General features: G+C 37.6%; 2 protein-coding genes across 2 annotated transcripts; one reads left to right on the top strand and one right to left on the bottom strand.

Annotated features, from left to right (window-relative positions):
* The first annotated feature begins 5,697 nt into the window (after positions 1–5,697).
* Positions 5,698–10,507, top strand: CCNB2 (cyclin B2). Its single transcript, XM_072399090.1, has 8 exons — positions 5,698–5,887; positions 7,638–7,769; positions 7,858–7,965; positions 8,105–8,275; positions 8,657–8,815; positions 9,044–9,280; positions 9,884–10,024; positions 10,391–10,507. The coding sequence occupies exons 1-8, from the start codon at positions 5,867–5,869 to the stop codon at positions 10,505–10,507; spliced, it is 1,086 nt and encodes a 361-aa protein (XP_072255191.1). The 5' UTR covers positions 5,698–5,866.
* Positions 10,508–12,462: 1,955 nt separating this feature from the next.
* Positions 12,463–59,165, bottom strand: MYO1E (myosin IE). The gene is made up of 18 exons (XM_072399089.1): positions 59,132–59,165; positions 55,145–55,341; positions 53,746–53,832; positions 52,526–52,693; positions 48,236–48,321; positions 43,280–43,361; positions 43,087–43,193; positions 42,195–42,293; positions 36,601–36,745; positions 31,968–32,082; positions 31,242–31,411; positions 30,579–30,724; positions 26,740–26,886; positions 23,800–23,960; positions 22,091–22,177; positions 20,751–20,952; positions 15,630–15,799; positions 12,463–15,271 (listed from the first exon to the last, which is right to left on the bottom strand). The coding sequence occupies exons 1-18, from the start codon at positions 59,163–59,165 to the stop codon at positions 15,195–15,197; spliced, it is 2,280 nt and encodes a 759-aa protein (XP_072255190.1). The 3' UTR covers positions 12,463–15,194.
* Between the last annotated feature and the right edge of the window lie 4,301 nt (positions 59,166–63,466).

Below are 63,466 nucleotides of genomic sequence, written 5' to 3'. Positions count from 1 at the left end.
GTGTAACGCTTCTGGTACAGAAATCTAGACCTCAGTGTAACGCCCAGGAGGTTAAATGTCAGTCTGAGCAAGTGAATGTGCCTGAGCAGGATGCCTTTGTATTCACACCATAAACCAAGTTATATTCACGTGGTTTAAAGAACGAATGCTGGGGAGTGAGTACACAGCTAGAGCATCCTACAACTAACAAAAATTGCAGGTACAAGTGGACTTGTTGCATCTTCTTATGCACAATGTAAAAAACATTGTGTGCAGTATAATCATAGGAAGCATTTTAGTATGTGAGAGAAGCCTGCAACTGTGTGAGACTGAAGGTAAACAAACGTGTTTTAATGCAGCCGTTGCAAAGGGTAGAAATATGGAAAGAGCATTTCCTGTTTCTAAATCATGATCATGACTGCCTATCAGGTTTTCACAATGTCTCCTACAGGGGTAGAGACTACTTCCTCTAAGAAACCTCAGGGTGCCATCGATATCCAATCATCCTGGGTTTGTTTTATTGCCAATAGTTCACATTCGACCTTATCTTTGGCTCTCATAGAGCTGAGCACCAACCAATAAATGGTCCCTGTTTTCACTGTAAATAGTATACAAACAGTAGTAGAGAAGGTGAGCAAATGTACACAGTGACTGCTTGCTGTGTACATTAGGGTGCACCATACTATTGCTTACCTTGCCAAGGTATTCATTGCCATGGCGAACATTGGTTTGGTGAACATTAGTTTTTATTTGGCTGAACCTTGTGCAAAACAGGATTTGTTTGAGCAATGCTACTCCATAACTAGCACACATGGAGTCCATTTTTTTTCATCTGCTCCAAAATCATAGGACTATGTTCATCTCTTAAAACCTACTGTGTAAATCTCTCGTTTGGACTAAACAATATCACCCAGAGAAAAACAATTTAGGCACCCAGTATCATACAGAGGGGAGATTAGGAATGAATTTACAATTTACATGTCAGCAGTTTCATTCACTTAAAAAACTAGCACATGCTGTCAAAGACTGATAACCCCTACTGATATGCCTTGCATATGCAAACTTGCCATCTCATCAAGTTGCAAAAACTAAAGACTTTAAGCAAGCATTTGTGAGTATGAGTATATACTTTTTATTATCTTTTACAGGTAACTTTTTATTGATGGTCAATACACAAGGTCAGAAGGAGACAAAGATAATATTGCATGTATTAGAAGAAAATTATATATAACGACCATCATATTTCTCGTATTACAGGTTTACTTTACACATCTCTATTCACAATGATTTCAGTGTTTGGTGTTCTCTGAAACCACAGAACTGATATTTATTCTTACCTGACCTTTAACTGAGCACATATTTTCAGTTGTGTGAGTAACGTCTTTATAAAAGGTGCACAGGCATATCGGGATAGCAAAGTTTCTCTAGTGCAGAAATAATGGTGTAAGTAAGTGATAGTAAAGAAGTAATACACAGCAAAAAATCTCTGGGGTCACTGGAACACAGGGACACTGTAGTTACACAGGCACTCAGTTATCCAAAAACTCCTGAGGTCACATTTGAAGTCTTGGGGTGCTTGGGACGTATCACGATCATTGGAACTCTGGAAGGAACTAAAAGGGATACAGGATTTCCCAGGAATACTGGAACTCATAGGGTGCACAGAAAGTCCTGGGGACACTCTCTCTCTTGATGGACCTATCGGGTTCACTGAAACTCACTGGTCGTCTCAATGAAGCTGAAAGGAAGATAGGTCATGGGCATGTGGTATGAATTCAAAGTGTTTCTTGATTGCCATGCCAGACAGGGAATCTATGCCTGGTTCTTATGTCAGCATGCCAACTGGTTGTTCTTTCCCCACAATCACAAAGGAGTACTCCTAGCAAGTGTAGACAAATACTCCAGAATTTATATCTATACAACAGAAGCACCTTACTCCAATCGCCATGGAATATGACCCCTCACATGTTGATTGTCCAAGACTAAAAGGTCTTGAACCATCTTACCACCCCTAACCCTACCTATTTTGTTTTATTTCAAGTAGATCTTCTACCTGACCTGCCCGGGTTCAGGCTGTCCTGGGTAGATGATGCTTCTGTAAGCTGTAAAGCTGCTGAATGGAGCATGCTTACTATATTTTCTCATAAATGGCCTTTTATGCTCGTTTCTCCAGTAGGATAAGGAATATGTATCTTGTGCTCTGTTTTCTCTTTCTCCTCTGGGCTTTGTTGTGTGCTTTTGAAATGCAGGCTTTCTTCCTCACTCCCTCCCTGTTCCTCCTGCTATTGTGTTCACTCATTTGTTCACATGTGGGAAGAACTCAAAGGCTATATACACATGTGCAATAATTATCGTTGGAAAGGATCTTTCACAATCCTTTCCATCAACTAACGAGTGCACGATGCATGAACGAGTGCTGTACATACATCACGTTCTGCTCTATGGAGAGAGGAGGAGGAGAACGATGGAGCGGCACCCCACTGTGCTCTCTCCCCCTTCACTTCCATTACAATCGTTCGTCATCCGTTGTCCATGGATCCACCAGGATGGCCATTCAGACGATGTACAACAAGCCCTGTACACATGCAAGATTCTCCTCCCATATCAGCCCTGAGCCAATTATCGGAAAAGAAAAACATTGCCCATGTGTACCTAGACTAGGCAAAGGTATAAAATAAGGTAAAACACATGGCCCAGAAATTTTGCTACAACATCTTCCTCTCTTCTCATTGCTTGACACTGGATACAAGGTCTATTGTTCAGCCCATTAGGACTGTTTTGCTTTGGAGTAGCTTTCCATCTTCACAAAAACATTTGCCCAAATGAACATCTCCAAGCTTCAGATAAATCTTTCAGGATAAGGACATGTTATGTCCCATGGCATTCGGTGACATTGAGAGGAAAATCAATATCTTTAAATTTGATGACAAAATGGCAGTTTATATCAGCACACAGAGTTTCACAGTTTTTTCTCTGGTCTACAACATAAAAAAATCTACATTCTTAGCAATCAGAACAATCAAGTGGATTTTCTTAAGAGATTTTTTCAGAAATATTAGCAGTCTTTTTTACAAAAGTGTTAGTGAGCATCACTAAATTTTCATCCCCTGCAGGTCCTGTTTGCATCCATTCACAACACGATCCCTCTCTTCCTGTAAAGCTTCCCATATGTAATTTTTTGGGAAATGAAGATGGCAAATAAAGAAAACATTGTGGGGTCTAAAAAGTGGATACCAAAAGGTTCTAAGCCTAGATAATCATAGTGTGTGGTAAAACACTTCAGAAAGGTTGTGTAAGCAGCTGAGGACTTAAAAAACACCCATTTTGTCCAATCCAATATAATAGAGGAGATGGCAAATAAAACAGTGTGGGCTCTAGTAGAAAAACAGGGAATCTGGCATTCCCTCAAACATTCTTTTGTGGGAATAAATCACTGCTATTGAAGCACATGAATATGGAAGACTTAAAAAGTCTTAAAAAGCACGTCGTCCAGGTTGGTAGAAATGTAGTTGTTTCTAAAGATATCGCTCTCCCTTCTTTAACCAAATAAATTTCTATACTTAGCCAGGTGCTTTTTGTTGGCATAAAATACTAGTTTATGGTCTTCCTCGTCCTATTCGGCTTGCTCCTACTTTCTGCTCATTTAAAAGAGCACTCGAAACCCATTTTTTCAAACTTGCCTACCCGGCTTCTTCTGTCATTTGAAACCATCACTACTTCCCACACTACATATCTCCCATCCTTTTGTGTGTGAAATTCCCCCACCTACTAGATTGTAAGCTCTTCGGGGCAGGGTCCTCTCCTCCTGTATCACTGTCTGTATTAGTCTGTCATTTGCAATCCCTATTTAATGTACAGCGCTGCGTAATATGTTGGAGCTATATAAATCCTGTTTATTAATAATAATAATAATAATAATAATAATATCAGTGTGTTTCCAGTACAAGGGTACATCTCTCAGCATTCAAAAAATGTAGTAAAGGGGAAGACGTATAGTTCCCCAAAGAAATATCTTGAACATGCAGTAGCCAAGCCAACGAGAAGAGATAGCCAAGCCAACGAGGAACAGGATCCCCTGTAATTCACTGACACTTCTGGACCACTTTCCTCTAGAAAGTATTTGCACTCCAACCAAATATGGATCATGGAACAAACATTTGAATGACATCTACAACACTCACCAGCAGTCTTAGGGAACCGCTTATTGGATTTATCTGGGGTCATGTACCAGTGTTTAAGTATCTTATAAGACTTTTTCAGTAATCTAGTGCTTATCGAACATTTTGTTTTCCATGATAAACTCCATACTCCATTGTGCATTTAAAATGGCCATTCATAGGGAGGTCACCCATTTACTTTTAAACCTATGTCATAGGAAAGTGGAATATGGAATGCGGAACATGCTGCCATAGTTTCTCCTAAGGTGCGAGAGGATTTGACAAGCTAGAGGTCCTGGCCAAGGAGCTAATGAAAATTGTAAATAGCGCCATAAGGGGAAAGTTGCACCCTTGACCAGGTTTACCAGTTTTCTCTCTCTTTACCCTCCACAAAATACTTGACCAATGGACCGAAGGTTGACTTCCATGTCGTCAGGACTTATTCAGATCCAAAGAAAAGGCCCAATTTCCCTAAAGTCAGGGAACCTAGTGAAGGTGCTAATTCTGCCTCTGTAAATAGGAATAAGAGTGCCGATCTCACTGTGCATGCACCAGATTAGCATTGGCAGAAAACCTTGCCGATCTCACTCTACATGCATGAGATCGTCAATTTCTTTCCTTTTGGCAAAAGGGCTCCTTCTGCTCATGCCCGTGATTCCTGGGCATGCACAAAAGGAGCACCCAAGAGCCTCCCAGGATGTGTGACATAGGTATCCCGGGAGGCTGTGCACTCCCATTCATTCTTGATTACCTATGCGATTGAGAATTAGGGGGCCTTGCTCCATCCTTTTTTTTTAAAAAAAGGTGTTGCACAAACAGAATTTTTACTTGAAATAAAAGGGTCGTCTACCCTCCTATATTAAGTGAACATTCTGAGTTTAGGTATGCTTTATTAAACAGGATTTTACATAGCGCCAACATATTACGCAGCGCTGTACATTAAATTAATTCCCTTTTGGCCTGCAGCAGGGAGACACGTAACTTCTCCAAAGCAGTTCCTGGCATGGGGCAGCCGTAAACGCACCACAACCTCACCACCAGTGTGAATTCAGACTAAGAATAAAAGATTAGTTTATGCAGCAGCAATGACAATTATTTCTTACACAGCCCTCATAAAAAACAGCTTTATTTTCTCAAACTACTTCAGTTTTATTACAAAGCATCCAATAAAGTAAAGCCAACACACAAACTGGCTGTAATATGCCTTTAGCAAAATGGCGACCAGCCAGTACACTGAACATATCTCCATCAGGTTATGTCGGGAATTGTAGTCCAATAACGGCTACACGTTAACTAATCCTCGAAGCAAATTCTGGGTGAAGCCATACGATTCAAACTCAACATCCCATGATGCTTTGTTCATGGCCTCGCGATATATTTAGTAGTGAAATTATAAAAAAAAAAAACCGCTCTACGCAATAACCGTCTACGTGTAAAAACTGAACATGGAGTAGAACTTTATACGCATATTAAAGACCCAAACGGATTAATTGAACGGCTGAAAAAAGGGCGGGTAATCAGTCGCTGCAGCTGCGCAACCCCGGGCACCGAGTGCGCTCAGCCAATAGGAAGCGAGCACCTGCAGCTCAGCGGACCAATAGGCAGTCGAGGAGCGATATTTAAAATGCCAGTAGGGTTTGTGTAGTAGACGGCGCAGCGATCTCTCTGAGTGCGGAGCTGCGTGGGCTTTGTTGTCGGCAGGTTACACAGACGGTTCTGATCCAATAGTCATGGCTACCCGACGAGCTGCTGTAAGTACAACCTGTTTTGTATTAGGGTGATGCACCTTTGTCTGGGCGGCCTAGTGTGAGCTGCTCGGGTATAGAGGAATCATTTGTATGGTGCTGGGGCCTAAAGCAGCTGTGTTACCCCCTGTGCAGCCTGTGTTGGCAGTCCTGTGTATTCATGCCTTGTGCTCATTATAGGAACAATCCCCAGTATTGTCTATTCTGGGTACAAGGGGGTGCTGCTGCCTGCTAAATCCAAAGCACTAATGTAAAATGGAGGCCTCAGTTGTGGCCATCAGAGCTGTATAATGAAGCTGGCAGTGCCTGAGGATTGTAACCACTAATCTACAAAGCATTACAACTTACTGGAAGGTTTGCTTTACAATAATGTATGATGTGTGTGATCCTCAGGCTTCAGATCTGCAGTAATCAGATGAAAGATATATTTCCTCCAGATGAAGCTCTGTCCCACAAATAGGGTTTCCTCTTTGACCGGCGATAGTGCTCTTATGGCACAAAGGAATCTAGTCATATCCAAGCCAAATGTTTATTATCAGCTCTTATCCACAATATGTTGAGCAGGAGATGTATGACTGGATACACAATGACCATCAGTCTTCTCCCCAGTCCCATTTAGCTGGGTGCACCACCTGGCACCTTCACTAACCCCCCTTGCTGTTTTTGGGTGGTTACTGAAGAGTTGGATCTCATTACAGGGCCCCCCACCTGTCTAATGTTCCACCCAGGTAAAAGTTTGAGCATTGGGCCATGGGTATGCTCACCCTAATGGAGGCTCCTGCCATTTTCTTCTGGCCAATGTAAAGAGTATGACTTGTGCCTCATTCATAGTCATTGGTAAAATCATCCATTGCCCAAACCATACACAGGACCTAAAGCTATGTAATGTACACATATTAGGTGATTGCTGCCTGAAACCAAGGACTGTGCTTGTCTTGGGCAACATCTAATGTGTGCAACAGTCCTGTAGGCATCAGCTTGCTGAATGGCTGTGATTACTAATAGATGAGAGCACAGAAAAGTGTTCCCTGTTAGAACAACATTCATGTCTTCATCCCATTAGAAATTATCACAAAAGATGGCTTCCGGTGTTGTTGTCTTGATGTCTGTACAATCCTCTAGGGCTTAATCACAGATGGACATCTATTTCTGAGTTGGTTTCTTACCAGAAGGGCAATCAGCAAGCTAACCCCAAGATGGGGTTTTTTTTTTTTTTGTATGTGTGAAGGGTATCTGATTTGTTTCTGGTGTGTTCAACCTAAACTACCCAGGTTGTATAGTATATGGAACAATATAATACACATGATTGATCTGGGGAAAGAAGGTGTATCTGTCCTGATCTCACCCCAATCAATATTCCAAATGGCAGTGGGTCCCCCCATGTGTACTAAGCCTTAGTATGATGGGCATGCATACAGGAGCCCCTGCCTGATGGACTGTTTTTCTAAAGAACAATTGTTTAAACTATCAGTTGCCTCCCCTCACTACAGCCTTTAAAATTCTAATATAAGTAAAGATTTCTGACAATTGCAGTGTGAGTCTGACTTGCTGTGAATATTTTTCACATTACAACATCTTGTTCTATTAGGATTTGCCCAGAGTTGGCTGAGTAACATGCAGTCCTATGAATGTAAACATGGTGTCTGCATCTCCTGCTGACCACTAACCTGAGAAACTTAGCAGCATGGACAGATAAAATAAACTTATTGGTACATAAAAATTAATTTAGTCTGATAACATAACTAACTTTTTCCAGATTTCACGTGAAGCCGACAATGCTGTTGTAGGAGCCATGAGAGCAAAGGCCCAACTTAATGGCAGGAGAGCTGCACTTGGAGAAATAGGCAACAAAGTGACTGTCCGAGGTGGAAAGCAGCCTGCAGTTAAGGTATGGTTAAAAAAACTATATAATACACATACACAATTATTGTAAAATGATTGTGAATAGTGCTTCATTCCCACTGTTTAATTTGCAGAACTCTAATGCTGTGTCAAAGACCACAAAGCCTGTTGCTACCAAAGTATCCAATGTGAGCACAAAACCAAAGGCTGTAGCTGTGACTGTTCCTGCAGCTCCCCCAAAAGTAAGTTTATTGACCTGGTGTTCACATACTAGAACAATAGGCTGTCTGTCAATTGCTTGTTCTAGCAAACAAAGTTGCGTACACTTTAAAGATCAAATCATATTTGCAATATTGACTTCTAATGTATGTACTTTTTAAGGAAGCCTCACCAGTTCCAATGGATGTCTCAATGAAGGAAGAGGAGGAATTGTGTCAAGCATTCTCTGAGGCTTTAAACCATGTGGAAGACATTGATGCTGAAGATTGTGGAAATCCACAGCTTTGCAGCGAATATGTCATGGATATCTACAATTATCTGAGACAGCTAGAGGTAAATAAAGATCTAGGCAATGGGTATCTGCATCAAGGTAGTTGGGGTACAGCTTGTCTGTATCAAATGCATATTGCAGACTAAAGTGACTTTTCTACATTCCAATATCTCAACATTTCTGCTGTATAATCTTTCCAGCAGTTAGGCTGCCTTGATTAGTTAGGATATCCCATGTAAATGGGTTTTACCCAGGGGAACTAGACTTCTTGAGTCTACTTCACCCATAGTAGTCTTCTGTCTTGGACAGCTGCAAATCTTTATGGTGTAGAAATGCTAATACTGGCAGCTCAGATCTGTGCTACAATTCTCTGCCCAACTATATGGGAAAGGGGTTATCAGAATGATTTTCAACGTAGAAGCTCATACATATGTGTGTTGCAGGTCCAGCAGTCCATCAGACCAAAGTATCTGGAAGGAATGGAGATTAATGAACGCATGAGAGCCATCCTGGTTGACTGGCTGGTCCAGGTTAGCTCTAGATTCCAATTGCTGCAGGAAACCCTATACATGGGTATTGCCATCATGGATCGCTTTCTTCAGGTAAGTTGTCTACTTTAATATTGGGACCAGTAGTATGTGCAGGCTAACATTGCTGCTCACACTTGTCAATGATTAGGTATCTTAATACTTTGCTCTTGGCAATCTGAACTACTAATTGGTGTCTCCAGAATATTTAAACCTGAGGGCCCCTGACAATTATATTTAAATGCTTGCAATGGCAGCTTTGGTACAATATAGCATTTGAATGTTAAACTTTTTTTCCCCTAGGTTCAGCCTGTGTCCCGTGGAAAACTTCAACTGGTTGGTGTAACATCACTGTTTGTGGCTTCCAAATATGAAGAGATGTACAGTCCAGAGGTTGCAGATTTTGTTTATATCACAGACAATGCTTACACAGCATCCCAAATTAGAGAAATGGAGATGCTTATCCTCCGTGAGCTCAACTTTGACCTGGGACGACCACTTCCCCTTCACTTTCTACGACGTGCATCAAAGTCATGCAGTGTAAGTTTCCATAAGCAACCCAGTGGTGCTTGCTCAAAATCTAGACTATAAAATGTTAAAGCGTTGCCCAACAAATTGTAATGGGACTAATGTCCTATTTTTAACTGCTACTTGGATGGCTCTGGGTACAAAACTACATATTTAAGTGGCAGTTTAAAGGCATAAATGTGTTGCATTCCTACTAAATCTCAAACTGGTTGAAATTGGTTATAGCAATTGGGCTTTGGAAACAAGTGTAACTTTTACCAACATGACTTTGCTGTTGGGTTTTATTGCTGTCCAAGACTCTGGGGAGGGGATTCTTTGCTTGGCTTGAGCATAAACATATATGGGAAGTAAAGGTCTAATGGTCGCTTGTGACAAAAGTTCCAATGCCCCCAACCCCACTCTATACATTTTTTTTTTAATGATTTGTGAGGGCAAACCGACAAAGGCTTCTTTGTAATAAAGTTTTATGAATGATATGGGTAAATGGCAACCCCACATTTAGGTCTACTATGGATGCATATAATGTCTGATCTGGCTTGAAATGTTTGCATCTGTAGTCACCTTAGTGTAGATATATGCATTATTTATCTTACATGTAATTTTATTTGTCTGCAGGCTGATGCTGAGCAACACACACTAGCAAAATACTTAATGGAACTTACCCTTGTTGACTACGAAATGGTCCATTTCCCCCCATCTGAAATTGCAGCATCTGCTCTCTGCTTGGCCCATAAAGTCCTTGGAGTTGGCAGCTGGGTAAGAAATGCAAATTCTGCAGCCCATTTAAAGAACCATGATTTTTTTAGTAGTCTGATACCTGCCAGTATAGCTTCAACTTAATAAACTAGCTGCAGTGGCAAAAGCTGTCAACACCTGATTATTCATCAGGAAATGAACCTGTAAAATTATATAGCAATTGCCAAGGAGACATCTACATTGAACAGATGTTTGATTTGAACATTTCTTGGAGTGAAAACGGGTGCAGTGTATTCAAGGAACCACCTAAAGTGTACCTAAACCCCAATTTTCACTCTATATAAAAGGGTAGACAACCCTTTTATGTAAGGTAAAAATTCTGTTTAGTTTTTAAGTGCAGCATGGCGCCTATTCTTGATCACTTAGGCAATTGAGAATGAATGTGAGTGGGATACTGCAGAAGGAGCCCTTGGTCAACAGGTGTCTGTCCCCCCTCCAAAAAAGGAAGATCACCACAAGGGATTTTCCAGGCCAGTGTATTAACATTTTTAACATGCTGAACCCCATGCTATGATTACTTTATCCATCAGCATGGTGGGAGGCATATCACCCTTACAGATGACACTGATCATTTTGGTTAACAAGTCACAAATTGCTCAAGTAACCCTACTTGAGAAATGCTGCTCTAAGGATAGATGTCCCTCTAACATGGTCTTTCAGTCTGGCATTTTGTTTACCTATCTATCCTTCAGAGTGATACGAAAGTTGTAGTATGGGGCCAGACATTATAGGGTAGTAGTCTCTGGAATCTTTGAAAGCCACCTTGGCCTCATCCATATTGCTGCAATTTTCTTTACCGCAGTCGTCAAGCATTTGACAGGTTGGCATGGATTGTTGGCCTATGGGGAAAGACATGTTTGGTAATTAGAGGCATCAACACCAATTTCAGGAGCTGTGAGGTGCCCAGAATTTTTTTGATTATTGTTACAAACTACTTTCTCCTGTTTACATTGGTTGGAGATGATCAGAGTTTGTCACTGTACCTACAAAAAAAAGGCTAAAGCTCTGTTCTTGGGTACAAATATCTCATAACTGGTATACCTGATTTAAACTCTGCCCTTTTCTTCCAAATTGTTTTCCTGGATCATAGAATGGCTTTGTGAAACTAAACATTAAAAACAAAAAATTGAGCGCAAGCTGCTCTATGAAGTAAGGACTGGCAATGTCCTTTTTGCACTAGAAATACTTAGTTTTGTTCAGAATAGTGTAAATATACAAGTGTGTAAAAGTGAATAAAGCTCAAAATCCTAGCTTTTATTTCCATATGCACAAATGCATTAGGAAAACTACATTCTATACAAAATTAAAACCTGAAGAAAAATGCCTACATTTGGGGTATTCCTTTAAAGAAAGTGAAGACAATTGAGTATTGGGCTGCTCAAAACAACCTTTATAATCTCCACTGTATAAACAAAAATTTTCAAGAGTTTTTTTCTTGTATCACTAAACATTATATATTTATACGTTTTCTGAGAACTGCTGCATATCTTTGTTGCATGGAGTCAACCAACTTCTGGCATGTGTGAATCTAGTCCAGGATGATTGGAATCCACAATTTTGCATTTCTTTGTTTGCCTTAAAAACACAATTGTATGTCATCCCATCAATTTTCTATTTAACGTCTGGGGATTGCACAGACTTCTTTTCTGGGGTTTAGAGTCACTGTCCTGTTGAAACACCCATTTCAAGGGCAATTCCTCCTTGGCCTAAAGCAACATGACCTCTAAGTATTTTCATGTCTTCAAACTGAGTCCTCTTCCCTGGCATACAATAAATAGGCCCAAAGCCATAGTATGAGAAACATCCCCATATGATGCTTTCACCACCATGCCTCACTGTACTTTGGCTTGCATTCTGCTTTTCGATGTCATCTGACACTGCAGCCCCTAGACCCAAAAAGAACAATCTTGCATTTATCAGTCAACAAACGGTTACGCCATTTTTCTTTAGGCCAATCAGTGTTCTTTGGCAAACTGTAACCTCTTAAGCTCATGTCTTTTGTTTACCATTGGGATTTTGGGGGCTTCCTAGTGATAGAAAGAAGACAAGCTAATTGTAACCGTAGACCTTTGATCTTCCTGGCGCTGATCATTGGCTGAGTATTTGCCATTTTGGCTGTTCTATCCATTGAAGGATGGTTTTCCCATTTTCTTATCTTTTAGGTTTTGGTTGCCATTTTAAAGCATTTGAGATAATTTTAGCTGAGCCAGGTGATCATTTCCTGCACTACTTTCCAATTAACATTTTTTATCAAAGTACACTGTTCTGAAAAATGTTTGGAACAATCCACTTTGTTGAACTCCACACTGCTAACATTTCCTTTTCATCACTTTCTGTAAAGGAATAACACATCTGATTTTTCTTCATGTCTTGATTTAGAATAGAATGTGTTCCCAATGCATTTGTGTGTATGGAAATAACTAATATAGCTAATTGAGTTTTATTCACATTTTATTCAGCCGTCAGTTTATTGTACACAGAGCTGCACGTACCCAGGTGCTGGTGTAAATTAACTCCAGTGCAGGCCTTGTATTCAAGGTTGGTTGGCTGTTGCCAGATTTGGAAATGTTTTAATTCCTTACATTCACCTGTTTAACTGATTGATAAAAATCTAATCAGCCAATCACATGACAGCAACTCAATGCATTTAGGTGTGTAGACATTTGTCATGATGAACAGTTAACATTCAAACCAAGCAGAGAAGGTTAAGAAAAGTGACATAGCAGGGTTGTTTGTGCCGAGTGGGCTGGTATATTTCACAACTTGCAGATCTGCTGAGATTTACAGACAATGGTCTGAAAAGGTGGAAAATATCTAGTGAGTGGCGTTTTCTGGGGAAAAATTCCTTGATCTTAGAAAGTCAGACTGGTTCACGTTGATAGAAAGGCAGCAGTAATCCAAATAACTACACGTTACATTACAACCAAGGCATGCAGAAGAGCACAAATGGGCTACAGCAACAGGAGAATGCACTGGGTTCAACTACTATCTGCTAAGATCAGGCACCTGGGGGGGCTACAACTGGAATGGCCTGACCAGTATTGGAGAAGATTGGACAAAGGTTGCTTGGTCTGATAAAACTATTTCTGCTGCAGCAATTGTATGGTAGAGTTGGAATGGGTGTCAACAACACTACATCATACACCTTTCCTTTTATGAATGGATTAGGCTGATGTTGTGCTGCAATGGTGTCTGAGATGTTTCCTGGGCAAACTTTGGACCCCATAGTACTGAACGAGCATTGTTTAACTGCCACAGCCTAATATTACTGACCATGTTTATTCCTTGGCTGCAGCAAACCCATACTCTAATAACTACTACCAGCAGGATAACACGTCACAAAACTCAAATCATCTCAATCTGGTTTCCTTACCATAACATGAGCTCACTGTGCCCTCCATAGTCACCAGATCTCAATCCAATAAAGCACTTTTGGGATGTGGTGGGGACAGAAGATTGTCATAATGGATGTGCAGCAACTGCATGCTGCCATCATGTCTATATGAACCAAAATCCCTGAGGAATGTTTCCAGGATCTTGATGAATCTATGCTATAAAGATTTATTGCAGTTCTAAAGGAAAAAGAGATTCCGACCCAGTACTAGCAAGGTATGAATGTATATTCCAACTAGATGTTCCTGAAACTTCCACAAGAATCATATTAGCGTACAATATTGATGGGCACCACAAATTCACATGTTTTAATGTTTAACTGAAGTATAACTAAAGCCTAGAGTTAGACACACATATTGCTTCCATCTAAACCCAGACTTTGCAAACTGTTGCTGTGTGAGTAATGCATATTTAAAGAACATCTATTCAAATTTTTGGATGTTTTAAGTTCAACTTAAACTTTTAGGTTCAGTTTCTTTTTTTAAAGTTTCTTTTTTTGTATATTTATGTTCTTTTGGTATGTGACCAAGCCTAGGTACACGCATGCAATAATCGTTGTTGGAAAGGATCTTTCATGATTCTTTCCAATGACAAAAGACTGCATGCATGAACGAGCGCTGTACATACAGCAACGTTCTGCTCTATGCGGAGGGGAGGGGGAGAACGACAGAGCGGCACCCTGCTGCGCGCTCTCCCCCTTCATCTGTAGATCGGCCATGATGGTCGTTCAGACGGTCGAGCGCCATACACACAACAGATTCTTGCCCGATAGGACGAGAATCATCTGACGTGTGTATATAGGCATAGCAGCTCCAGATCCTTTCTCATGTAGTATTCCAGTTGCAGAATAAATGAAAGGCATGCAGGTAAAAACAAAAGGGTATTTATTAAATAGCCTATTCATGGATTCAGGCTGGGATGACTTCCGGTAACGGGTATTTAGGAAATTTGCAACACAAGTCATTTCCATCGTAAGTAACAGTTAAGGCTATGAAGCTTTAAAAACATGGCGGTAGGTGCATATTTTGATAAGTACCTGATATAATAGCCCCAAAATCGCATTTAAAACATCAGATTATGTTATACATTCATGGGTAGTTTAAACATAATTATATACTTTTGTATATATTTATATATATGTACAGTATGTCTTGATTTATCCATTTACAGTTTCAGAGATTGAGATGTTTCCTGTAACAGGTAACAGCATTAACATGGGCCAGCCATATTCTCATATAAGACTATGCAACTGTGCAGCGAGTATACATCTAATGAATATGCAGTGCCTAGCAGATCTATCATCACATTCTTACTGCATCCCGTTTCAATCCGCATTCCTTTTCCCTAGGTCAGTCAGTGATGTGTTAGCAGCATATGAAACAGTTTCCTTCACTTTGATGAAGAAAACCAGTCTTCATCTTCATATAACTTATCAGTAAAACGAGATATTTAAGGCACTTGCTATCACAAACCTTTCATGTCATTCACTCTTTTTAGCCATCTTGCTACTGTAATGTCTTGCAACACACTGCTCAGCAATGCATTGTGTTCAAATAGGCAGCAGAGTTCAGATAAAGAATTAAAAGCAATAAATAGCTTCCATTTCAGTGCTTTGGTGTCCTTCATTTGGGTGGTGTGTAGCTGGAAGGCTGGCCCCCCGACAGGCCGCACGGCTGTCATTTGGTCTAATATTCTCAAATACAGATCTTAGGCACTTTAGAGCTACTGAAAGATGATAAATAGAAAAGGCCGGGATGGTCCAGATGAAGTCCAGAAGCTAGATCTTGGTCACATAATTATTAGGGAAGAGTCCTTGTTTGCCACGTAGTCGGCCTGTCCACCATCCTGAGTGATCTGCAAATCAGAAGAGATTTAGGAAGTCAGATATAAATGTGCACACAGATAGGAAGGGGACAATCACTAACCTATAATTAAAAAAATGTCATCATTTAAAGACAATGTAAGTTAAAATGTTGATTAAACAGCATTGGAATAAATGTGATTCTGAAAAGGAGGCAGGCAGTAAGAGTATATATTGCCTTTGATACTTTTACCCCAGATAGTGGGAGAACAAAAATTCTTTTGTAGTAACTTTAAATTTGGAAAACTAAATGTAATCCATTTAGTATTATGGAAGGCATAGAAGACATGACCTGCACACAACAAAGGCATTTTAGGAAGATTACACATATATTACATTGCTAAAATGTACCTTCTTTAATTATATCTATGATGTCATTGGCATTAAAGCTAAGCTCGTCTGTATCTTGTGCATCGTATGCATACAGGGCCTTGCACTGCGGCACGTTTGGTTTTGGTTTAGGTTGGGGTTTAGGTCTTCCTCCTCCTGGAGGGGGTCGGTTTGATGTCTGCCGACGTGCACTATAAAAAAAAAAAGAATAAGACAGGTGAAATGACAATTCTGGAAGAAAATTTTTGGTAATGAACTGCACATACACACTACATTGTTTATATTCTCAGCAGACATGATTGGCATAGAATGACCAGCAGGTGGAGCCGTTTTAACAAGTTTGCACATAGATGTACAGAAAATGACAAATCTTCCTGCAGCAGATTAAAGAAACTTTTATTCACCATACAAGCCATAACAAGAACTACATGCTTGGAGAAATGATTATATATTTAGGGTATATCATAAATGTCCTGATAATGAAAATTCATCCTATTAGTCAAGCAAAGTCATATTCTGAATATACCCATTGTAATGATACAGTCTAATTGTGAAAATGTTAGAAGTAACTTGCAGCAGGACAGAGGCCGCTATCCAATCACATATTTTTTCAACTTGGTTGCTATTATACTATGCCTGTACAATCAAACACACACACCAGAGACATTTCCTTAATGTATCCAAACTCAATAACATCTTTAATGCAGCTTATCAGTCCTAAAATGTGGTGGTTACATTAATATAATTTTATTAAATGAAAGCAAGTAATTCTATGCATAACCCAAAACCCCTCTCTGCTTCTTGTCTACATTGCATAGGGTGATGTTCCTTGAGGTGAGTCACGCTATTTGCTGGCAACGTTGTTGTTGTCTTGTATGCGGATGCCCCATAAGAAAGCGACTTCCTGTGATGAAGGCGATAAACCTTTGAATCCAATATGACAGACCCTCTCTGAATGGTTATCTTTGCTTTTAATGGGCTTTTCCACTTTTGCTGTTACTGACCTGCAGCCTGTATATAGTAAAGAATCTGCAGCATGTACTTTTGCCAACATTCCTGAAGAAGCAGACTTGATCTGCGAAAAGTGTTGAAAGTTGGATATATGTTTTGAATCAGCACAAAAATCTGTACTGTACTGTATGTAGGTAAATACTTATCAGATATATGGTTCACAAGAACTAAATATAGCCTTCATAGGTTAAAAGATTGTACTGATTTTCCTTTGGTTATGTACTATGCAAAAAAAATGTTTTTACAATGTTTTTATATTTTGTTACTAATAAATTTCATTTTTTTATATAAAAAAAAGTAAATAATTTTTCTCTGATTGAAATATGCCAATTTAAAGTCCCAACTAAACTAAAATATCTTTGCATACCAGATGTTCCCTTGCAGTTCACTTTAGGAAAGAATAAAAACTGATAAGAATGTTTGACATATCAGTTCAATTTGCAGGAAAAAAAAAGAGGCAACTGGAGTTCTGCAAGCTAAACAGTTGTTTTCTGCCCCCCATAAAATCTGTAAGCTGAAATTAAATTTATATATAGCTGCCGAAATATCCTCTCACTTATACAATAACTGCTAATATAAATGCAGGTCTTTATCTTCCTGGCAATGGACTCTTCTTGTATCTATCTAAATGAAAACTAGAGAAGTGTAGAAATGTACATCATTTCATATCCTGTTTGTATAGATAACACTCCAGGAATATTGGTTACTCTGACACCTCCAAACATGCAAAAAACTCCATCGAGCTCCTCTAACGACATTTAGCTCTTGACATACCAGAATTGCAGTATCAGCCTCAGATTTGAGATTATTCAGCATTTAATTTCCTGTTCACAAACAAGATTTGACCTCATCCTAACATCAGTAAGTACCATGTGCCAGAAGTTGACATTACATACGGCTGCTGTATAGGTCTAAATTTAGACACACAACATGCAATACATTATAAAATATTCTTGGAGCAGAATGAGGTTTAGATTGTGCAACGTGTCGTTCCTGACGCTGCTTCTGATAATTCCCGTATAGGATTTAGATTTTTTTGCTTAGTTATAAAGCATTTCTGCCGACTATGGATAATTTTATAGCCCACATAACTTTTTTTTGTGAAATAGGTTTCACGGCACAATTTATTGCGACCTGTGGTTTTTACACTGCTGCCTTAGTCTTGCTAAAACAACATTGTCTCAGTATTAAACCACCAAGCTGGTTAGCAGCAGCTGCTGAGTACAAAGAGCCTTTGACGTGTAGTGGTCAATTTGTCTGTGCTGTCTTGTTTGTCCTCACAGTATAACTGTGTCTTCCATTGCTGCACTGCAAAAACACTGATCACATAATCTTCCTTCAAGCTGGAAGGGCTTTGCTCCTGTCTTTCCAAATGAGAAATGTGGCAAAAACTCATTGCAAATGACCCGATTCCATATAAAGATCTTGTCGCGTTTAAAGGACTGAAATACTAAATTACCAGTAAAGATGGAAAGTGATTTTACCATACAATCTATTGTCATATGTGATAAGTCATTTGGGGGTAAATGGGGCTTACTGTTGATAACTGGCACTTCGTTAATGGCATCAACCGTGATAGAAAAAATTTAATAAAGCCATACTATTTTTTATTTACAACATCTTCTTATATCTATCCATAATATTTTAAAGCCGCTGTATATTAGTCAGCATATGTTGGTTTAGTATCCTTCATAGCCTGGTCTGTTTGAATATAGCACAGAGCTCCAGCAGCCACTACTAGAAAGGGAAGGGTTCTAATCCTAGTTCAAAAAAATCTGGTTCCATTCTTGGTCTCGCCTCCTATTGTGTTTGACTTCCCCCACCTCCTAGATTGTAAGCTCTTCGGGCAGGGTCCTCTCCTCCTGTGTCACTGTTTGTATTCGTCTGTCATTTGCAACCCCAATTAATGTACAGCACTTTGTAATATGTTGGCACTATATAAATCCTGTTTATTAATAATATTAACAATAAACACTGCAGCAATAGCGGAATTTTCATGTCTCTTTACTTACTCTCCCTCAGCTTTCTTCTGCTTTCAACACAGATCAAGCCCCACTCCAGATTTTGTCATCTCAAGACATCAAAGGCAAAGTTTGTTCTTGGACTTTTTCCTAAATATCAGATTCTTTCACATTTCTCCCCTAAATTAGTTCTGCTCTAAGCTGTTGGCTGCTGGGTACTAGGGTTTATTTCTCAGACCTATTTTCCATCCACGCTCATGGCAAGGGACAAGTAATTCATTTGCTTGGATTGCAGTACCAACTCTATGCAGACCACATTCTAATCTACATCTCAGTTCCTGACCTCCCAACCACCATGTCCTTGGTTATCGATCTGCTATTTTCTTATTAATGTGCTCCTGTTTCCTGATAAAAACTGTACTTGTGGCATTTTCACCTTTACTTTCTATTGCACTGCCTGTAATTGAAATGCAGGTAGTTAGCACCCCAATAACCTCAACCTACCAAGACCAATGGCTAAGAGTAATATCTGAACTCTTCTCCAAGCCGTGCATTAGTTCAGTCACCTCCAGTCACTAATCCACCCCTTCCCCACACAAAATGCTACTAAAATATACACATGCACCTTGGTCATATCTTATCTGGACTACTGCAACACCCTCCTATGTGTATCTACTAACAGATTGGTACCTCTCAAATTGCTATTGAATTTGCCTCATTTACCACCTCTCCCACTATTTTTATGCTGCTCCTCGCTGCCAATACCCAGAGAATTCAATTCAAAGTGCTAACGCTCCCTTTAAAATGCCCATAAGCTCTTAGAGGAGTCAAGCTACAAAGTTTATGATGTAATATGATTCATTTGTGTGAATGGCAAGTGTCAATAACAATAAACCCAAACGGTCTTGGTTCACATGTTCCTTTGGGAAAAAGTGATAGTCATGTCCCTGGCCTTTGAACACATAAGATTGCAGAACAAAGTCTCATTGTGAACTCCCTTACAGAAGCTGAACTCTGAGTTCAAGCAGACTAGTGTGTACAGCAATATGCACAACACAGTTGAACCTGAATTTTTGCAGTGGTAGGAGTCACAACTTGGACTGCAGGCATTGCATAGACATCCCTGCATTATATCTTCTATTTTACCAGCAAATGCAAACCAAAAATACAGCAGAACATTTGGCTTTATAGTGCGAGTTAGAAATAAGGTTTGTAGATATCTCTAAAAGGAAGGAAGGAAATACTTTCCTAATTGACCCCTAAAAAAGGTTGTGCCTTGTAATCTACGACAAAAGATCAGTAACTGTTGAAGTCTTTATGCCAAACAATCCTCTGCTAACAAAACTCAGCCCATTCTTTGGGGATTACATTGCTGCCTTCTACTTAATGTCTCTGGTAAACCAACAGGAAAAGCAACCTTTATTATAAATGTACTATTTGTAGCATGCTGAAAACTAAATTCAAAGCAGGTTACGCTGTTTTGGGGAATGTTAAACTCCCATATTTCAATGTGTTGTATATAGGTGGTTGTAAAAATTTATTCCAGATTTCTAGGAATAGAAATATAAAGCTGTAGTAGAAATATAGTGCAGAGCTTTTCTAAGGCAGCATTTATGGAATTAGCTGAGGTCATCCACTGTGTCCCAGCAATATATAGTAATATGCAGATCCTACAGGAAGCATTGCTTTATGGCAGGGTGTTCTAGTCTCTTCTATTACATTGCAACCCTTCATGCATTATAACATTGGACAGATTGGACCTGAAAAAGGTTTAAAATGTTGTCTCAGATGCCAAAGAAACTGCCAAGTGTTATATCTCAAGACAGACTTTATGAACACAGCACCACTAAAGTAAAGGTTCTACCTCAAATTAATTTATAGAACATTTAGGACTCTTTTATACAGTACAACAAATACGTATGAAAAAGTATCTGCATAACAGTGGATCATTATCTGCTCACACTAATGCAACCATTATATTATTTATCAGTCACTGTCAACTTCTGCCGGACAAACTGAACTAACTGCTGCTTTTCTAAATATTTTTTAACAAAGAGACAAATTCAGATCTGCAATACTTAACCTTTCACATATGTACAGTAATATATTACTATTTGAAAGAAGACTTAAGACACAGCATATCTTTAATAGAGCACTGAATATATCTTACCCTGCAACGCCTTGGTCTGGCACACGCAGAAAGTCCAAGCTTTGTGGTTGCTGTAGATTTCTGGCTGAAGCTCCAGCCACTTGCCTAGGTAAAGATGGGTGGTCCATTGAGATATGTGCTACGTTGCCATATTGCCTTCCAGGTTTCTGTTGCTGATGCCCATACTGGGAACCCTGTATCACCCCATTTTGATAATTTGACCCTATATTCATTAAAAAAAAAAAATTACAGTGAATATTATTACAACTCGATAATATAACATTGATTTCCAATCTCTCCTATAATGTTACAGCAGAGCTTCTATTACATAAAAAGTTTTTCAGAAATTCTCATCAATACAAATGGTCATCTTCCTCCTCATCCGTTCAACTAAACTTGCTGAACAATTGCCGAAGTGAAATAAAATCAATTATATACCACTTAGTTGAATGAAGGTAAAGCACAGTAATTTAGTACTACTAAACAAGAAGCACAACCTACATATATAAAGAGGTTGATTTCCGAAAGGGATTTACACTGAACACTTACTAAGGTGAATTATTACCTTTCAAATGATTGTCCAAGAAGCTTATTAAGCGTGGGGTAAAAAAAAAAAAAATAACCGGAGTAATCCTTGCACATGAATGGATGGCTGAATTCAGCAAAGTTTCATCGCATTATCTAAGCAAACTCCCTCTAGTGAATTATCCACTTGCTACGTAAACTGCTTACATTCTTTCAATTTTTCAAACCCAATTAGTAAACATATTTTGGACTGCATTTTTTAAGTAAAAATATGACGGAAGACTTAAATGCCAGGTGTGAAATCTTTATTTGTCCTGGTCACCAACTACAATACAGCACATTCTATAAAGGACTGTATCATCATATATACAATTATTGATTAGAGAATATATAGTCTTTAATAAGTTACCAAAGGAGGGATCACCAATTAAAGTGCCTGTAGTGATCATTTTAGATAGCTGGCACTTTGCAGACCAATACCATCCTTATACAATAACATCAGATAATGGTGCTTTCTGGTAGCAGCTGCATCAATTTTGCTGTTTATTAAATGGAAGGCATCAGCTTGTCATAAAGAACATGTAATTATCATTACACAAAGTTGGACAGCAGAGCCTGGAGGCAATATAAAGAACAGATCCTATTGTAAGCCAATTCATTCATCGCTCAGCATTGAAACACAGTGAGTACTGAGCACCAGTTAAATGACACATAGGCAAACGAAGATTTACAAGCACTAATGAATAGCTGATACAATAATCTGTCCTTGATAGGAACACTGAAATAAAAACAATACTACTAGGTCATCATCACTGTTAATCCAAATAATTCTGTACCTGGTGGTGGTGGAGCAGCTCTGCTTGGATAAGACTTGGCTTTATTTGTGCCATTTCTTCCATCAACAATATTCCTCCTGGTGGGTCCTGGAACACAAGGGAACAAATCAACAATTACAGAAAGGAATGCTCTACAGAGATGGCACTTCATAGGTCAAGGAGGAGTATTTAAACAGATTGCTCTCTTTACTTTTTACATTATAGTGCTGCTAGTTTTCATAAAAAGTTTTACACAGTATTTGTGTTACTGCTTATCTAAGCTGAAGTTTCAGTAAAAAAAAAATCCAATCAAATGTTCACAGGACACAAGGACAGATACCAAACATGGTACATCTTGAAATTAAATGCGCCAGGGAAAAGTATGAAGCCCAATAAGAAATGTAAATACTTTAATTAGTTACAAACAGCTCTGGCCGTAGAATTACTTTGCACTCATATGCATACATAATACTCTTCACTCATTCATCATGGATGGCTGACAGGTTTCTGAAACTCAACCAGGGTAAAAACAGAACTCTTTATTTACACCCCTTAAATTCTAAATCTCACCCTGACATATTCCTAACTATTAACACTGGTATTCCTCTGTCCCCTCTCCTTTACCCCTCACATTCAGAACATTTCCAGGTCCTGTCACTTTCACCTGCACAACATCTCCAAAATCCTCCCCTACCTGTCCCCTGGGACCACAGAACTCCTTGTACACGCTCTTTATTTCTCGTCTGGACTACTGTACCCTCCTCTGGTATTCCACTAACCCGACTCTCTCCTCTACAATCTATTATGAATGCTGCAGCCAGACTCATCCATCCTTCCCTCCGCTCCTCTTCCGCTGCATCTCTTTGTAGTTCTCTCCATTGGCTTCCATTTCACCTTAGAATCAAATTCATCTCTTGTGCTTTGCCTTCAAATCCCTCCACAGTTATTGTCCCACTTACATTTCTGACCTGATAGAAAAATACTCCCCTACGACCTACTAATGACGTCCTCACACATTTTTGTCGCAACCTAAAATAAATGTTTATTATTTTTCTAATTCACTTTATTGCTATCACGAAGGGAATAATATGTCCCTATGAAATAGTATTGTGCTAGAGAATCAGCCCAGTACTGGGAACACTGAATGCGAAGGTATTTTGCTGGGAATGATGATGGTAATTTTTTAGGGGTGTACAGACTGTGTGGATTTATCAAAAACCCAATTATGACCTATTGTGGTCCTTGTGAACCACCCATCACTTTCATTTTTTCACGCATTTTCTCACTAATACTGCTGCCCTCATAGTCCAAACATCATCCCTCTGTTCAGCCACCCATGTTTGCTCCTCTATATCTAACTGTATTTATTCCACTCATATCAATCCTACATTTGAAAACAGACACTCACAGAAATCTATGCCGTTCTAACCATTTCATGGCCCTATGACTATTTTTATGAACTGTGATTAGGAATGTTTATAGTGCTAAAACAGAAATGTGATTTTGCACAGAACTGAGGCAGTGTAAACCCCCAGGTCATGTTGTAACTGCATTTCACTAAGACCACACACTTTGTGGCTATACAGATCTATTGTTTTATAGACTTCGCATTAAATGAGAATATTGTGTGGCCTTTGCAGCCTCTCATCACAAAAAGGTTGTTGTGGTCTTTTAGCACATTCAAGTCTGGTTCGGGAATAAACACATTGTATATATTAGCATATACTTACGGGAGTTCTTTGGAAGGCCTGGACCAATGCTGACCTGTAACACTTTGTTGCTGTGTTTCAGTATTGCTACATCTCCAAAGCCTTGAACAAACTGTACTTGCCGGGAGCCACTTCCTCCACTCCAGGGGCCCCAGGATTCTTTCTTTAACTTCATTTCAAGCCTAAACAAAGGGAAATTAGAAATAGGAATAAATATGGCAGAACTTTTCTTTTTTAGCCAAGTTTCTTTTTCTATTAGGGTTTACGCTCTCTCAATATGGTTAAAGATTCCTGCTTCTGAAAGTAGATCAATCATTTCCTGCATGAATCAAGAGTTTAGGGGTAAAAGCAGATACACTGATACAAGTAAAGGTGTTGTAACGTCACTGTATAGTGTTTGGTATATTTTCTTTATATATGTATTGCGTTCACAAATATATATAACATTTAAAATTTCCTTCAAGAATATGAAAAACTTTGTATTTGTATATGCAGCCAGCAGGTGGAGCCCACTGCTTTTACATGTTTAAATTTTTAAAGGTCTTGTGAGAAATTATGGTGTTCAATAACACAAACGGAAAGAGTCCCCTATACAATGCCAACAGATGATTCAGCAAGGAAAGTTAAAAGCTTGTGCTGTGTTAAAATCTCTTAAAAAAAATAAACAAATATAGAAATCACTTTCCATGTGTGTACACTACACTAACTGTTTATTTAATCACGCACATTAAAAAGAAAAACAAAAAGCCATTATAGTTTCTCTATAGTGGTATGCTGATCACTTCTCTGACCAGTACTCTTTACCCTGTGTGACATACTTGGCTTACTGACTCAAGTCCATGGTAAATTTGGAGTTGGCAGAGGATCTTTACTTCAGTGGAACATGGTCTCAGAATACGTAATACTAACACAGAAGCCTCATTGAACTCCCCTTTCATTGAAAATGCTTTAGTGATCCTCTTTGCTAAGATGAAAAAAAAAGGCTGCATTTCTGTAACTTCTTAACAGATGAAATAGACAAGCTACAGTTGTTTCTGTATTTTAGTAACAGTTATCAAACATATCCTGAAACAGCAAAAGTTAAAGATGTGCACAGTGCAGTGATGCAGTATTTCAGTTTGTCATTGCTACGGGTTGTGCTACGATAAATGTCAGAGTACTTTTTATCTCTGCATTAGATAATTTGATAACAGCAAAGGTATAAGCTTATTTATAGATCACACTAATCTGGAATGAGCACAATTGCAATAACTAGTAAAGGAGAAAAATATTACTAAAATATTTATTATTCATCATCAAATGTAACCCCCAAAGGAAATATTTTTTTCTTAGAAACCCTAGCTGATCTATGAAGTCCTAGAAGCCTGCAAGCAGCCCAGGATTTGCTTTCGGAGTTTGTAAACCAGATCCAAGTAAATTTACTGCGGTAGAATACTATATATTAGAATACTAAAAAGGAATGTGTGTCCTGGATCTCAAAGATTGAAGTTGAACAGCCATCATCTATAGGAAGGCAAAACCCACTTTCCATGCTTCCTTCAGCCTATTGCTATTGGATAAATCCCTGGATGAAAATTTCATCTATAAATATGTTTTTAAAATAAAGGTAGCCTGAAGGGGTTATTCTTTATGAAAGTATTCAGTCCATATCTTATGTTACAACTTGGAGAACTCTTTTATGTAAGTAGATAAGAAGTTCTGGCTTCATGCATCTTATTCTAACAATTAGAACCTCAGGTTTTATTGCTGATGTCCCTAAAAGGGAAAACCTGGGAGACTTTTTATTTCATGGTATGCCTCTGGTGATAACCAACAAAGTTTCCAGTATGTTTATGTCATTTGTCAACCAAACTTTTGAACCCTAAAAAAGGTGGTGTCCTGGATACATTTTACTAATATTATTATTAATAAACAGGATTTATATAGCACCAACATATTACACGCAGCGCTGTACATTAAATATAAGTTGCAAATGACAGACTAATACAGACAGTGACACAGGAGGAGAGGACCCTGCCCCGAAGAGCTTACAATCTAGGAGGTTGAGGAAGTAACACACAATAGGAGGGGAGATATGTAGTGGTGGGAAGTAGTGATGGTTTCAAAAGACAAGAAGATGGGTAGAAAAGTTTGAAAAAATGGGTTTTGAGCGCTCTTTTAAATGAGTAGAAAGTAGGAGCAAGCCGAATAGGATGAGGAAGACCATTCCAGAGAGTCAGGGCAGCTCTAGAAAAGTCTTAGAGCCGTGCATGTGATGAGGTTATGAGTGAGGAAGTCATTAGTAGGTCAATGGAGAAGCGGAGAAAGCGACTGGGGGAGTATTTTTTTACCAGGTCAGAAATGTAAGTGGGACAAGAACTGTGGAGGGATTTGACGGCAAAGCACAGGAAATGAATTTGATTCTAAGGTGAAATGGAAGCCAATGAAGAGATCTGCAAAGAGATGCAGCGGAAGAGGAGCAGAGGGAAGGATGGATTAATCTGGCTCCAGTATTCATAATAGATTGTAGAGGAGAGAGTCGGGTTAGTGGAATACCAGAGAGAAGGATGTTACAGTAGTCCAGACGGGAAATAATAAGAGCATGTACAAGGAGTTTTCTCTCTGGGGACAGGTAGGGTCTCTGGGGACAGGTAGGGGCGGATTTTGGAGATGTTGCGTAGGTGAAAGTGACAGGACCTGGAAATGTTCTGAATATGGGGGGTAAATGAGAGGGCAGAGTCAAAGGTGACGCCAGGAGATGGACGAATAACAGTATTTAACAGGATATAAATACAGATAAAAATACAAACTTAGATGGCACAGCCTGCAACTATAGAGGAAAGGATGGTTTAGTTCTGCTTTGAGGACACCATTTATGGGTTCTGCAAAGTTTTAAGGCCCTGTGGGGGAAGAACCTAGGTGTTAGAACTGTGACTAGGACAGCTGACCCTATGTCTAATGTTAGATGTGAAAGCTACTCACGTAGTATTGAACTTCAGAGGTAGTTTTCTTTGGGTCTTCTCTTCGTAGTGCTTGGATAAAAGGCTTATGAATTCGGTCTTGAACAGGGATTCCAGCAGACTGTCATACTCTTGTTCATGAAGAATGAAAAAGTCATCCTGCAATGTGCTGTAAAAAACATGGGAAATTGATCATCCTTTGAACATTTCTGCCAGATCTTGCATCCAGTTTAGAGGAAATCTATTCAGCAAGCACATTTTGAGTTATTATTACAGTTTACTTCCAAGTTTACTCCTATTATATAACCTATCTTGAAAACAATATTTCATCTGCAAAACTGTAAAATGTTCCTCTGCAGGTTGTCAAGACAATCCCAGCTAGCATTCCCCATCACAAATAGTTATATATAAATTTCTGTTTTTGTCTGTATTCCTGTTTAAGAGATTTTACAACATAACCTGTCAAGGCTATAAGTTGGAAGAAACAGGTTAACAGAAGACAATAAAAACTTGACAGTCATTCAATCAAACCTTTCAGTATTCTATCCAAAAAATTATGTTTTGGCTGAAATGAATAAATAATTTGGCTGAAATTACTAGTAAATGTATTTATTTCCCTGTTTTGGGTCCTCTTCTCTGATCATCTAATGCCAAATGATTCTTCCTTGGTCCAGCACCGACAGTCCGCTTTGGCAGATCAACACTCATTTACTGTCTAGGGGTGCATCATTACACAGGCCAAGTTCAATTTATCCAGGACTGAGTGGTGCTAACACGCTTTCACATGAGCTTTGTTTAGTCCATAAGGACTTTTTCCATGTGATGTAAATAGTACTGAAACCAGAGGATCAGCACAACACCCAGGATAATTTGGCCTGATTTATTAAAGCTCTCCAAGGCTGGAGAGGATACACTTTCATCAGTGAAGCTGGGTGATCCAGCAAACCTGCAATTGATCTGGATGCTAGCAAATGACTTAAAAGACATCCATTCCAGGTTTGCTGGATCAGCCAGCTTCACTGATAAAAATGTATCCTTTCCAGTCTTTCCAGAGCTTTCATACTCACTCACTACAGGGTGTCTTTAAATGCTGAACCTTAACATACTCTCAGTCATCAGTTTATCTTGATTCTTTTTCCAATATTACAAATCATGTCTTCCTCACTATATATTATTCAGACACTCAGGCTCTACTTATTCTAACCGCCTAATACATATCGGTATGATCTGTGACTGGCTGTAATGTTACAATGATTCATCGACTGACAGCTGTCGCTGAGAAAGGTTAGGGAAAACTTTTGTATATAGCAGTTTTTTTTTGTATAAAAGCTTCAGTGCCAGAATGCAAATGGAACTCGATGACTTTTCTAGATTCTTTTGCTCTTCTGTAGACTTTTCCTTGGATCTGAGCTCTGACTTACTCATGGTGACTGGACTACAATGTCTTACAGATGTTTCAATTTGCAGAATAGTTTTCAAAGACAACATTACTGCCAAAAGCATTTGATCTTCTGCCCTAAAAACTTTAAATGATCACAAATCTGCACAAGCAAATGAACTTAAATGTTGCCCTTATCATCAAAAACTATTTTCATAAATGAAACATAAACTTATTCATTGCAACTCAAGGGAGAAAGTGCTTGACCACAATAAGATAACATAGTCATTTATTTAACATGCTCTAATTGATTTCTATTTTTAAGATAAGTTATTGGGATCAGCATCTCTCTTACAAATACAACTGTTGGTGGTGCTGGTTCCATAGCATAGTGTCCATCTACATATCACACATGCCTGTCCTGGACCTAATAGGACTTCAAGGGTAGACATGGGAACAATGGCAGCCCACCCATTTAGGGGACTTTTAGTCCAGATCAATATCCTAATTTCATTGTAGCAAGTCTTACAAGGAAAATAATGTAATTACAAATAGAATTGAATTTGATTGTCCACATTTTTAGTGTCACTAGAAAATTATTAAATCTGCACAATTTCCATATATATCTAATATACCATCCAAATATTTTACACCAACAGTATAGACAACATAGATCGAATTTATATCTCAACGTAGATTAGGAGCTGATGAAGAAAGAGTGACATTGATGTTCTTCACATCATAGAAAATACAAATTCCTTATTGAAGTTTGCATTAAAAGTAGATTACTGGATGTAACTCACATCAGTTGACACATTAATATAAACCATTATGTGCTTTTGATTCTAGCAAATGTCATCGCTGGGGATATTAGCGTATGACTGATGTGAGAAGGAGCAGCGGCAGATTTTGGCTGAGACAATACACCATTCCCTTCACTGGAGCCAGATGGAGATGACTGAAGCAGGTGCGGTGCAGTTTGATGAGACTGGTGACAGCTCTGTTTATATTGGATTCACTGCCAGCCAGCATCTGCTAAGTAACTGCTGTCTGATAGATCCATATAAACACTCTTGCTTTATGCATGGTAAATCATTTGTGCCACCATTATTTTGCAAATAAATAGACCACCTATAACTATTTCAGATTGATCATTGCAACCAATATCAGTGCTGATGTATGTACTGATCATTGCAACCAATATTAAGGATGCTTGTAAACAGTAGCCATTACCAAATAATAAAGTAAATGTAGGGCACAACTTTCCTTTAGCTTTTTTTTTTCTTTGCTTTAAAATTAGGGAAATCTTCTCCTAGGGCCAGTGTTCTCAGGCTTATGTATATGTTGACAGAAGAGTTTCTGCAGTTTTATGGGAATGCAAAAGGAGCTAGAATAGATGAAATGCAGTTCACAAGGAGGTCCAGTTCAATATTACTGAACTCTAAATGATGGCAGAAGTGTCCTAAACTCATGTCAAATACAAGCTGGGTGTACACATTTATCTCCCTGGCGGTATTCCCGAGTGTGGCTCGGGGTGAATTTTCCATACCAAAAGCAATAACCCCGAGCCATACTCGGGCTGGAATTGGCAGGAAATTTTAAAGTCCTACCTGGTTCCCACGTTCCAGCGGTGCCCGGCATCTTCTTTCCCTGGCGATGCTGGCAGGGCATCTGCGTAACCTGGCATGTGAACGTTAGGGGCGGGAGGCCAGGGGAAGCAGATGCCGTCCGGGCATTTGCTCGTAAGTTTGTGGTTGGAGGGCGGGACCGTTGGGCTGGTAGGCGGGACATTTGAAATACTATTTCACACTAAATATTTCATACTAAATACTAAAAAATTACTAGTATTTTTAAATGTACCGCTTTTACATTTAAAAATACTTAGTACTGCCAGGGAGGTTAATACCAGTCGTTAGAACAGACCTGAAAAAACTACAGCCCACAAGCCACGGCCCACAGGTCTTTTCAATCCGGGCCATCAAAAAATGGTACAAAACTATCCACTAGCAAAAAAGGGTGACCAACAATACAGTTCCTACTGAATGTAAGTTTTCTTTTACTTTTAGGTAATGGCTTTTACACATAATTTATATCAGTGCATGCAAACACTTTCCATCCACTGGATACTGCCCCAACCATCTGATAGTTGTCCCCACAAAGTGTACTCTTTAGAAGACTTTCTCTAAAAGTTGAAAATTTAACTTTACTTTTTGTCCTGATAACAATGGTACAGCAAATGTAAAGGGTTAATAACACAAGCAGCAATAAAAGCCTGACAGGTAGATAACCCTTTTATGCTCTAGCATGAAAAAATGCAAGGTGTCCAAAATGGTTTGGTTAGATCTATTTTGAAAAATTATATTTAAACACACCATCAGAATAGGAAGGAAACAGTAAACATTTCACAGGATGGAAGGCCAGACATGGCACTCGTAGTTCAAAGATTGTAACTTTAAAAATAGAAATTAGAAATAGATACTGACCTTAGAGAAACAGAAAGAATACGTTCAATGTCGATCTTTCTTTTAATAACCTCCTTCACCATTCCCTTCTCTGGACCCTGTTTCATTTTTTCTCGCCCAATAAGGTACACAGATTTTGGGGTTAGTATAAGGTCCCTTTTTATGCCCTGGAAAACAAATGAAATGAAACTTTTATACATAAACTACATCAACGTGCCAGCCCATACTGTGAGTCAACAGCTCATTGGCAACAGATACTTAAACCATTCTGTACCAGAGAAGAGGTATCCAATTTATTAGCAACAATCTAGGACATCATGGAGATATCAGCATTATTTCCTGGCCACATAAATGGCAATTAATACCAATGTCAAACACTTGATTACAAACAAACCAAACTAAAAAAGGGAATATGCCAAGAAATTAATGTAATCGCAGGCTAATATTGACAAAGCAGAACTATAATTAAATTAGAAAAAATTGTAAGCAGGTAAGTTCATTATAACCAGCAAAATACTGTTTTTTATCAGATAGATATATACATATTTATAGGACAATTTAAAAAAGGTGGTGAACATTATGTCAATCAAAAAGTAGGTTACTTGGTAAAAATACCATTTTTAGTTGGTAAAAATTAGTGGCTAATCTGAAGACTTGCAGTCTATTCTCAGAAGTTTAACTTACCTTTGACCTGCGGTCATACTTGGTAACTGTGTCTGCAAAGTCTACTTTTTCCCTCTTTCCCAAAAACTGTCGAAGCTCTGGATGTTCTTCCATACCAATATAATCGCCAATGAAATTTCGATTAATACTATTGCGTCTTCGTTCTTTTTTGTTTAGGAAAAGATCAGAAGCTGGAAAAGTTTACAAACTTAATAAATTAGACACAGCTTTGTTACAATAAAAAAAATAATAAAACACTTTAAGGTGCAATAAATTGAGATAATCCTTCTGTAGTTACTTTGGCAGCACTAGTTGCTTGGTACTTTTGCACTGTGTGCTAGGATTGGTCAGAAACATTGGGAATGACTGACTAAACTAGTTTACACTTTTCAGTTAGCTAAGAGAATTATATATTATCATTATTTATTTATTTTTGTAATTTCTTGCATATGATTGGGTATTCTTTGCACGTGAAATTTCACTGCGTTCATAAAATAAAGCAAGAGCTGGGAAGTCCCCTGAAATGAGCAAAGAACATAAAAAAAAAAAAAATGACTGGGGTTCTAACTATCTTAACTAGATAAAAAAACATTAGATGAATCCACATCATTTTCAAAATCCAGACTGAAAATTTGGGGTGAACCCCATAAATTAGGATGAGAAACTCCAGGATTTTGGCATACCAGTAAATTATATATCTATTTTGCCAGGCTATGCATTAGACAGATTGATCAGTCGATTTCATACCTTGCTCTCGCATTTCCACATACTTCTTTCGGGCTACATATTTCCTCCAGGCTTTCTGTATTGTTCGAGCATAGCCATCATACTTCCTTTCACGCATCTCCTCCAATAGAAATAGCTACATATAACAAAAATAGATATTGTTAAGTTAACACCAATAATGTAAATTTGTCAATAACAGACTGATATATTGAAATATAGTCAGTGTGCATACACACTGTTTATAATAAATCATTGACATCTATTTTCAACATAGCACATAGTAAGAATATAATCTTAAAGTAGCACCATGAGGACTACATTGCTTTGTTATTGTACAATATGAAAAAAATACTTTTCTTCATTAACTGTAAATTGCATATATAACACAGAGAGCTTAGCACTGGCCGTCACAATCAAAACTATGTTGGTTTTGTACAGATGGAGTAGACACGCAACATTGTCCTGATTTTATTAATTTGTAATGTAGCAACAATACTTGAGTGATTTAGAAAAAATATGAAGAATTAAGAATATTGTGATCGTGACTTCTTGATTTTCATTATGAACCTCCTGATACAGATGATTTTTGCAAGTCTTTTTACGTAGCATCAAACCCTTCTCTTTTAATACATTTCATATATTAAAGAATCCTTCCTTTTTTTTTGTTTACTACACTTGTATTTTATCTGCCAGTTATGTTTCCTAAACTGCCTCCCTGTCACAGTGCTCCACTGAACTTCTTGTCTATGTGAAGAACGTCCTCCTTACAAATAGCTAAAAGGAATTTCATGCTAATCAAAAGTCATGGGCCACAAAACTGATCTGGGTGACATGTGATGTTGATCTCATAGACCAGGGAAACCCCCCCCCCACCAGCAACGCCTCTGGTGGTACTTTAGGGTTCCATGAAACCCTGGTTGAAAATGACTGGTCAAATGCATCTTAAGCAGAGTAAATGGTACTTTAAATAAAAAGACGGACAATATAACAATCAAAGAAAGGGTGGGTACTTGATTATACATTTCATCACTTCTGTTATAAGAACACTTTCATCCACACTTTTGAAATCCCATCTCCAGCCAAAAGAGTATTTTGGGTACTTCTAAAGAGTCAGGAAGACAGCGATTTCAAAATGTAAGGTTTGTGTCTTCATAGGGAAGATTTGACTTCACACCCTGTTATGGTGATAGGGAGGACAAGAAGTGGTGGGATATCACTCCAAAGGAGAAAAGATTAGATCTCATCAGGATTTAATGGCGTCTGCTTTCATTTTGTCCCAGTGACACACTTGAACCTAATCAATTGTTCTCATTGCACACTAACAGGAGATAAAGAGATATCCCCAAAAATCCCCAAGAGAAGTAAACACACTGCCCCCATTCTGTTCAAGTTTTGGCTAAATTTAGGCTTGATCCTATACTATGTTGTCAATTTATACACGTAGTGCAGTAATAAAACTGCAGAAATGTGTGTCTATTATGTGTGTCTTTCAGTTGTAAAAACGGCAAAGATGTCCTTAGTTCTGCTAAAGAATGAAATTCTTTTTTTTTTCTGGCCATTCATTTACTGTTCAGACATACAATAAAGTGGTACGGTGTTAATCACCAAGTTAAGTGTACCTTAATCTACATCTAACTTCAGCTCTTTATATTTTTCTTTATAAAATTTATTTTTCTTTTTAAGGAGTCTAGAACTAAAAGTCTTTTGCATTCACAGGGCAAGATTCCAGCAGATCACGTTATCTAACCAGACCACCAAAAGTTTAGTATTTTAGAGCACATGAAAAAATCACTTTCCAAGCTAAACACAATGGTGGTTGAATCTGGCTCTGAAAATACCACTCCATCCGCCTATTACATGTACAAATAATGGTGCTCTGTGCTGCACAGGAAATTTCTAGGCCACAAACATTGTGATCGGTAGGGTGTTCTGCAGAGCTTGTGCTAATGACTTCAAAGCATTAACAGTTTGCTCTCCAAATGGGAATAAGAACTGTGAAAGATTCCCAGTATAAAAAAATGCAACGTTTCTAAACTAGGAATATTAAGACTGAATTATATATTTTCACGCAACTGATTTTTAAACTATGGAAAATAATCGGTTTCCAGGTTTTTTGGAACATATGACAAAAAAAATACCAGTTCCATTATGAGCAAAATCATTCCTTCTTCAAAAAAAAAACAAAAGAGTGGAGTGGATTTGACAGAACTTTCTCGGGGAAACCTCAACGATAGACTACTATACACTTAAAATTTATGGTATACATGGTATTTATGGTATACAGACAGTATACAGAGTTTGGAACGGCTGAGTAGTTCACATGTGGATGGCGCTCCCATTACTTTAATATAATAAAGTTGAGGGGGGGGGGGGGGGGGGGGGGGGGGGGGGGGGGGGGGGGGGGGCAGTTTAGGTGGTTGTCAGGCATTTAACATTGCTTTGTTACCCTTTTTTTTTTACCAATGAATCCTACCAGTAACAGACTTCCTATCTTGGGGTGACAACATTCACTCACAGTTCTGCATATATGAAGAAACAGTGTTGTCACGCTAGGTTTTAAATTCAAATAAAATAGCTATGGAGAGCTAAAAACATTGTTTGAAACATTTCGGATCAATACACAGGAAGTTACAACACGTTTTTTTTCATCTGTACCTAAATGTACCTGGATAGGGGAAAAAAAGCCAAAACAGCTAATAAACCTAAGGTTTGTTGGGGTTAGTCAATTCTAAAGCTGTTCAAACAGTCCCCATCTTAAAACAAATTTTTTTTTACATTTCAATGTAATCAGTTTTCAAGTTTTCTTTATTATAAAGTGATATAGGTGACATCAAGATTCACATCCAATCACAGTGTAAGCAGACTGAATAACTCCTTATGTGTCACGTCCGGACTGCACGCCATGTGTTTGAATTATTTTTAGCACTTTTTATTTATTTAGGTGTGGTTAACCCATCATAAAGAGCAGGATTGCCTCATAGCAGCAACAGGTGGGTGCCCTACATATGACTGCAGATCCTGCAAAATTTCAGCAGAGTCTGAAAACAAAAAAATAATGGACATTTCTCTTTTGTGGTGTATTAGGTTAAACATTAATCTAGATTATAGAATCTTGCAAGAGAATCAAAGTATAGTATTACTAGAAACAGGCGTACTGTGAACAAAAGTAGTAAAGGGAAGCAGAAGAAACTAAAGAGATAACTGAAGCAAGGAGGAAGAGACGCCCGATATTAATAGGAGACAAACGTCAATAAGGTTCAAACGGTCATGTTTACATGCCAGGCTTGAAAATAAACCATAAAAGCTAGTTAGTTTCTATGGGTACTAGTTATACCTTACACACACCTTTCATCCATCAGGCTGACAACAAAAAAAGGTTCATAAAGGGATGAGGAGGAAGAAACAGTACTGTTTTGGGGCTTTTCATTATTCTATACCAGACAAGATAAGATTTTCTTATTTTCCTATGAAGGAAATGGGACTTTTTTTGGTGAACATAAATATCACCACAATATACTTTTTATAAAAACTTTACATTTCTGTATTTTATTCTTGATACAAAACACATTGTATAAAAACATATAAACACTTTAAAAAAAACATTTTTTTTTTTAGAGTACAATATCTTTTACAAATAGTTTATCTTTTTATGCCATTAAACTGTCCTTGACAAATTTCCCCACAAGGGCTTCCTCTGAAGGACATGTTTTAGTAGTAATTAAAGTTTCTTTAACTCTTAACATGTGTGACTATTTTATCACATTAGTGAAGTATATGTAATCCATAGCGTGAATACTTATTGAAGTAGAATGAATGTTGATTTCCCCCGTTTATTAAGGTGTCACATCTGCATTCAATGTTATCACTTTTAGGTTGTTTGTTCTATGGTGGAAGGATTCGATGGAAGGAAATCCGTATGTAAATCCCTATGTTTAGGAGCTGCAGCTGCCTTTTTATTGTTGTTCATTGTACATATGGGCAGAAAATATACATTTCTTTATTACATATGCATTTTCTTTTTTATTTTTCACTCTACAAGTTTTGCAAATACAAAACAATTAAGAATTTTAAACGAGCTGCCTAATGAATGTACCTAATGCTCCAAAATGCATGTTCTGCAGTGCATGGGCTCTTTATTTTTTAAAAACGTCTACTTTTAAAAGCCAGAAATAATCACTTTAACTTGTGGCCATATGATGCACTAGATTCCAAGTATTTTTTTTTTTTATTTCTCCATTACAGAGACATTCTTTTTAAGGTGTTCACCTCCAGGGTGGTGTGTGACGATTCCCATTGGCTATCCAGCGCCAAGGAAAGGTGACAGACCAGGGGACACAAACTTCAGCGCTGGATCTAGCAGTCAATGGAAGCAAAGTATGTGATCAGCCAAGTAAAAATAATGCTTCAGAAAGCCATTTTATCAGCACAGAGGCAATGAGCTTTATAAATAGGTAACAGTAACTAGTTTTTATTGGCTTTTAGCATGCTGTGATCCTTCTTTGTAGTGAACATTAAAAGTGAAAGTGTACTTGTGTATCCAACTCCTTTGTGGATTCTAAACAAATTTCACTTAAGTAGTTTACTTTAGGATTTCTTTTTTGCATGGTGCTTTGTTTATCAGTTGTGATCCCCATTAGGTATCCAGGATACTCACTGACTCAGGAGCTTTAATGAACACTTTTGTTTTCCCAAGCTGGAATTGGTCAGGCTCCATATTGACAGAATGCAGTAAGTGGAGGACGCCCTTCTTCTCATCTCCACGCCACGCAGGCCAGGTTTCTTTGGTCAGAATTGCGTATCTGTAAAGACAATAAATATTTATTAAAAATGTTTCATCAAAAGGAACAACTCGCTATCACTTCAAGATTTTCCATCAAATCACCGTTCAGTATATAAAGGCAAAATATTAGTTAACACTTACCTATCAGAACAGTCTTAGGTCATGCTCATAGTCATCACAGCACTGGCTTTTATTGGGCAAGGTATGGATAACACTTGGTCACACTAAAATTACCATTCAATTTTAAAAGATCATAGAAGTATCTTACTTATGTTATTGATGAATGCAGTGCAAACATAACCCTGAAATAGGTTATAATTATTATTATTATTACAGTCTAGGCCATGATCAATTAGCACATAAGTACTTCTTAAGCTTTTAGAAGAAACACAAATATCCTTGCAAACATAAAAACATTTGCAAGCATAAAAATGCTTGCAAACATATGTGTAACTTCAAAACACTTGGGAATAATTTAGTCCAGTACTGCAAAAACCAGCAATGAAGTGCAAAGTACAGAAATCATACAAGTGATCACATACATATTCCATCATTATTGCTTACTATTGTATTACAGGCCTGGATTGCCTTGCACTTATGTCTGCAATTGGCTTCCTAAACATATAACGGGCCATAAATGATTTAATAACCTCTTAATATTCAACAATGCTTTTATTGTATTTTTAGAATACATTAATTGGAAGCCTCCTATCATTCTGGTTTAACTTTCTTATCTAATGTCCTTAGTGAACACAGTGACTAAAAAGTAGATTAGGAACAAATGCCATGCTACAAATGTCATGCTACAGTAAACAAAAAAGTCTGATAGCAAAGGGGTAACATGGCACCTACTGAACTAGCTCAAGCATGAATATATCAGCGTCATATGTTATATTATGTAACTGAGTCATAACAACATTTGGTTCTGATGACATTTTCCAATTCAATGCTTACTCATTTTTCATAGTTTGAGTAATGTTACAAAACAGCCAGCCAAACCTAATGCAATTCACCAAATTACAAATAATTTTCCAATAAAAATAGGATTTACACTGCTGTAATCTGCTCCACTGGAATGAAGCAGGAGAAGGAACATTTCTCTCTGTAATGTATTTTTTTGTCACCTGTCACAATTTTATAAACTGGAGAAACACTTTGCTGTGTAATAGCGGGGCAAACCAGGTTGTGAAAAGAAAATATAAAGAAGCATTAACTATATCAAACTTTAGACCTGGCTGAGCATAAAAACACACATACATTTTTTTTTTAAATTCTCCTAAAGAAGGAAGGTAAACATTAAATATCAATACATACACAGACATATTACTTGTTATGGTCTGATCTTTGAAGAGACAATAAGTTCAAAGCTTACATTTTTTTGATGTGTACATTAATCATTTTTGTTGGAATCAGACTAAGAGCCCCTGTTTATTTCATAACAGAAGCCTATAGCAAATCCTAAACGTGCAGCCTGCTGTGTCAGCTGGAAGTCATAATTTTATATATCAGACACACACACTGAATTAACAGCCATAAAAAGGCATTTTTTTATCTCTGCTTAACTTGTAAACTTTCCTTATTGAACATGGCTAAAATTTCTTCCATACAAAGGTGTTAAAACTTCAAAGTTCATTTTTTTAATGCCCAATCGATAAGTTAACTGAAACCTGTACCAAGATAAAAATGGAGCTGCTGCTGCAGGTCTTATGTACATCCGTGATGTCAGGGAAAAAGATAGAATTGCTTATCTGCTCCAATTCAGATACTTAGAAAATATTAAAGCCATTAATCACCCAGACAACCAGTTAGTTAGCTATTCAGTCCTATATTTACTTTTCAGCCATGTTTTAACCACCCAGCTTTACTGAGCTGGCAGCTGGCACCTGGCTAGCAGTACGGTCACTGGCACCACAGCACTGGTTAGAATACAGAAATCATACTTAGATCAGCGCTAGCAGATTTGACAGCGGGCAGAAGCAAGCAGTACTAAATCGCTCATTGCCGCCTCCATTTATTCTCTTTTGGACTGTTGTGGGTAGATGCTACATGTTGCATCACCCCCAAGGTAGCAGTTCCATTACACGAAGAAGCAGTAACCGCACTGCAACCTCACCACCGATCTAAATATATTCTATACCACCCCCTTGTATCCTGGTCCCTTCCAACATCTAGCACCTCTTGTGTGTACCATTGTTTCTAACCCTACTGTTGGGTGGGGAGCTTCTACAGAAATTTACTATCTAAATAGAAATCTCATCTTTATTTTTAATAGCCTATAGAGTATATTAAATTTACATTTTAACATCTGGCAGCACAGTTGGACCAGTGGATACCACTCTGGCCGTTCCAGTGCTAGACCCAAGGTTTGAATATTTGCCGGGACAGTATCTGCAAGGAGTTTGTATGTTCTCCCCGTGTTTGCGTGGGTTTGCTCTGGGCACTCCAGTTTCCTCCCACATCCCAAAAACATGCAGTCAGGTAAATTGGCTTCCCCCAAAAAATTGGCCAGAGACATGATTATGGTATGGACATTAGATTGTGAGCCCCTTTGAGGGACAGTTAAGCTGCGTACATTTTTCTCGCCCGTTAATCGGCATCGGCCAGATATCGGGCGAGAATCTGGCGTGTGTACAGCCCAGGTTGTTCATCGTCCGTGCATCCGTCTTGGCGGATCCACGGACGATGAGCGATCCTAATGCAAGGGAACGGGGAGAGCACGCAGCAGGGTGCCACTCCATCGCTCTCCCCCTCCCCTCTCCATAGAGCAGAACGGTGCTGTATGTACAGCACTCGTTCATGCATCTTGCGGTTCTTATCGTTGGAAAGGATCGTGAAAGATCCTTTCCAATGACAAGAATTGCATGTGTGTATGGGGCTTTAGCGATAGTAGTAGGGACTTTGTAAAGAGCTGCGTAAAATAATTGTGCTATAAAAAAATACTGTTTATAATAATAACAATAATAATATGGACATTTCAGTTTCACTATATAGAAACTGGGAGGTAATTAGGTATATGTAATATCTGACATCATATTGTGCTTAGTATCTGGGTGGCCATTGTTTGGCAGTGTTGTGCAATATGAAAAACTTTAACAATCTGTAAATTAGGTTCCTTTGAGTGCAGAATGTACATTCATCAACCCCACCCCCATTACAACTAGCAGATGACACACTCATTTTTTTTCTATACAAAGATACACCAAATTAGATTGTAATCCCCAAAATATATTTAGGAATGCAAATTGGCCAGAATTACAAGCAAATTAACCAATGATCCCTATTGAGAAGCAATATTGTGATCCCCAGTTTTCCATTACTTTTATTCCAGGACAATGTACCATTATACACATATGAAAGGTCTACATAAAGAAACACAATGGTCATTCACTGTGATCTTTGCATGCAAATAAAACATTCTGCACAGAAATGATTATCTAAACCTCCGAATACACAGCACTGCCAGGAAGCTGTCAGAAGAATTAACAGCAAATAGAGAAACACACATTTCCAGTCTTGCCAGTTTTTCTACACAACCTATTCATTTTACTAAAGCTCTGAAGACTTAAATGAGGTCACTGACATACAGGGTTTCACCACACTAATCCTGATTTACTACTGTGTGTTGGTAGAAAGTTCTAATCTCCTCTAAGTGTTTATGCTGTGTTCTCGTGAGACTTTATTTTTGCCAACAGCAACCAATTTCAGTATTTAATTAATTTGCTCCATTTTTACTGGACATTTAAGCAGGGTATACATTTTAACATTGAGAGTGTGACTGTGGACTTTGTAAAGCATTGCGTAATATGCCGGCGCTATATAAATACAAGTTAATAATAATAATCATGTAGCTTCGAGCACGGCCTCCATACATAAACATATTTCTAAAGCTAAATCTTTGGTACATCATAACACACTAGCAGCTGATTTCTTCCCATCAACTTGTAGCTGCTCAGAAATAGATAACCAGTTTAATTTCAGAGGTCAAAACTTTCCATTTACAATGAAGTGCTGGGCCAAATGTTTTTATTCTTAGTGGAAAACCCCCTACAAAAGTTAAAGCTTACCTAAACTCACAATTTTCACTTTATATAAAATGGCACACAACCCTTTTATGTAAGGTAAAAATTCTGTTTCAACATCCTTTTTTTAAAAAAAAAAAAAAAAAAAAAGGTGCAGCACGATGACCTACGTCACGCACCTCCGGAGCCTCTTGGGTGCTCCTTCTGTGCATGTCTGAGCACCTCGGGCATGCGCAGAAGGAGCCCGTTCATAAATTGGAAAAAAATGGCCGATCTAACACATGCGCAGTGAGATTGGCAAGTTTTTTTCCCATGTACGTCACCTGATCTGGTGCCTGTGATCTGGTCGGGTGATGTAAGAAGAAGAACCCTGAAGAAGAGGAGAAGATGGTGGCGCCCGTTGCACTTGCCCGAAGACGAATGCTGGGACGACACAGGATGGAAGAGACCTCTGGACCGATAAGACTGCTTTGCAGGAGTGAAGGTAAGTGTTTTTTTTGTTTTAGGTGGGGTTTGAGTTTACTTCCGCTTTAATTTGTCCTTATGCTTAATTTTCTGAGGTAAATCTGTCATTTTGTCTCATTCCCTAAACTGAATAAAAGGCAGACACCTAGACAAGTTTTCTTCTAGCTTTCCCACCTATTCCAGTAAAAACTTTCTAAGAAGGATGTTTTCCTCACTTTTGAGGAATTTTCTGTCATTTCCGGTTCAGTCTACAGAACAGGAATTGATAGCAAAAAAATGAAAAAAAAAGGTCATGGTTTAAAACATTTCCTACTTCATTTAAAGCTGTAGATGTACGTCAATAAGCTCTCACAGAAATTTAGGGCACTTTGGAACTATGGGTTGCCTTAATGACCAATACAGATGAAAAGGCAGTATGGCATGAAAGCAAAAGCTGAATTTCAGGGCATAATGAGCTTTCAGATACCCGGGAAACATCTAAAGATTCCAGAAGGATGAATATGCCAAAAAGGGCTATTAGACTGAGAAAAAGACAAGGTAATCTCTCAGGAAAAAAAAATAATACTAAACATTTTTATTAAAACATAGACAACCCTTTTATGTAGAGTAATGACTCTGTTGCTTTTTATTTTTTTTTATTTTTTTTTTTAGTGCAACACCCAAAAAAAAAAAAGGGTGCAGCACTGCCCCCTATTTCTTGATCTTGCTCTTGGGTGGATCGGACTGCCCTTCGGGATTGGAGGTAAGTGTTATTTTTTTTTTTGCAGTTCTCAGTTTAGTTTCTCTTTAAGTATACACATTTTAACAAAATACCTTTCCCTAAAGCTTTCTTTTTATTGTTAGGTTCTAGTGGCAGCCCCTAAACTCATCATTACTATTCCGTTCCCAGCGCTGGGGGGGTTCCTCTGGTGATTTCATAGGTCAGAAAATGAGTCTACCTACAAAAAAGAGTACAGAAAGTTAACACGACAGTGTAATCCTCACCTTTGCAGGAATTTCTTGAACACCCTCCTGTAGGCATATCCTGCTCTACGTACGCGGATGTTTTCCTTCAGCCCTAGATATTCAACTTGATGTTTGACCCTGGAAAAAAAGTTTTACCAGTGAGAAATTCCTAAAGGGTTAGGGTTATGCCAGAATATACAAAATGCCTTCCTGGTGTCCTATTGCAGAGCTTTCCAGTGAGGAAAGATTCTTTAATTTAGGACAGACACCTGATCTGTGTAATACTGGTTCCAAAACAGTGCCCCAGTGAATAGTTTAAACTATGCTTTCCCAAAACTGGCATATGGCCTGTGAATTTCCATCAAACCCCAGTTGTCTAAGGCTGGGTTCCAACCTTTCAGAGAGTGTTTATATCTGTTTTTAGATGCGTTATGGGCAATCATGCTTTTTCATGTCCTTCTAATACAATGAGCCCTATGACAAATCTCAACCTCAATGGCTAACCTGTGTTAATGAGTTTCTCTGTGTTATCGCATAGGTGAGAGGTGGACCCTAAAGTTTTTTTCTTAAAGGCAGAGCCTTCTATAGTAGGCCTAAAAAATACTTAAGCAATAAGTGGCAAATCACAAAAAATACAGATACAAATATGCAAAACACATAATCTGCAAATATGACCATAAGCAGGATACCACCGTTGATTAGTGTGACACTTTTATGCTAACACTACAATTTTGGGAATCAGCAGATGGAACATCAATGTTGCTTGGTTGACTTGGGGTAGTTTGGGTAGAAAACAGGACATATCTCCAGAATAAAAATATTTTCAGTTCCAATCAACATTTCCTTGCATTCTTGGCCCAACTGTTGCACTGACAAACCATCATTGAGGACCTTTGCAGAAGCCTTTCATATTTCATTACAATGCACATACCTGTTTTCCTCCCAGTCTCTAGATTTTTTGGTCTCATTGGGTTTGATGCACCGGATGTAATGTGGTGTACATTTCATCAATGTATTTACCAAATCATTTGCTTGTTTCTGTAAAAGGTAAAATAATTATTATTTGACAAAATGTTACCAAACGCAATTACTGGTCCAAGTATATACGGTTTTTAAAAATATACCTTGATCTTACTGCTTGCAGTAGTAGGACGTCCCTTTTTGTCTGCTTGTAGATTTTCTGGAAACAAAGCCTTAATGAAAGGTCTGAAAGACAAAATGAAAAAATAATGCAAAAAGATCCAATTTAAGGTCCAACTCACTCTTTGTAGTATTCAAGGTGTGTTTTAGAAATTAGCACTTAAGAAGTTGGGACGCCTAAGAAGGAAGTGAAACCCTAAATTGAACTCAAATTCTTATTTTTTTATGGAACTTCAAAACTGCTATGAATGCTAGAACATTAGTTACAAACCCTCTTTTTCAGTCAAGATCTGACATGAACGAATAAATATCATCCAGAAAATGTCAGATGGGAATGCTTTACAAATGTAATCTGTAATCTAGAAACAAATGTATTCTCTGGAATTAGAGATACAGGTTGGACCTTATTTCTCCTTGAGAACACATGGCATCAGCTGCTGTCAACACATATAGGCTCAGAAGGATTCACGTCACACTAAATGGTCACTTTCATTAATATTAAGTCAGAGCTCCATTGCTGTATTCGCACATTGTAGCTGCACTAACAGAGTATCTCTCTCTTGTGGTTTCCATAGCTTATTCATTATGCATTTAGTCTGTAACACGATTCCCAAACTCCGGATGGCCTACAAAATGCTGATTATTTTGTATGAATTGCCATGTTGTGTTCTAAAAGTATAGGAAACACTCACACAAATAAATCAAGAAGGATTAAACAATCACAATCATTCTTTGTAGAATTGTGCCATTAACTGCTCAGTTTTGTGAAACACAATTGCATGGTGCACATTTATAATCAATGCATACAAATCCCATGATTGTGCATTTCCTTCATTTTTTTGTCCTTTTTAACCCCCCCCCGCCAACGAATGCAGCTGTTCTGAAAACATAAAAATGCTTAACTAACAGGAAGTCCAAACCAGGGCAAATTATACTGTACACAGACATAAATAACAGCCACGCACTGTCATCAAAGATTAGTTTGTGGGAAAACCTTGGGTTCTGAATAGCTCTTACTCTACGTATTCCTTACATTTCTAGCAACCCATTGTCAAAACAACCAGTCATTTTTTTTAAAGCTTTTGTTGGGAAAAATAACCTCTTGGGCTATTTAGAGACCATAAATACTATTTCTTCCCTAGGTTATGGTTTTCTGCAGCATCCACACGGAAAAAGGCTGTCATATAAGGCAGCGCAGATGTGAAGTCTGCCAGCTACGCTCGCTGAAAGTAGTTGTCATTGCATACGATCTATATCGTACATTTCATAAGAAACATCTTGGCAATACTTCCTTGACGCTATGTAATGCTTTACATTATTATTAGATGCATATTAGTCATTTAGACAAATAATTTCCTACCAATTAAAGAAGCATCTTCTTTCCACATAGTACTGATTAGCATCCAACCCAAATGGATTTATCTAATAATAACCTATCCTATAATAGTCACCCCAATTACTACAGACATGCACCAAAATTAGACAATGGAAGCAAAGCTAGTGCATGTAGGATTATGGGATTAAGAGAGAATCTGCAAGATAAAACATTCATAATATGTATTTTTTTTAGTTTATTACCAACTTGTGTATGAAAAAGGCTGGTACAGGTGGTCAGTCTTGAGTTCAGATCAGTTTCCAGTCCAATAAAATAAAATCAGCTCCGACTTTGATCTGAAGAAAATTTACATTCAGCCTATTGTTTCCCAAACCTGGGCCAGTTGTGAAGGTATTGGACGTGCTGGTAAATCCTGATCGAAAGTATGTGATTATGTGATGTGCTTTCACTTTGTACTATTATGTGGTTATAATGCAGCTGATGGAAAAATAGATAAGATAGAGAAAAAGATTTACCTAGAAATAGATAAAAAGCTGGATTTTAAGGCTGTTTACACATGATAGATTTTTGTTGTTGGAAAAGATCTTTCACAAGAGTTTCCAACGACAAAAGATTGAAAGATGAATGAACGAGTACTGTACATACAGCACGTTCTGTTCTATGGAGAGGGAAGGGAGAGAATGAGGGAGCGGCACCCTGATTCGTCTTCTGTCGTTCATGGATCCGCCAGGACAGATCCATGAATGTGGATTGGTCGCTGTACACGTCAGATTCTATTCCGAGACGAGCCCTGAGGCTTGTATAGGCAGAGAATCATCTGACGTGTGTACATCTGAAGTTCTGCCATGTGAATTATACAGCCAGCTAAACATTGTGTAACTGGTATTGTGATTGGTAACTAATGTATATATTAGATGATTGCTATGCAGATGGAAGGTGTGCTAGAGTACCAAACAATAAGAGTGCAAGCAAAATTCTTCTTCAATAAATGAATTATGTCTTGGATTTGTTATTTTTAATGCATCATGCACAATGGACAAATATGTAATAGGAGAGGAGAGATGCCCTGTATGCTCCTTTGTAAGTGACATTATCACTGCCAAATCTTCCACTCAGGGCTTTATGCATTTTTTACATCCCTCCACCATTTTTTATTAATTGGAAAACAATTACCTATACTGACATACTCTGAAAACTGATTAGAAAGATAGTTATTGCATGCCATCATGCTTGTAGTTAGTATTATAACAAGCATAATATCAAGGCAGGGGAAACTGGTTTAAGTAGACAGATGTAAAATGTTTCTGCTTATCAAGTGTTCCAACAATAGAAAAGATTTAGAGCTTGTGATATGTAAAAATGTCCATAGACCAAGACTTCCCATAGCAGCTGGACAAATAAGCATGATTTGACAACCGAATGATATGTTCATTTTCTATACGCATATAGTGGCTGCAAAATCTTCTCTCCAGTCTGATAAACTGGCAGCAGTTGGCTGTTACCATACACTTGTTGAACTGGTATGGGCGAGGCTTCTTGAGACAAAAAAGTTTGAGGACAGTGCTGAAGTGTAGAGGGTAAAGAGAGCTTGCAAATATTTGGGGGATGCAAAAAAAAAAAAAAAAAAAAAAAACTTTCAGAGGCGGCCTAGAGGATAGGGGGAAAAAAACAGGCACAAATTTTGGGGGGTCGAAAAAAAAAAAAAAAAAAAACAAACAACTTTTTCACACCATATACTTGCCGATTGGTCTTACTGTTAGACAAATAGTATAGATAGACACAAATAGAGAAGATCTTTAATATGTCACCCCCAAAACTTAGTAAATGGCAATTCTGTACGGATTTTAATTTCAGTCTGCAAATAATTTCAGAGGCTGCAAAAAGATGTTAAATTGCTAACTAATGTCAATGCGTGTCAGTATAAAGCATTGTTTTTAAAGGTTACATTTATTTGTTGTGTAGATTGGGTGGGACAGTAAGATGATTCGTTTAGCTGTTACAGACAGTTTATACAACTCATTAAGTCTTGTTTCCTTTAAAGCAAAAGAGTACTTATTGAAGTACTTATTACTGTTTAAGAAGTTCTAATTCAAAGAATAACAACTGAAAGTTTTGTGGATTGCAGAACAACCTAGAGAACAAAAGATTTAGATTGCTTTGTTTACTGAGTGGACCAGGCCCTTAACTCCCTGAAAACCGACATTTTTTCGCATGGAAATTCATTTTACATTGTAGGCTATAATTCACCGAAATATGTCCAATATTTAATAAATTTATTATTAATTTTTAATAAAAAAAATAGTGAAACGTAATAAAACTGTACAGTAGCATGTATAATATATATATATATTATATAAAGATTTGTGTGTATTGGACTCAATACAGCTATTTTGTATTGAATCCAATACAAAATTATTTGAATTTCCCTGCCGATCCTCCTGCCCGCACTGACATCACCGGGAACCCCCGGAGATCGTCTCTGCATTCGCCAGCTGAAGACCAAAGAGGAAGGACGTGTTCCCCGGGGACCAGCAGGACGCCGGTGACACGGATGGAACAAGGTAAGTGGGGTTATTTTAGGTTTAAAGCGACCCCAAGTGTGACTCGGGATTACCGCTTTTAGAATGTAAAATCCACCCCGATTCAACTTAACATTCTGCAAATAAGACTAGCGATTATATATAGAGTGTAATAGGGTTTGGTAAAACTAGTAAAGGACAGGACATGGAACCAAAGAAAGAAAAGATGTAGCATGTGAACTAACCTTCAGCAAATTAAAATCTATACCTACCAACTAATTCCCAGTAGTTGGTGTATAGAATGATCACAGCACCACAGAAAGTGTAAGTGTTTGTTTATGGCTAGACACATGGACAAATTTAAAGCTTAATTCTAGCCACCTATAAGACTCAATGCAGATCTGTATTTACACCCATTTACAGTGTTACACCCTTTAGCTGAACTCCAGCCTTCTATTAGACTTCAGTCTTGCACAGTTGTATGGGCTCCTCTTCTGTACTATAAATGTGTATGCTGATTTTACTGTACATAGTCAGCTTCTAACAGTAAGCATCAGAGGCAAGCGAAATAGAACCTGCCTCATTCCATGGTTGATGGAAACCTGCATCAATTAGACCAAGAATGTCGGAAGTCCAGCCCAGAGGCCAATTGTGGCCCATGTTCAGATTTCCACTGGCCCCCAACCTTTGTCATTACAGGGAATCCCCTACGTCATTACAGTGGGCACATGCTGTGCGGGACCTGCACGGACCATGCCCACTCTGACTCCAAGAACATGCTTAGCACGGACCCCGTACTGACGTCAGACTTTGTGCATGTGAACTTCCCTTATGTCACCCTGGTGGGTGTGTGCTGTGCGGGACCCACACAGACCATGCCCACACTAACCCTGGTTAGTGGTCAGCCCCCACACATTTTCACCTCACAAAAACTGGCCCTCTTTGCAAACAGTTTGGACACCCCTGAATTAGACTTCTTCCTCAGCTGAAATGTCCTTGGTCTTTTTTAGAAGACCCAAACACACGGACTGACTGCTAAAACCCCCATTAATCAATAGACACAGAGATGGCCACATAGTACTTACAGTTGACTACTTTGCATCAGTTCAATGAGGTCTGTAAATAGGACATCCCTGTTTCTTTCACAGAATCCATCCATGTCATAGGACACCTGAAAAACAATATAAAAATTACAGGTCAAAGTAAAATGAAACCATAGCACTTGTAAACTGAAAACAGGGATTTGCTAATTTAGAGAAGAAAGGGACAGATCCAAATCTTTATCCATCTCAGGCTACCCTAACTTGTATATATATAATATAGTGGCAGAATGAAATATATGATGCCATATTTTTATATACCGTATATAAAATCCATGTCATCTATATGGATTAATAAAGTAATTCTAGCTGTTAAAGGAATTTCAATATATTCATATTGTTTTTGAAGTCCACTGAACCAGCTGGGTGGCTGTTGTCTACTCCCTGGGGATGTTGTGTGGACTTTTTGCAACTACTGATTCCTGTTACCAGGAGATATAGAGTGGGTACTCAAAACCTTGCATACAAGTATGATTTTTCATTTGTACCCGTGTTATATATGGATGTTGTATATTGAACAACTGCTTACATATTGTCTATATATTTTGTCTAGATCTGTTCAACGTATCCTAATATTGTCATTCTTGAAGAAGCACCCTCAGCATTGCGAAACACGTCGTATGCAGGATACTCTTTGCTACCTTCTATAGAAAACATTTTTTTTGATGTGGAAGGTTTTTTGAGGAAAAGTAACTATGCAGATAATGTTACATTGTTCTTTATGGATATATGTCAGCTTTTGTGAACTTTAATTATTTGTTTTGTTATAATAAAATTTTTGATTTGAAAAAATAATGATATAGCCCTTGAAAGTACCACTTTGGAACTCTCTTGTGTAAAAATTTAATTTTGCCATATTTGTAGGATATTTGGCCGCATGTACCTCAGTTTTCCCTGAGAAAGGGATTAAAGGCCCTGGATGGGGCATTGCCTAATTGTGTTGCTGCAGAATTGCAATTTTTTATTTGAGAACACGACCCGGAGTGTCCTTTTAATAACTAACAATATCACACTTGATTGGTCTTATCTGTAGATATTTTTCATAATGGCTCAAGGTCCAGATACACACATTTTTTGCAGTCTGAACATGAACACTACTAAATAGGGTTAACACAACAAAGGGACCGATTTCCTTTACAGATATGCTCTGGACTGTATTTTATTACCAACTGTGGCTTATTTTGAAAAGGTTTTAACAATATTGTAAAACCAAAAGAGGATGCAGGTGGGGACTAAAAAAATAAAACGACATTGTCAGGAAAGAATAGCTTAAAAAATAATCTCCCTTTAATTCTACTTCCTAACATTGTAGGTCAGACAATGACACCATTCAATTAGAAGACATCAGTTACTTCAAAATGTGAATATGGTAATAGGATTATGACCATTTACAGGCTCTGGGAATTTATAAGGAACAAACCCATTTTAGAATTATCTGGTGCAGAGAAACCATATCCAGCATAGCCTGTGAGGTGCCCTGATCCTCTGTTTTGGCAGTGCCTAATAGCAATTTAGGAAATGTTGTTCTGGATACTACAGTTTACTTTTAAGTAATGACTATATCAACCTATTTGACAAAATGTTCAACTGTTGTGCACACCCTTTTTATAAAACAGGGAACCTGACATTCCCTCAAACATTCCCTTGTGGAAACCAACTACTGCTATTGAAACACATGGACCTTGAAGATTCCCACAAGGAATTGTTTGAGAGAATTTCCTAGTCCCCGTTTTATAAAAAGAGCACTATATCTAGTCTGTAGTTTATTTTACAACACTGTTTAGATACAGTTATACAGTGCACAGAGTACAGATAAATCAACCTGAAAAATACAATGATAAATACAGAACATACAAACTTATAGTACAAAAAAAATAAAAAACTGCAGAGTCATTTGCTTTAATATACAGTGAGGGAACGAAGTATTTGATTCCCTGCTGATTTTGTATGTTTGCCCTCTGTCAAAGAAATGGCCAGTCTATAATGGTAATGGTAGGTTTATTGTAGCTGTGAGAGACAGAATAACAACAAAAGAACCCTCAAAAACCCAGTGCTGTTTTTGTATTTGTACGGATATAGTAAAAAAACATATAAAAAGTCAGCTCAACAAACAGTCTATAAATAAATTATAATCAAAGTGATTCAGTGCCATGACAGTTTTATACTATCTGCAATAGTGAAAAATGAGCTCTCTAAAAGGACTGACATGTATCGGAGGGGTGTCTTATTTATATATTCTACCTATAGTGTTTGATTAGCCTTTTAGCTAAGGATCAGCTTTATTTCCATGAATTATATTAGCTTCAACATATGTATTTATGATATTGTATGGTCACAATATCACAATGACCACAGGCTTAAAATAATACATGTTCAGCTTTCTAAAAAAAAAAATATGGGGCTGAATATCTAAAAAAAAGTTAAACCATACATAAAGCGAGCCTCTCAATCACTTCTTTTTACAGGAATATGAACAACTTCCTGAGCTTTTTTTTTCAGCCATAATTTAAATCCCCAAATTGCTTTAATTTGTAATTTTCACTTTCATGCTGTTGATAAAATTAAAACTGCTTTTCAGTTTACTGGTAACCGCAACATGATTCTAAAGAAATGAGCGAACAAGGCAAAGTGAGAACGTCTGTCAGCACATTCTTGGGCAATTAAACAAAATGCATACACATAGAAGGGAGTATTAAATAAACACTGTGGCAGGTTTATTAGGATTCGGACGTCAGTGTAAAAAAATGAAAACGCTGCAAAACATCTGACCATGCAGACTGCACCGATTAATTGTGGATTAATTTTGTTCAAAACGTGGAGACCCAACAAGCTATCCGATAAAGCCAGAGTTGTATGCCAAGGAAGAAGTTGGTGTGTGCCACACTCATACACAATTCAAATGATCAATTTTGAAATCCATTTATCATCCAGAACTATCTAGATTTACTTACAATTTTGCTAATTTAAGAACAAAAATGTAATTATATTGGCAGCTGTATTACCTAACCTAACCGCAGATCTTTCTTCTTTCATTTGTACCTAGTGATCCTGCCAAGAACCACACTTACCTAACATGACCATATTATATGAAGTAGCAGTGTTGTTATCCTAGGACAGGAATTGATTAGAACTACAGAACATCTATCTTTCAACACATAGGGGGAGATGTTCTGCAGTCCAGAGAGATACCATGGAACAAAGCTAACAATCAGCACAGGCAGAGAACACAATAAGTAATCCGTTCACTAGGGTTCTAGCGGAATCAACTGGTAATTTTTGCCCATTCTTGCATAAATTAATATAACAAAACACATTTGATGTTACAGTGAACAGAACAAAAGGGTCCAAATTTATTTTCAAGTTTCACAGACACTTTAACACCCAGTTTGCCACGCGTTACTTTTTATCCTTCTGGACAATAGTGTTAGATTTGTTGTATTTTTCTCGTAAAGTTGATCTTAGCTGACAACAGTGTTAGATTTATTCTTTTATATCATTTAGTCATGTGGCTATAGGCATCGCCCTAATATAAAGCACCTGAAACTGCTGACCTCTGCTACACCCCTCCCCCCTTCCCATGCCTTCTTTCTTACTTTGCCTGTTCTATATGTTGCCCACCATTGCCAATAGCTTGCTGCATGAAACCTCTTTATATATCTCATCTATTTCAGTGTGTTACACAATTAGTAGAAGTCATACTATTTCCAAACACCTAACCACCACTGTGTTATGTTGTGCATCGTATTATATGTTACCACCTAGGAATCTGAAAACAGCCCCATTTTTAATTATGGTGCCAGAAGCCACCAAGACAGAGACATAAAAAGCAGCTTCAGGCACCATGTTGGCACAGTGGCAGGACAAATATACATGAAATTATAGAAGTGACAGACCAGGGGGGAGCAATTTTCTCCAACCTCACATACAGCAAAGAGAAAGCTGCTTTTGCATGTTAAGCATTTCCCAACTTTTGTTGGGTTAAACATTCACACAATACATTTACTGCATTAGGTCAAGCTCATGTGAAAAGATTTCAATGCCAAAACCATTCACCTTACACATAACTTTTGGAAATATGCACTGTAGTTTTGAATATGTTCTAAGAATTCATCTTACATTTCAGCAAACCAGAAACATTATTTTTTCTGATGTTTGGATGTATGTTGTTTTCTGTTATTATTATGCGTTAATCCTTTGCTTTCAATTTTACATACCAGAAATGATTGTGACTGCTACATTCTGTTTCTAATATTCTTGCAGATAATTCAGGCCTACCTTTCCAGCATAATGATGAATGATAAAGCCCTGGTTCCAGCTATTGAAGTGTTCATGGGTCCCCACAGCCATCTGGAGTTTTTGCATAAGTGTCTGATCAGCCCCTTCTCCCACTGCATGCATTGTGGCACATACATCATCCAAAATACTCATTACACCTGGTGGGTTCTGGAAAGCATAAAAAGTGATACAAATTAAACAAACCTTGTTATAGTACACTTTTATACAGTACTAACAATACTTTGTAATGGAAGAAAAGTTGTACATATCTCCCCTTCCTATGCAGGAGGCAGCGACTCTGGACAGCCAGATTTTCCCATCATTGACTCAAAACAGAACTCTCCATAAACCTAAATAGGACAGCTCTAGACATAATTGTAACATTCACAGATATGTAGAAGGAGAGGAGTCTGTTGTGCCCTGCTGTATTTCAGAGAGCAGGTAATGTCAAACAAAGAATGAAGAAGTGCTTGACATAAAAAGTGCTCTCCATTTAATCAAGTGGATCTATAGTGATAAAATGAACCTGACTGTCAAATGTGGAAGTCAAAAAAGCTGATCGAATAAGTCTTCAATCTTGTATTACTTTATTGGGTTTAGGGATGGTTTTCAAGCCTAACTGCATAAAAGCAACGGTTTCCACCAAGGATGATGGTTGTCAAACCTGAAATAGGTGTACGTACAGTAGGATCTCGCCTATCCGGCTTGCGACTATCCAGCCTCCGTACTACCCGGCCTAGTACAGAGTCTGGAAAAAAAAAAAACAATCTTCATTCTAAAATGCCAGGGTGGCGTGGGCGGATGTCTGCTGCGGTGTTTCTGCAGGGTGCACATGTAGACATCTATGCTGCCTGCTCTCCGGCTTTTTTTGTTATTTAGCCCACCTTGGCACCACATTAGGCCGGTTAGTCGAGAGTCTACTGTAGCCAATTTAAACAGTGAAATATTGACATCTGATAGCTGATGAGACATTTCTTTGAATCATTGCTCTAACTCATTTAATTGTGTGTATAAATTTAAGCCTGAGCTATTGTGGTCTGAAAACAGGTCTTTTACAGTACATAGATAAGGAGTCAGCAAAGAATCAATCCTAAATCTTCTTTAAAAAGGAATATAAAAAAATACCTTAAATCTAGAAAAAGGAATACTTGCAACATAATAAATAGATAATCCAAATATGAGAAAATCATTCATAGAAACATTGTTCTGTTCACACTTACCACTTTATTCTCAATAAGGTCACATACAATCTTATTGTTAAAATAGTCTATTGGGGTCCATCTAATGCCTTCCTGTACATATTCTTCCTGCAATTCAAAGCACATAAAACTATAAAACAGGTACAAATAAATAACTGAAAAATACCTAAATAATTAATCTTATCCAATTTGTGACAGTGAAAAACCTAACAAGACACAAATGAAAAATTAAATAATGGACATGTTTCTAAATACTCATATGGGTGTTGCAAAATATTTAGAGGCAAGGGAATTCCAAAATCATGCAGTTAGGTTAATTGGCTTCCCCCAAAAAAATTGACCTTAGACTGTATTAAAGACATGTGACCATGGTAGGGAGATTAGATTGTGTGCCTCTAGCTAGTAACATGACTATGGACTTTGTACAGCGCTGCGTAACATGTCGGCACTATATAAATACTCTAAAATAAATAATATTAAAAGGGAATCACCCATGCAGGGTGAAGTTAGCAAAAAAATTTTTGTTTAATGTTTTTGTCCCCTTCAGCTCAGGGCTATCAAACCTAGTGGAGCACAATGCACATCTGTAGAGTGGACCTCTGTACTTTATACATGGGTGAATTCTTTTAATTCTTTCTTGCACTGGCATAGCCACAGTGAGGCTATACTGCTGCTTTCTAAATGAACCCATTAGTTCGGTTTAAAACATGTGAATTTATTCTTCAATGCTATGGGCAGAACTGGAAAAAAAAAGACAAGAATCAAGTATAAAAAACGGCAAGAGCTTACTATTTATCACCCCTAATTGTCAATCTGCCTAATCAGGCAGATCTAGGGATCTTATACCCAAAGATGGTGTCAATGCCATTTTCATGGTGGCCATGGGGCCATTTTTTTTTTCAGGGGTCATTAGTCGAAAAAGATAAAAAAAAACAAACAAAAAAAAAACAATGGCAATCATTGAAACTTTGAACCACTAAAACAATTTTTTCTTCCTGGCGTCTGTGCTTCAGTGAACAGACACAGCTACACACTTTACAGGGAGGAATGGGTGAGCCCAGTTCAGCTACCTCATTTATCTTCATGAAATGTTCAGTTGTGCCACTCCATGAGGAAAACTGTAAGTAAACATTGTCTAACATGGCAGAGAGCCAGGCATTGTAGTGGGAGACCTCAAAGCATATGAGATCTGTGTCGTATACTACCTATGGAGGGGTGAGGGACTGTTTCTAATAAAAAGAAACCCTGGAAGGTGGGCATCAAAATGCTAATAAATCATACTTTTTTTCCTGCAAAATAATAAAAAAAAGTAGCACAATAAAGGTAAACCGTAAAAGATTATAATGACGGTTAGATTACACAGAAAAAAGGTAATGCTATGCTGAAATCTCCATAACACTAATACAAGGACAGAACTTACATCCACTAAGTAGTCGAAGACTCGAGAATGAAGTGCTTTGGCCAGGGCATCTCTAGTATAGCAGGCCTGCTCCACATTCAGAGTCACATTGATTGACTCGGACTTGCCACCCCACTTGCTATCCATCTGTCTGCTTGTCAATTTCTCCTTTAAGCGACTTTCATTTATCCCAAGAAGGAATGTAGGGAATGCTAAAACTGTAAACAAAAAAGACCTTTACAAACCAGAACAAATATTCAGGTCATTTTTGTATAACCAGAGTTCACAGGCAATATATATACACATACACACACGAAAAACATATATTCAGACAATAAAGGACATTAGAATCACCATCAGTTGTGAACCCAAAAAAGTATTGGGGAGTCCTCATCCCTGGCAAGCTGTAAGCACTTTCACACAACTTTAGCAGTCACATACAGTTCCTCTTTAAATTAAGTTTCATTTACAGAAGTTAACAATAACTACCTATGATTACTGTGGTAAACACAGACAGCATGATATTCTAGGTGCCTCCAACAGTCCCTAGAGTATCATCTGTGTGTTTATGAAAATGATAGTTAAATAAGTTTGCTAAATCAAATGTGTATTTTAAGGTCATGATTTATGCAGCTCTGGAGCAAAAAGAAGAGGGCTTTATACCATATGACATACTCATCCATTGAACTACAGCTTTTTAAATCACTCCACTGCACAGATTACGTTTTCTAAACAAGCAGGGCGACATATTTCTTCTGCATCTACTTTTTTGTTTAATGAGCTTCCAACTGCACTTCTGCTAACAAGACGGTATAGACTCTAATATTTTTAGGATGTTGGAAACAATTTATAAGCATTAAAGAGTACTTTACTTCCCCCTGGCCCTTTGTTCTCAATTAAGAACAGACTGCAGCAACACTGTCTGTATATATCTGCAGACCACATTACTGCTAATGTTTCATCACACCAATGGAGCTTAGCAAAGATTGGTACGGTCATACATCTTATTGAGTTGTGCTGTGAAAACAAGACTAAATGTTTATTTTAAATAAACAGCCAACATTTGTTTTAGGAAAGTCTTTGAACAGCAATGTTGCACACAAAACTCTTTAGAAGTATGAAAGCAAATTAGAAATTGGATGCAATGATCATGTGAGGCAATTTCTGTTACAGAAGGTTGAGATACGACTTTACTATTAGCAAATGGACATTTAACCCTTCTCTTGTCTTGCCGTTATTATAGGTGGTACATCAGGCTTTAAAGACTGCATCTGCTTTCAATTCATTAATAATGGGTTGAGGATAATGTAGAGCTAGGAACGGGACTCCTGCATAATGAGCCATCCAGTAGATACAACTCACATACACTTCCTGTAAATCAGTACATGAACTTGATATCCCTGATCACTAATTGCAATGGCTGAATGATAACTACAAGATAAATAACATTTGTATAATCTTTTTAACTACCTCTACAATAAAATAAACTTTTATTTACAAGAAAGCATAAAAGAAACATACAGATTACTTTGAGATCCTGTCTTTGATGCTTAGATATGAACACAATAAAACCTGTTACTATATACAGTATATATCACATCCATATTTTAAAATGCTAGGGGGGCACTTTAGTACAGGCTCTGTGATAATAAACAATTAGGATGATAATCGTTATGTAATTGCTCTGCATCTACTATCTAGGTCCCTCCTAATATTTCTTTTAAAACTTTGTGCTGTCTTGGAAGGAAGAGATTTAGAATGGCCTTGCTCTATGTATGTTGCTTACTTCTACTATGAAAGTTAGAAAGCCATGAGACCTTATAACAATTTTGTGATGATGATGATGATCCCTTCCACTTATATCCTGAACAGATTTAGGGGCAATTTAGAATAAATTTTATAAATTGGTATTTGTGGGGGGCAAACTTCCTGTTTTAAAGGCCCATTTATTTCTGCTATAAGTATGGAATAATCAGAGGATCAGAAAAATGTACGACACTTCCATGTTCTTCCACATTATTTTAAATGCTGTACATAGAGAACTTCTGCTTTTGATTTCATGACCTTTTAAAAGGGGAAGTAGATATATGAACATTAGAGTACAATACATAATATCTTAATCTATCCGGATCTTTGAAATTTCAGATAAGATTTATTGGACACAGCCAGGATTTCTGCTACACATATGGACATCAAGGCGGTTATAGGAAGATCCGACATCATCTTGGCATACACAAAAAAGTCATTTTATATAAAATAAGGGTGCTTCCTGATTTACTATAAATAAAATGATGGTCCTAATTTTCAGATGAAATCTCTTTTGCATGCTGTATGTATTATTTTTTTAGTTAATAACCCATACATGAAGGCTTATAAAACATGTGCTATTAATTGAACAGAGGGAATACAAAGGGGGAAAAAACAGTGTGGCTGAATATTAGGCTTAAGGATAAAAAAAAAATCTAGAACTTTTTATCATAAAAGGACCTAGTAAAAATCATTAGCACGATTTTGAAATATGCATGGAAAAATGTATTTATCTAAACAAAAAAACCTAAGTATCATTATAACTGCATTTAGTATGGAAGCAGACCAGGCACAGGTCTTCAGGCGGCAGTCACATGTGCAGAAATAATCCATCGGCCAAGGAGTTTTTTCTTTTCTTTCACAAGTACCGTAATGTGTTTGGAGCAGCAGAGCACGCCTGCTTAACATCAGATCTAAAACGATGACAACGCTAACTGAAGGCTGCTATAATTCTGTATTTAGATTGTGGCAATAGGATAAGAGTGCATGTTTTGTACTGCTGAATTTGGGAATTTGAAATAGGTAAGTGCTGTGAATAGTGCTTGTGCTGTGAATAGACATGCTTAAGCTGATGTAGCCCAACTTGGAACAGAGTTTGATTGTTGTTTGTATCTGTACTCAGACAGGAACAGGAGCTACCACAGACCGTTCCAGTGCTGCCTAATAGCAATGTTATCCAATGTGGATGAATTTCTCTATTCCTAGGTCTAAAGGATGACAAAGAGGGAAATGTGGCATGGAAGCAATCACTAATTTGCATTTGTAATTTTCACTTTCCCCCGTGTAGGGAACATAGGATTGTGGTAGGGACATTAGATTGTGAGCTCCTTTGATATACAGTTAGTAACTATGTAAAGCAATGTGGAACACCCCAGTTATATAAAAAAATACAAATGTAAAAAAAAAATGTACTAAGGTAACATGTAATGGGTTAAGTAATGATCACAACATTCTACGCTATGTATCTTTAGCCTTTTCAGGGATGCCAGCCATAAAGAGAATTAACCAAAATAGCTTAAGAAAAAAACAGCAAACAATGGCTTTCAAAAGTCAAATTGCTATTTCATAATGAAAAAAATAAATCCTAACCTAGGTGAAATCTTTGCTGCTAAATATAACTTTTTATGAGAAACGAATGAAAAAGTTGAATTTAGGTCAGGTTGGAAAATGTACATTGATAGTAAAGTACCCGACTGGGTTCTGTTTAATCAAATTTGAAAGCATGCAAACATACACTTATCTCAATTAATTAAGAGATTAAGAAAATATATTAGTAGATTTCCATTGTGATCGTTTGCAAAAAATCAACCATGAATCTACTGCAGTATGTTGTAGTAAGATCAACAGATTTTTAGTAGATGGTTAGGATTTACATTGAATAGGTTGAATGAAGTTGTGAATTGATCCAATTAAGGATGAATCCTGTATGGCAGCTTATGTCAATGAAGGGCACCAATATGAATCATACGGCCAATTTGAGAACATCTTAAAAGGAATTCCTAACACTAAATCTTTTTAGTGTTAGGAGATCTGCTGTAGTTAATTTATATTATGAGCAGTACATGATAGTAGAATAATTATGTGGACATAAAAATTATTTCTACCTTTTATTACAAGTTAGATTTTTAATTAAGAGTTATTTATTATTGAGTTCAACTATTCATTTTTCTATATACCATATTCTTTTCTATAAAGTCTTACGAAGGGATTCATATTCTGTTTGGATAAACTGCATGATGAATTAATGTCTATATTTTAATATCTGGCACTTAAGATGTTATTTTCTCAAGCAAACAAGACGATTAGACAGACAAGACAAACTTGTCATCTGTAGAAGTTGTTGTATAATAATTAGTTTGCAGTGCTTCATTGTACATTTTGCCAAGCACCAGCTGCTGAAAAACTGGAACAACAGTAACATCTGCTGACCTGGGAGTGTGCTGAAAACATTTAATAATGTTTAGATCACATTAACACCCAAACATTCCTACTGACCAAAGCAGAGGCCTCAAAGTCAATAATCTCTTGGAACAAATAGATGTTATATTTCCAACAGGGGCAAATTCAGATGAAACATTGTCTGGCAGGGTGCCGGGAGTTTTGGCACATGCATATTGTAAAATGTTTGTCAGAATTGTAAGCCTAACACTTAAATCATTTGTGGCTTTACCCAATGCTGTGGAGTACAGTGGAACCTTATAAAGAAAAGATGATAATAGCAATACCTGATAGAAAATGTGAAAGCTTCTCTCTCCTGGATTTCTCATCACCACCCGAGATTTTTCCAGCAAAAAGTTGGAGATTTTTCCTCCATCTGGTTCTCCCCCAGGGCTGAACTGAATCTCAAAGTATTTTCCCTATTCAACATGAAAAAGTAAAACAGCACCATTATACCACAATATTTTATCCTCTAAAAAATATCCTTACTGGGTACAGAATGATATGTAACTGGAACTGTGTCAGCTGTCTTTTAGAATGCTCAGAAACTGCAGGGTAATAGTGAGAGATACTTACAGAACAATGTTTGCATCCATAAAAGTCTGGATTAAAAGACAATTCTAGAAAAAAACAAAGCACTGAAAGCCTTCTCTTTTACCTTTTCAAAATCTTTGCTCTATAGCCATAAAGTTTCTGTCCCCCACTTAGGACATCACCTTCATTTCAATATTATACCTATCTTCAGAATGGCTGGGAATTCTGGTCCACATCCCACGTCAGATCCTAATACCACAATACCCATATATATTGTGATATAAGACTAACGTAACGTGACTATGTTGTATGCTGACTGCCCACATCAACACATTTCCATTGACTTATTAACAGCAAAAGCAGTATAAAGCCAAACATGCGGTCAACCAGTAAGGAACATTATGGACACAGAACATGAATGCTGCAATATAACATAGTATGCAGCAAGTCACACCCATATACCAACCCTGTTACTTTCAAACTAAAAATATTCAGAGCCACCAGCAAATCATTTAACGTAATTACATCACCTTTGTAGTCTTTGGAACTACAAAGCTTTGTATAAACCACAATGAATGAGAAAGGAAGTGATGTGTGGTCAGTAATGTTGCAGAACTGGATGCTAACCAGCAATCCGAAAACTCAATTCACTGGACCGAGGAGGACTGCAGCAATGCAGGCTTCCTACAAAAGCAAATGCACCCAAGTATCAAGCAGGTAACAATGTAATACTTTTATTAAAAAAAAAATGTTCCTTATAGGTAAATCAATTTTAAATCAATGTTTTTCTGTGCATTTTATGTACTATAACTCACAAACAATATTTAATGTATAAATAACAGTGTTAAACCGAGGTATTTTTTTAAGTGGATTGGATGAAATTGTGACAACTCTTCTGTAATCCCCCCAAAACAGCCAGGTGGTTATTCAAAATTGCCGGGTGGTGCGCCCAGCTAAAGGGGGCCATGGAGAACACTGAATAACATTTATTACAAGGTGCATACCTGACACAGGCCTCCCAGAGCCTTGTAGGTTTTCTAAACAAACAAGCAGTAGTAGTAATTATTGTTTAAACTTGAGGCTCCATCTATAAATCAGGTAATCCCATATTCCCTCAAACATTCCCTGGTGGAAATCAGTTACTTCCATTGAAACACATGGATCTGGAAGATTGTCACAAAATAAATGTTCCAAGGATTGTCTGATTCCCCATTTTATAAAAAGAGCCCTTGGTCTCACTGGGAACTCTAGGGAAGGCAAGAATGCCCCTTTATACTTTTAAATGCAGGCTGTATATAACTGCATATGAACATACACTCACATACACAATACAGCCTGTATCGATCAAATGTTCGTTCATCGCGCATGCTCAGAACATGCACGATCACTGAACAACCGTACACATGATAGATGGTCAACGATCGTCGTCCAATCCGATGCGCCGGTCCGGTCGTTCATTCCCAACGACTATCCTCGTTTGTCGGCGTCGTTGGTTACTTTTTTTACAAATGATTTTTGGCCAATTGGTTGTTCGTCGTTCGTTCGTCGTTCATTTCCAACGATAAAAATTGGACGTGTGTACGCAGCTTTAGCCAGGCAAGGTAGTTTAAAAAAAGCATTCCTAAACATGCAGAATATATCTAGCAGATAACATAAGTAATAACACCAAAGACAGTTGGTTTGGGTATATATGATTGCCTTAAAAATCAATCTTTCCCATTGGAGCAAACTGGAACCATGCTTTATGACTTTTTTTTTACTTTTTTTGACCTCAGGATCAACTATGGGTATACGTTTTTGTATATGTATATGGGTTTTAACCTTGTATCTATTTCTTCTATTGGTTGATTATGATGCTGCAATACAAGTGCTTTGGGAGATTCTCTGATATTTTCTGTGAAGGACCATTGATGAATAAAAACATCTCAGAGAGCAAAAATAGCAATGCAAACATGTATTAAATGTTAGAACTGGGGGTGGGAGTATGGGGGTGGTTTTAGAACACCTGTCATGTTTTTATTCATGTCTATTCTTGGCTGGCCATAGACAATCAGGTAACCACAATAACGGATCCCCTAAACTTAGTGAGAACTTTTTATTGTAGCCTATTACAAAGAACATAAAAAGTTCAACTTTAAAAGAAAAAAAAATGAAAGATACCTAAAAATTATATCATTCCTTTACTTTTAAGTATTACATTCCTCGCAATGGTGGAGGTAACAGGCATCTCAAGATAAGGGAGGTTCAGTAAATGAAACGATAAAAACTGCTGGCATTCCTCTAAGCTGACCAGGCAGGAAGTCTACTGCGTCTCCTAAAATATCCCTTCTCACAATCATTCTATTATCTCACATATCTCTGCTTGTAATAAACTCCAATCATTTTTCAATCTTCGAATCGTGACATTAATTATAAATACACACATAATAAAGCAACTGTTGTTTATTATCATTTTATTAGTAAAGAAACCGTGAGTTACCCTTATGGATAGATGCCAAAAATATTCATTATTTACCAGCTTTTAAATGTGTAGAAGTTAACCTGAGTTCTAATTAGCCAATTATTATGAGTTACTGTTGTTGTTATTATTAATGCATTAAATTTCAGCAAACATATCCTGTTGTATTTACACAGAGCAAACATATTCATAACCCCAACGGTCACGTAGATTTACTTTTTTGTCTACTATAAATTGGGACAATTGAGAAGTGCATTTTTTTTTTTTTTGGAGGAAACCAGAGTGCCCAAAGGAAGCCCATGCAAACACTGGGAAAACATACAAATTCAGTTTTATACAATTCAACCCTAATGCTGCAAAGGCAAGACTGCTAACCACTGAACCCCAGTGTCATCAATAATATATGACCAAACCTTCTGCAGCTAGACTGCTGCAAAAATATGGATTGTGGTCCTTTACTTAAAATGTAATTATTAGTATGTTTTCTTCCTTTTTCTCTATTCCTTCTGAAAATAGTAGAAGATTGGGTGTCACACTAACCGTTATGGTTCAGTACCTTGAGACTCTGACATGGAACAGATATGAAGGACTTCAACTTTTTATGGTCTCAATATCTTTTCCCTCTCTGTGACTAAGTTATATTGGTTCAGAATAAAAGTAAGGCAAATTGTATTATCAGAAGGAAATCAGCATTCTAGACCATCTACCTTGAAATGGGAATTTTATATTCTGTGTAGGAAATATTAAATAAAAATACAATATAATACATTTAGACAGCATTTTTTACATTTAAAAAAAATCAACAATTGGACTTAATATAAAAGTATTTAAATATTTCCTAATATAGAAATATTGAAATACATTTACTTTTTTTAGTGTTTACTTTTTTGTGAGTTCCCCTTTAATAGACTTCTGTATGTTAATCTAATAAAACAATGCAACCTATCTCTCTTTCTCTCTAGTTCTCGTGCTTAGTGATACATATCTTTGTGTGATAAACAAATGACCTGGATTGGAAATGACTCGATAATGCTCATATGACCACCAACTTTAAACCAAAGTGTGGCTTAACTTTTCTATTTTGAGCATGAGGAAGTGTCCAGCTA

This window comes from Pyxicephalus adspersus, chromosome 2, assembly GCF_032062135.1.
Source record: "Pyxicephalus adspersus chromosome 2, UCB_Pads_2.0, whole genome shotgun sequence".
Taxonomy (NCBI): domain Eukaryota; kingdom Metazoa; phylum Chordata; class Amphibia; order Anura; family Pyxicephalidae; genus Pyxicephalus; species Pyxicephalus adspersus.
The sequence above is the reverse complement of the archived record's forward strand: the minus strand, read 5'-3'. Positions and strand labels throughout refer to the sequence as shown.

What these genes read in the sequence shown, in the direction of transcription:
- CCNB2 (XM_072399090.1), top strand. Translation starts at nt 5,867, where the DNA reads ATGGCTACCCGACGAGCTGCT. An exon ending in ATTATCTGAGACAGCTAGAG is followed by an intron (nt 8,276 to 8,656) that starts GTAAATAAAGAT and finishes TGTGTGTTGCAG; the next exon opens with GTCCAGCAGTCCATCAGACC. An exon ending in TCATGGATCGCTTTCTTCAG is followed by an intron (nt 8,816 to 9,043) that starts GTAAGTTGTCTA and finishes TTTTTCCCCTAG; the next exon opens with GTTCAGCCTGTGTCCCGTGG.
- MYO1E (XM_072399089.1), bottom strand. Translation starts at nt 59,165, where the DNA reads ATGCAGTTTATCCAAACAGAATATGAATCCCTTC. An exon ending in AGAGACTGGGAGGAAAACAG is followed by an intron (nt 42,294 to 43,086) that starts GTATGTGCATTG and finishes CTTTTTTTCCAG; the next exon opens with GGTCAAACATCAAGTTGAAT. An exon ending in CCAGACCAAGGCGTTGCAGG is followed by an intron (nt 15,800 to 20,750) that starts GTAAGATATATT and finishes TTTTTTTTATAG; the next exon opens with TGCACGTCGGCAGACATCAA.